The sequence below is a fragment of the Eucyclogobius newberryi genome, unplaced genomic scaffold (assembly GCF_026437365.1).
Source record: "Eucyclogobius newberryi isolate DKJ021-1_F unplaced genomic scaffold, fEucNew1.0.hap1 SCAF_8, whole genome shotgun sequence".
In the NCBI taxonomy this organism is placed as follows: domain Eukaryota; kingdom Metazoa; phylum Chordata; class Actinopteri; order Gobiiformes; family Gobiidae; genus Eucyclogobius; species Eucyclogobius newberryi.
The window spans coordinates 18,488,592-18,560,680 of record NW_027316500.1 but is presented as its reverse complement, the minus strand read 5'-3'; the positions used below and the strand labels follow the sequence as shown (position 1 = coordinate 18,560,680).

At 42.3% G+C, this 72,089-nt stretch overlaps 3 protein-coding genes and 1 long non-coding RNA gene across 8 annotated transcripts in view; 1 reads left to right on the top strand and 3 right to left on the bottom strand.

Annotated features, from left to right (window-relative positions):
- The window catches only part of zbtb18 (zinc finger and BTB domain containing 18), an 8,417-nt gene extending 4,830 nt beyond the window's left edge, over positions 1 to 3,587 (bottom strand). Inside the window, exon 1 of one of the 3 annotated variants that reach the window (XM_072437598.1) lies at positions 3,389 to 3,587. Coding sequence is in view for 2 of the 3 variants with exons in the window: in XM_072437596.1 (XP_072293697.1) it covers positions 105 to 144 (40 nt within the window). In the remaining variant the exon portion in view is untranslated. Of the gene's footprint in view, positions 1 to 104; positions 395 to 1,456; positions 1,971 to 3,388 lie in introns of those variants that run through there. The other 2 variants (XM_072437597.1, XM_072437596.1) reach the window with 2 other exon arrangements.
- Positions 3,588 to 15,432: 11,845 nt separating this feature from the next.
- Positions 15,433 to 17,347, bottom strand: LOC140351105 (uncharacterized). Its single transcript, XR_011925336.1, has 3 exons — positions 17,238 to 17,347; positions 16,672 to 16,845; positions 15,433 to 15,565 (listed from the first exon to the last, which is right to left on the bottom strand). It is a non-coding gene; the product is annotated as an uncharacterized lncRNA (long non-coding RNA).
- A 1,172-nt stretch (positions 17,348 to 18,519) lies between these two features.
- Positions 18,520 to 68,721, top strand: akt3a (v-akt murine thymoma viral oncogene homolog 3a). 3 transcript variants are annotated; one of them, XM_072436565.1, is made up of 14 exons: positions 18,520 to 18,659; positions 23,847 to 24,208; positions 45,382 to 45,507; positions 49,626 to 49,737; positions 52,891 to 53,035; positions 54,977 to 55,108; positions 55,191 to 55,256; positions 56,248 to 56,316; positions 58,325 to 58,447; positions 59,319 to 59,447; positions 64,120 to 64,334; positions 64,404 to 64,491; positions 66,965 to 67,067; positions 67,592 to 68,721. In XM_072436565.1, exons 2-14 carry the CDS (start codon positions 24,163 to 24,165, stop codon positions 67,675 to 67,677), a joined length of 1,440 nt encoding a protein of 479 aa, XP_072292666.1. In that variant the 5' UTR covers positions 18,520 to 18,659; positions 23,847 to 24,162; the 3' UTR covers positions 67,678 to 68,721. The 3 variants fall into 3 exon arrangements, with proteins under 3 accessions (XP_072292666.1, XP_072292668.1, XP_072292667.1); XM_072436566.1 differs by lacking the exon at positions 18,520 to 18,659 and adding an exon at positions 18,978 to 19,008; XM_072436567.1 differs by lacking the exon at positions 23,847 to 24,208 and having other exon boundaries at positions 18,557 to 18,659.
- Positions 68,722 to 70,775: 2,054 nt separating this feature from the next.
- Positions 70,776 to 72,089, bottom strand: part of sdccag8 (SHH signaling and ciliogenesis regulator sdccag8) — a 34,766-nt gene continuing 33,452 nt past the window's right edge. Inside the window, exon 18 of the mRNA XM_072436370.1 lies at positions 70,776 to 71,613. Within this exon, the coding sequence (XP_072292471.1) occupies positions 71,575 to 71,613 (39 nt within the window). The 3' untranslated portion in view covers positions 70,776 to 71,574. The remainder of the gene's footprint in view (positions 71,614 to 72,089) is intronic.

Below are 72,089 nucleotides of genomic sequence, written 5' to 3'. Positions count from 1 at the left end.
AAGAGTAAGTTTGGAGAAGCAAAAACATATATAAACCTAAGAAGTTTATGAAGATCTGAAATGTAAGGAAAAACAGCACTAAGTGTAAAAGAATGACGCCTCACCTGTTAACCAAGTAGATTTGTCCTGTCTGAGGAAATACATGGCTCCTGCTACGCTGTGTTAACCAAAGCAGTTAAATCAGCTCATTTGAATGAAGCTAAACCGAGTGTCCGGATGTGTGAGTGCATGTGAGCTGTCTGCCTGTTGTCTATGTGTGCTGCTGCCCTCAGGCTCCTACAGACTGCTTTTAATGAGGGGCTTACGGGGACAAGGGTGTCCCACCTCCTCCCACCCCTCCCCCTGTCCAGCCAAACCAATCTGCACCTCCTCTTTTACGCAGGACCCTTCCTCGCGCACTTCTCTCTTACAGAAAAACTGTCCCGCACATCCGCTCCACCTTATTCTGCCCCGTCCCTCACCCCCCCTTTTCCGCCCACCACCATCCAAGACGAGAAGATTTACAATACAATCACTGTAAGTGCCCTGCTCGTCACAGCATCAATCCTAATCCTTAAAGATGGCTAAAAATAAAGTCAGCCGCAGCGACTGTGCAGAGGGAGTCGCGGTACAAGCTCGGCAGGGCAGAGGCTGGTCACCGGCCGGCTGAACAGACCAGGCACTGCCCGGGCATCACAGAGGAGAGGGGCCGCCCGGCCCGCCATGGGTCTGGGTGTAAGAGGTACAGCTCGGGACAGCCATGCCGGGGCAGGAGAGAGGCTTACACATCTGATCCAGCTGACGGGGGCCATATGGCAGCTGCTAGCCAGATAAAGAGATTAAGACTAGGAGGGAGTGCGATTACAGCTGTCTAGCCAATTCAGGCAGCTCAAATCTGCAACTTCTAAATTAGTCTCCTCTACTCCAGCCGGCAGCAGGGGCCCGAGCAGCCCGAGCAGCCCGAGCAGCCCGAGCAGCCCGAGCAGCCCGAGCAGCCCGAGCAGCCCGAGCAGCCCGCACACACACTTTCTAGTCATTTATGGCAATGGAACAAAAACTGATTATAAGCAATAAAATATTTTTTTAAAGCATATTTCAATACAAAAATGCCTTTTGGGTAAATAGTAAAATCTTAATTTAAACTTTTTTAATGTATAAATAAAGTTATAGCAAGATGCACAATGGATAAACATTTCCCCGCAAATGCACAGCACATCGCGCTGCTTCACACTGTGTACAATTATGCTTTGCTGGATAAACATGAAGAGAAAACAGTAGCTGAAGTCTTTGGAGTCTAACATAACACAGTAGCAGCTCCCGGACTGCAATTAGCCCACAGACAGGAACACCAGCACGAGTTTACTACTCCACTCAGCTGCAGTTCCTCTCAGAGCGGCTTGACACGCTGCACACACACAAACACACAACAAAACTAAACAACTCGCCCAAACTCTGCCACACTCACACACAATCGTACCTGTAGCAGTATGCATCAACTTGATTAAGTCCACTGTTGCAGAATAGCTGGGCTCTGGCTCGTATCCCTCCCTCACTATCTATCTTTTTTGCTTGTTCTCTTCCTTGCTCGGTCTTTCTCTGAATCAATGAGTGGGTAGAAGACAAGAAGAGGGAGGCAGGCAGAAAAAATGCGCTGTTCAAACTGCGAGGGACAGATGCAAAGTGGAGGAGATGTTGGAGGGGGAACGAGATACCACCTCCCTCCTCCTCCTAACTAACTGGCGCTGATCGGCAGCCGCAAACACTCACACACCCACCCACACACACACACACACACACACTCAAAGCACTAACTCTCCCAGGCTGCCGCTGAGGCTCACAATAAAGGAGCGGGAGGGAGAGAGAGAGGGAGGGAGGAGGAGGTGGGGTGGATGGCAGCCTGTCAGCTGCTCTGACATCATCCTCAGATGGAGATGCTACCTCCAGCTGTGCTCTTTCTACAGCCATATGCTGCCTCCTCTACACTCCTGCCACCAGACTCCTCTTTCATTCTACCAATACCAACACCACACAACTTTGTCCCGCAGCTCGCAGTCTCCCTCACTGTTCTCTGCGCCTTTATTCTTTCTGTGGGAAAGGCACAACAATGCAAAATGCAGGTTGGTGCTGTTTCCAGCTTATAACAAAAAGTAACCAGTCTGAAAACCTCTGTCATACTTTCAGGAGGTCGAAGCAAATAAAACTTTCGGGTAAAACTTCAGCAGTTTGAAAACACTTGCCTGGGTCTCTACCACCTTCCAGTAATAACAAAAGATAACAAGGCACATTTGCAACTGACAGACGCACGCAGCTGATATTGTTTCCCACTTCTTTACGCTTCAGCGCCACTGCCTTGTCTTGCGTTCATTCAGTGCCTCATTCATTCATCCTTGCCCCCTACACGGACCCTCCGGACAAGTGACAGGGACAAAAATGAAATGAGAAAACAATGGGGCCAAATCCGAGAACCTAATGAGTGAGCAGGCCAAACAAAAGGGCCATGAGTAGTTAAAAAGCCGCAGAGAAACTTACAAAAGCGGCCCGTCAGATTCAAGCTTTTATTTCAAATTAGGAAAACAAGCCTTTTTATATTACCTCAAGAAATTCACTAGAGAAATAACTTGCAAATACTTCATAATAAGGCATACAGGATATTATACTTTGGGGGTATTAATTAAACAGCCTATGTTATTAACACAATATAATGGCAGATTATGACATAATTTATACTAATAAAAAGACAAATATAGCGTGATAAATGACACAATAATTAAGTATAATGATTACTACAGTGTAATAGTAGCTTCCTTATGTCGCCGGGACAGTTAGAACAATATCCAATACAAACTTTATGACACCACCAGACTTTCCTGATCATCTGAATTCCAGCCCGTGACAGCGCCATAATACTGACCGGGAATTGTGAAATGAATGAGTCATTGCTTTGTTTTGATTTTTCATTGGCTATTTTAACTTATTTAAGCAGCTTTAGTCGCCAGCTTTAGGTTCCTCCGCGCGGACAAATGAGCTTTATAACTTGGTTGTATGTGTGGTTCAATGATCCGCTGCTACACGAGCCACAGCGCGAGCAGAACATCAATGTAAAAGACAAACAGAAAGAAGAGGCGCTCACACACTGACCCACGCAGCTAACTTAGCCATAGCCCGAGCATTGCTAACAAAAGTAAAGCGAACAGCGACTACAATATTGAGCTCTTTACAATTGTGCGCGAGGCCCGGCTGCTATGACAACAGCGGCTAAAACACCGCGCGGGGACAGCAACATGGCAACTATTAGTGCAAAGACACAACACTGTCATGCTAAGGAAGATTTAGCTACTTTTCCCCCTCCGTAACCCACCCTCTCCCTCCGCGGAGCCTCCTCTCATCGGACTGGAGACACTGCACTTACAGACCACCAGCTCCAACGTCTCCGCCGCGTCCGCCGTCAGGTCCCCGCACCAAACTAAAGAGACTTTAGTCTCATTTCCATAACAGGCTGCGAGGTGAGCAGGCGGAGGGACGGGGACTGTAGCGCTCTGCGGCGGCCAGATGTTTCCGAGCTGTTGCTGCTGTTCAACTCGGGCTGGAGAGAGAGAGCAGCTTGACTGGCACCGCGCTGAAGCCAATGGAGCCGGCGAGAAGGAACGTGAAGGCAACTGGAGCGGCCCCCGACACCGGAGAGGGAGGGGCGCGCGCGCGCGCGCGCGGCGGCGTAGGCTGACACCAGAGACACGCCACAGCAGCACGCGCGCGCGCACGGACACACACCCACACACACAGCAGTACACACACACACACACAGCAGCACACACACACACACAGCACACACACACACAGCAACACACACACACACACACACAGCAACACACACACACACACACAGCAGCAACACACACACACACACACACACGCACACGCACACACACACACACACACACGCACACACACACACACACGCACGCACACACACGCACACACGCACACGCACACACACACACACGCACGCGCACACACGCACACACACGCACACACACACGCACACGCACACACACACACACACGCACACACACACACACGCACACACACGCACACACACACGCACACACACACACGCACACGCACACACACACACACAGCAACACACACACACACACACAGCAACACACACACACACACACACAGCAGCAACACACACGCACACGCACACGCACAGGAGGAGGCAGGAGAGAAGAAGCAGCTGGGCCAAACCAACTGGTTGTGCGAGTCAGGAGGAGGCGGACTGGCGCAGGCACGCCGCGGTGCACTTCGGGTACTGTAGTCTGTTAGTCGGGTCAGGACCGGGGCTGGAGGCGGGGCTGATGAGCAGGTGCACCACCTTGACAGGAAATATTGTAAAGTCTATTGAAATGAGTCCACAATAACAGCTCTGAGCTCATGTCATGTAGTTGTGTATTAACAGGTGTGTAGTAGTCAGTTCTGAAGGCTATAATAGACTCATCATGCCATGTGCCGTGCAACTACCAAACAAATATTTACACAGATACAGATAATTTAATACATCTATGGTACAGATACAATAGGTATTTCAAGATCCATGGTTTTGCACAATTAGATAGTACTAGGATAACTGAGCTTTTAAAAAAAAAAAGGTTTGTTGCCGCTTTGTTGTCCTGCACTATGAGTTGGGATTAAACTGGGACTTCATGCTGAACTAATCCAGAACTAGAGCAGGACCGATCCAAGTCTACATCTTTAAACTTGGTTCGAACCAGGACCCAATAAGACAAGTGTGAATGCACCTTGTCAGCAGTTCAGTCACAGGCTCAGGGTGTGGACTTGTGATTTGCACAGAAATCATATCTTTTGTCATTTTAGTATTTACTATTTTGCACATATGTCAGATTTGACCCCTTAGCCTAAGAGACAAGTGTCCTATGTAGGTCAGGACCACAACCTTGACCAGCATCCACTGGCAGCCTGTACAGGGGCACTCTGGGCATCTCTAAGTGGGCCTGTCTGATTTGCATCTTCCAAACCTGTCCCAGTAATCTAATTGGCGTTACTAATGGATGGCTGGATGAAGTGCATCTCTGTATGGTAATGAATTCACACAATCCGGTGTCATAGCTGAAGGATTTGTTAAAATGCAAATGAACACTGACCCTGTTATGTGTCTATCAATTTGGGGAGCCCCGTAACCAGCACACTACAATGAGCCCCTTGTTCAGACAAGTATAACAAATACAATTAGGCCTGAGCAGGCACAGTTCAGCGGCACAGGATCACATGAAAACAGCCTTTTAACATTCATAACTATGAGCTAATTTAGGCAATAGCTTTTCTTGCATAATCTTACATATCATGGTATTTACAGAAGATTGAATATTTACATCGATCTGGGAACAAAGAAGGTTTTATTTTCTTTCTTGGAAATGTTACTCTAAAATATGGTGGTGTGTGTCAGGTGCGTTATCTTATAGCATTACAAAACTAAACGTTTTACAACTTTGCCCAATCTGTTAGTGTGTGTTTTTTTTTTTTTAAGTAGACCTACTTGGTTATAATAGCCTATATAATGATAATAATGATATATATAATTACTAACATAATAGGCACAACAGTCTACACTGTACAAAATACATTTTCAGAAAATAAATAAAATGTGAGCACAAGGAAGGTTATTATCCAGTAGAATAAAACATGAGGCTTCACACCAGGCTTTAGTCAAATATCTTGTCTGCTTTCTGCCTCTGGAGGGCGCTGTAGATCCCTCTGACCACAATAGACGTCCTGGCTCAGCAGCTGGAGAGGTTGCTGGAGTTTCTGAGGAAAACCCCGACTAGATTAAATCAGAAAGTGGAAATGATCTACCAGTAAAAATCAGATAAAAATGACTGGAGTCACAAGAATGCTGAAACTGTCGTAAAAATTGTTTAGAGAGTACATTAATAACTAAGCCTACTGTCCTGCTGTTGCTACTACTTAATTGTTAACTACTTCACAGCCTCTCACATGTCATGTCTGATCAAAATACAAGTGATGTCGTAGTCTGTGCAGAAAAAAGAAAAGACAAATAGTTGTTTACATTGTTTCCTTGGAAGAGGGATGTTGTTTTTCTATTATAAATTCCTCCATCTCCTGTTTACTTTGCCAGTGTTGAATATCCAGTAAACACAAACAAAAGAAAACAAAAACAGTGAGGCGTATTGACAGAATTAACATAGAAACATATTTAGATACGAACAAAAAACATACATTTAATCTGTCACAACTTCGTCAAACATCTTCTCACATGCAACATGGTCTACCTGTTGTCATTGTCTCCTTCCAAATGGCTTGAATCTATCCATAATATATTCTGTGTGTAGTGTTGACACTTAAACTGTGCTGTTGTTGACATGCAGCGAGGGCCTCTGTACTTTATTCTTTGTGTGTGGATGGAAACAATAGGACGCCAAAATCAACTGCACCCAATAAAAACAGAACACAACCTCCATGATGATTTCTTTTGTCCTGCACATGTCCCTCCACAGTTATAGGTCAGCAAATTACTCGTATTACAAGTCCATAAAGCACAAGGTGTTTTCTGTTTACAGTCAACTTCTCGCGCAATCATTAAATCAAATGTTTTTCAAGTCTTCTCTAACCCACCAAGAAAGATATAGAGCTAGATATAAGTCTGTACAAGTTTATATGTGCATACGTTTGTTCTAATAAAACAACAATTTCAATTTTCGAAATCTGTCTTCAGTTAGTTCCTGTTCTGCAGCAAAGGATAGAAAACACATGACACATGACCACAAACACTACAAAACCCATTAGAGTTCACACCCTAATACTGTTCATTAATACATGCTGTCCTATTCAAATAAATAAATAAACTAAATTATATAGAGGGCGACGTCGTTTCTGAGAAGATTTTTCTAAAGGCACCTGTGAGCATGATCTTCAGGTGTTTGTTCACTTATTATTACTGTTATGATTATGATTATGATTATTATTATTACAGTGTATTTATATCGCGCTTTTCTTTAAAGCACTCAAAGCTTGAACTGTCTTTCTGAACTGAAAGATAGTTCTTTTTATCTGACTGAAAGTAAAACCTGAACATGCTCTTTCTACTGCACAATGATGCAGTGGTGGACCCAGCAGGGAGGTGAGGGCTCCAGACTCCAGCACATCAGAGGTGGTCAGTGACAAACAGGAAGACAGTAGGAGATGGTGGAGAGGACGACTGTGTTTAAGTGGGTTTGACACAAACAATGACAAGTACAGCTTCATTTTATTATTGACAAAAAAATATATTCTTACAGACTTTATTGAATTACAGGCATATTTATTGAAAACATGCATTTACTGTGAGTTTGCTCGCAGAACTACTTTCCTGAGTGGAGATAATAAATAAAATGTCTTACCAGACAAAGCAATAACATCGCAATTGAGAAATGTTACATGCAGGTTTTCACAGTGCGTAACTTTTTACACATTTTGTTCCAAATTGATAAAATTCATTATTTACCTCAAAATTCTACAAACAATACCCCATAAAGACAACATCAAAGAAGGTTGTTTGAATTATTTGCAAATGTTTTAAAAATAAAACAAGTATTCACAGTTCAATACATTTTCAATTCAATAGTTTTTATTCATTACAGCCTCAAGTCTTTTTGAGTATAATACTTCACGCTTGGCACACCTATTTTTGGGCAGTTTCTCAAGCTCCATCAGGTTGGCTGGTGAGCGTCGGTTGGCAGCCATTTTCAGATCTCTCCAGAGATGTTCATTTGGGTTCAAGTTTGGGCTCTGGCTGGGTCATTCAAGGACATTCACAGAGTTGTCCTGTAGCCACCCGTTTGTTCTCCTGGCTGTGTGCTTATGGGCATTGTCTTTGAAGTTGAACCTTCAGGAGCAGGTTTTCATCAAGGATGTCTCTGTAAACTGCTGCATTCATCTTTCTGTTGATCCTGACAAGTCTCCAAGTTCCTGCTGCTGAAAAACCTCCCCACGGTCTGGTGCTGCCTCCACCATGCTTCACTGTAGGGATGGTACTGTCCAGGTGACGAGTGGTGCCTGGTTTCCTCCAGACATGACGTCGATTGCTCAGTTTGGCATTTACAGATGATGAAAGTCATTGTGCTCATAGGATCCTACAATGCTTCGACTTGGTTAACTCTAGGACCTTTTTCAAATCATCATGTTCAATCAACTGATTTTACCACAGGTGGAGTCCAATCACGTTGTAGAAGCATCTCAAGGATGATCAGTGGACAGAGTTTGTACCAGTTTGTCATGGCAAACACTGCAAATACTTATGTGCATGTGCTTTTTAAATACATTTGTAAATCAATTATTTCCTTCTTTCATGTTGTCATTAGGGGGTATTGTTTGTAGAAATTTTAGGCAAAAAATGAATTTAATCAATTTTGGAATAAGGCTGTAAAATAACATTTAATTTTGAACTGAATTTGACAATTGGATAAACTGTTTGAAATGTGCACAAAATCACACGTCTTCTGGTAAACCGTTGGAAAATTGAGAAACCAACTTCTCAAATGTTCTTCTCAAGTTTCACCAACTCATTGTGTCATCATACCCATCACAGATTTCTCCATCCTTGTGTTTGTTTAGCCGACAGTGGGAGGAAGTGGGTCCATATACAATTTAACGCTGGGATCACTTGGGCCTGCCTGACGCGGCTGCTGTTGTGTTGTAGGCGGTCTGGAATGCAGCCATTTTGAGTGTAAAATATTCATGAACTATCAATGCTCGCCCATCTGACTGGCTGGCAAACATCTGCTGGGTCTCTGTGCCTCTAGAGGTGCAGCATCTGTCCCTTTTGGAGAAGTGCTTGTCTTGTGCTCGGGCTTTAATGCTTTTTGTGACGTGAAATGTAGGTTTCTGAGTTGGGTGAGCTGGCGTGCGTTGGCGTCTGAGGGTCCCGCATATCAAGAGGAGCACTTCTTATCTCCAGATGGTGAAGATTAATTTTTGAAAACTAAAAAAAGGCAGTTTGGTAGAATGCCTTGTCAATCAGATTTCACACATATTATTTCTCATAGAAGCTGGGCTCAATGTGTTAAAGTGCAAGCATCTAGATGTTATGTACTATATCTTTATGTATGTAATTTAGGTCTTGCATCAGTATATCACAGCTTGTGGATGTATGTGCGCGTGTGGGCTTTTCTCACCCATGTATGTGAAGAGCTGTGCGGCTTTGGCTGTGTCTCTATGATTGACATCTGGAAGCTAAATTGGTTAATGGTGCCTCCGAGCCAACAGTCTGGATGTGCGGCTGGATGTGGAGGAGTGTGTGTGTGTGTGTGTGTGTGTGTGTGGGCTGGGACAGAGGTAGGGGGGCAATACATCTGGCCAGACGTCCCACCACAGACCCATACACCCTGCTGGACATTAAGCGGCTTTGTCAGTCCAAAGTCCCGATCTAGTGCCAAACAAAAAGATCATTTGTAAGGCGCTGTCGTGGTATCTGAAAATTGGTAATGCTCTTCTCCGTCCCAGGGTTTCACAAAGATGTTGGTTTAGGTTATTACGTAGTTATGAACCTTCTTTTTAATTCAGGAAGGGACAGTGTCGCTGTTGGTAAGAGGTGGCCTTCAGATCAGATGGTTGCAGAAACACATCTCTCAGAGGGATAACTACTTTTTACTTTTTCAATAATACAAATAATTATAATGTGATGCATTTAAAAAAATCCCCAAATACAACGTTATGTTTTTTTTAGATAAATAATTTTGTTAACAATTAACAAAATCTACTTATAACAAACACTGCTAGCCCTGAACATGTGCAATACTGACTGACTTAATCATGTGCAATACCGTCATATTCATGTGTAATTACTGTCGTACTCACACGCAATTAATGTCATATTCATGTGAAAATAACTGATGTAAATAAGAGGGTTTACTTGACTGTTTATATTAGTATTATTTTTGCCTGCTATTTTTATTTTATTTTATTTCACCTTTATTTATTTTTTATTATTTTCCTTCCATTCCCTATTAAGATATGAGAGGTCCTGTCTACAGAAGTTTTGTTAATAAGAGTCTTTTTTTTTGTTTATAAGAGTTCTTCTATTAAGAGTGTTTGAAAAAAAAATGAAAAAACTTCCTATAAGTTATCTGTCCTTTTCTGCTGTATCTACTGCGTTGTAACACTGCAATTTCCCCATGTGTGGACAATAAAGGAATATCTTATCTTATCTTATGTTGTAGCATATGTCTCCTTTAAAGCCAACAAGTTAAGTATAACTTCATTGGAAGAGTTAAATTTACAAATTAATTTAAACTTATGTAATATATATTAAAACAAATGTTGGTATGAAATCTAAAGCTGATTTACTCACCAAACATTTTCTGAAATCCTCAAACCTCAAACTAACAATATGCAAAGAGAACAAAAACCATTGGAGAGCTTTGAATCCACTGAGCCCTGCACACAGCTTTCTGCACACCCAGGCCAAGAGTGCAAACAGTCCAGTGTGATCTGAGTCAATCTTTAAAGTGAGATCACAGAGATGAGAAGATTATGTTGAAATGAAAGGAGCAACTGTAGCCTCTGCCCTGAGTGAAAGAGTGTCTGCCTGTCTCTCCAGTCCAGATGTCAGAGCAGCTCGCCAACAGCTGCGGCAGGAAAGCTGCCCCCGGCACTCACAGGGCTAATACTGCACAAAGGGAGAGGAGAGAGGGGCGACACACCATAACACCACAACATCAGACAATTTACACTATATAAGGTGTGCTTTATTATTGTCACTCTTGGAAATGTGACAAGTCTTTTCAAAGTCATAATAAATAGTTGCAATGGTCATAGCTTTGTGGAAATTGAAACTTGTAGCATCTTAAAGGTCAGTTAATCAGTTTTTGATCTTGTTACAACAGTGTTTTCCTCATCATTAGTCTCCTCAAAGTTGTATTTTGATTGATTCATTCGTTGTTATTGTCCTCCAACTGAGGCTTGAGTGCTTTAGCCCTGCCCCCTATCTCCGCCCTCAGACATGTACTTAGTTTAAAAAAAATTGGTGACAAATGCATGATATAAAATGTCACAGGAAAATGACAGTCTGCTGCTTGTTACAGGGACATGTTGGTATGAAGAGGCAGAGCTTATCAGTTTGGCAACTTTGAACATGAATTCAAGGGACTCGTTTCCATTACTAAGACATTTTAGATCAATATTGCGGTTTACAATAAAGAAAATATAAAATTATGATCTACTTTATATCATAGCTTAGCATTTACAATCAACATATGTAACACTTGCAGCAAGATTATATAATTTTTTACATGTCACGTTAGAACAACTATCCAACAGAGTGTAATCCTCTTAAACAACATGATTGGATAAGCTGGTTGATCTACATTGCATTGCAAATTAATATTAAAAATACAATTCTTACTATAGATTAATTTTAAGTATAAAAATTTAAATTCTTTGCTGCCTGTTGTGTTGGTATGAACGTTTGAAGCCAGTGCCATGTGATATCTCCATCCTCCAAGATGTATGACCATTCCTCTCAGATTCAACTTTTGCTGAGCGTTTGTATGGGCAATTGTGTGCCAGCCTGCCAGCCTGTCTGCTACAGCGCCAGCCCCGAGCCAGCGGGAACATTTGCCTTGTGGCTCCAATTCCCAGGAATGCCTAACCTGCGCCAGCTGTTGAGAACATGTTACCTGTGCCAACAATGTGCAGTGCTGCCCACCACATCAGCTGCCACTCCGTCTCCATCTGGGACCGGTGCTGGGCTGGATTCATGTGTGTGGCTGTGTTTGTCTGTGGCTCATTGTGTCTCTTACTTCTGTGCACATCTGTATTTGCTCTCACATCTGTGCACGTAACTGCACAGGCGCTCTCTTGTGGGGCCGAGTTTGCAGGGTGCCAACTTGTATATAAATATATGTGGGTCCCGTATTATGTGGGTTGTGCTTTGTGGGCGCCAGCAGTTGTGTGTGTGCGTCTCCATCTGTGTGAGCTGGGCCTCCCTCGCCTGCATCTGGAGCAGTGCTGAAGAGCCTTTCCAACAAGGCCAATGGAGCCAGCCTGCCAAACGGCCCAGATGTTACTGCTGTAGGCCTCGAGCTAAATGGAAAGAGCTGCACTCTCATTATTCAAGCCTAGTAAATTCACAAGTGCAAGTGTTTCTCCTGGACACAAATAGCAAAAAAAAAGAAAAAAAAAAAGAGAGAAGTGTGTCTATTGTGCACAATATCAGATTTTAATATATTAAAAGGGAAAACAAAACCCTTTAATTGTTCAGTGTCATTATTAAAGATTAAGTTAAAACAAAATATGAAAAATCAACATGATTGATATCAGAGTCCAGTTAAAAAAAAAATGTACAGTTGTATTTTACATTATTTGTTTGTTGTTGCATTATTTGAGGTTTTGATGAATACTATATTCCTTTTTGATTGCAGTAAAATCCCAATTTTAGTGTTGAATGGGTAAATACAGAAATTGTGACCCCAAAGTTGTTCATTATTATTTGCAATTATCATATAATACATACATACAAACAATACAGAACAGGACACAGAAACCATTTAAATCTGATGTCAGTTCATCATTGTTATTGTTTCATTCAGCCTCCATTCTAGAAAGTTGAAACTTCTGATGATAGAGCATTTAAAAGGTCTATAGCCACATTGAGGAAATATGATAAATGACTTCCTCATAATATAATTAAACAAAGTATTTAACTTCCGTGTAATAAGTAGAGGATGTAAATCTAATCAAAGATGACACTGATGATTAGTGTTGAAAGGCCTGCAGTCGTAACCAACCTGTTTTCTCAAATTCTCGAAACAGACTGACGAAACTGAGCTAAAGTAAACAGGATGGAAGTGTGACTGCTTATCTGCCCTTTCAACCCCCAACAATACATTCACAGAAACACAACAATGACTTGCCCAAGGACACAACACCAGTAAGCAGCTGTGAAACATGTAAAAACAGCACATTTATTTGCATTGCTAGTTTGCACGAGTGTTCTGATCCTGACTTTATTGCTGCCTGTAGTCGACCAAATACAAGCTTTGCTGATTTTTAGTCGACTAAAAAGGGGGTGTGGCAAAAACTCTCAAATCTATGAAGTATCTCTATATCTGACCCAAACTGCAACTGCGCAAAAACCATTTATAAAGCAGAGTTATTGAAGTCATGATTCACTCCCTGTCTTAAGCTATAACGCTCTCCACATATTCTCCTTTCTGCTGTTGTTCAGTATAAATCCAAATAATTTAAATAAAATAATTGGTCAACTATCCACCATCAACCGACTAATCGACTAAACGGCTAAGAACGACTAAGCCTTACACATTTCCCTCCACACTTACAACCGCTTTCCAAAATTCAGGTCACTGTGGAGTCAGGCTCTGTCCTATCACTGGGCAAAACTGTTACCTAAACGAAACAACACAAACACAGACTGTTCTTCTGAAAAACAACAGCGCAGACAAAACAAGGGTTACAGTCATATCGTGGGCCACCATGAGCTGGATCATCTGGATGGGTTTGTAGCTGTGATGCAGGAGCAGATTTGCCCTGTGCCTGTGTCCGTGTGCTCCATGCTCACCACAAAGATGGCATCTGTCAGTTTGTGACATCCATGTGTGTGAACTTCCACAAGGCTTAGAGTGTGCCCGCTGCCCCCCATATGGTGAGCTGTCAGTGGGACGGCACGTAGCAGCCCTCCCCTGAGTGGGACCTCCACCGCTGACCAAGTAAACAACAACAACTGGATGTTATGTTGGATTTGTTATACAGTAAGCAGGGATTTCATAACTGTATTTACTAAGAACACAGATGATATTGATATAATCATTTTTATTTTAATTATTAAACAATCTTAATGAGCTTAAATGTGTAAATTGTTTAACACACAGTGAACAGATTGGTGGTCTGCCTGAAAAATATGTTATTATATAAAAAATTAGTTTGGCCTTGGGAAAAATAAGAAATTACTGTTTTACAAATATAGAGATTTATCTACATAATTATTCCAACTGGTGAGTATAAGAATACACTTTTTGTCTCCTGGGGGGAATTGGTATGACTTAGTGTAATATTTGCCACATAACATTAAGAAGAACCACAAACACAATTCAAATTAATTATTTAAAAGAAATCTTTTGAAAATGACAAAAACTAGAAAGAGCATAATGTTATGTTGGCGACTGACTCAATAAAACATCACTATGACCGGTTTTGGCTACACAGTACAAAGACATCCTCTGTGTTCTCCAGGTCATCAGGCTGTCCAAACGCACTCCCCTGCACTTATATGAGGCAACCTGAGTGACTGCTTTAGTGAGTTGTATATCATCTAAATCTAAATTATGTTGTGTATATAAACATTATAGTTTAAGTGCAACGTCAAGGGTAATAATCAAACTGAGCTTAAAGGTACAAATATGTATCTTTTTGGTTTTATTGCTTTGCCAAGAATATTCCACAGCATTCATTACACTCTGCATTTATTCAATTGCACTTTCCCCCCACAAACCTCTAGCTGGTAACATCACCTGCTGCTAAGTTTAATGCCATACTGTGGAACATTCCAGGCAAAGCAATAACTTGTCTGTGGCGACAAGCAGGTGGTAGACCCTCAACCATAAAAGTTAGAAAGTGCACATTTAATTATAATTTAGTGTGTACAACATACGTAGGTTTCTTTATGGCTTTGTTGTCAGTTTAAATGGATAACTTCCTCTGAAGCAGACGGATTCTGATTCAGAGTGTATGAGATGCAGATTGCTGGACAGCCTGAATGACTGAGACATCTCCTCCCTCGCTACACAGCGTTTTCACATCTGCCTCTTCTTCCTCACAGATGTTAGCAGCAGTTTGTTCTGTGAAGGAGAAGCCACATACTTCCTTGTGTGTCTCTGAGGAGCAAGCTGCCTGAGGAAAAACGCATTTACACAGAAAGCGCTAATGTGTCAGGAGTGTGTATTTGTGTACATAAAAGACATGCCTCGGTGTGCTGGAGACAGAACAAGTGCAGAAATAGGTAGTGGCAGGATTGGAAAGTGGGGGTCCTCGGGGGAAGTAAATGTCTATGTGTGTGTCCTCTGGCTGTACCCAAGTGTGTTTTGATGTTAATCTCACCCAGTTGTTGGAAAGACAAACACAGTCTGTGTACCCAGATGTTGACAGCTGTGCCGCTCTAATACTCACACACCCGCACACGTATCAAGAGACAAAGTAACACACATCCTTCCTGTGCTACCTCCAGAGACAGCCTTCTTTCCGGCTTCAATTACAGTTTCCAAATTCAACAATGTTTTCTAAAGTCAAGTATGGCCCCAGTGGTTTTCTTCTGGCCTCGTGGGGACAACAGTCTAATGTGAATTCAGATTTGAAATATCAAAGGTTTGTCTTACATGGATGTGTTCACCTGGGTGTTAGATACATGAATTTATTTTTGACATTTCTTATTGGAAGCATCTTGCTCTGGTCCATCACCTCCTCTGCAGAAGAACTCATGCGGTTCGGCACCATCAACGCCTTGAGGGTAGAGTCACCTACTCTCCTCCACCACAACACCACATCTGCAGCAGGAACCCAACTGCCCACTAAGGTGCTGAGGCTAGAGAAACATGGTACCTCCTGGTCCTGGAATAAAAAATCTGTTGACATGTTATTTTGTTCTGATCAAGGTTTACAATGTTTATCTGTTATTGTGTAAAGGCTTCATTAATAAAAAATGCGTAACTATATCATCCATTTGTGTATTTACATATGTTTGAAAAAGGCTAACGTACATGTTTTCAAGTATGACAGATTCGGGTCTAATTGGATCTGGATATACTGCTGTGACAAACCATCAGAGACTTGTGACACCAGATGACACGGACTCTTTTATTTAGCAAGTTGTGAAGTAAGTTCAATATATTACTAAAGTTTAATAACTAAAAGTGATACATTTCTAAACTAGACTCATAGATGGATAATAAATAGATTTTTCAACCATTATATTCTCCCCTCACTTGAGCTGGTGAGGGGATTATGTTGTGGCTCTGTGCAACAAAGGGTCCTGGACCAAATACACTGGGCAGAAAGTATAAGACACAGGCGCAAACATGTACTGCATAAGTGAATGTGTGAATATATACACGAAAGATGTCCTCCGTATGTTTAAATGTTTTCTTGTATACTACTTGTAATGGATATATACATTACATTAAACATTCTATGTGCAATAATATTGGTAATAGTGTGAGTAGAATGAATTAGAATAGTAAAGTTAGCAGCATATTAGTATATTTATTTGCACCTCATTGGAGTAGCACATTAGATCTTTTCATCTGATTCATTGTTATATTCATCATTCCACAGGGGAAAAAATACTTAGATTGATTGTTTTTATTTCATGTTGACCAGATGACATTGTGTCCCAACCTTATAATTCTATATAATCAGAAAGAGTTGCATGTAGTTTTAAACATTCATTTTAAAGTGGTCATCTGGTAGTGTGCTGCCTACATTTCACAGCTGAATGCAGAATAGGTGACCCAGAACAGAGGGAGGCAGAGTTGTGCAGGACCATCCTGTTTCCCAAGCTGTCCTACAGAAGTACACACCTCCAGCCCTCGCTGCAGCTGCTCTGTCCTGTCTCGGTGCATATGTGAGTGCGTCCCAGGCCCAGGTCTGCCTGACCGCAGCTGTCCCTACCTCCATGTGGGTCTCCAGGGCGCGGCTCACCTCCCTCTCCTGAAGCCACATCAAAGAGACCTGGGACAGACCAGAGGGCGGCGGGGTGCAGGGCTGGCCGGCACGGCTGCTGCTTCCCTGGGCTTTGGGAGCTGGAGATCTGGAGCTGGAGCGAGGTTATGGGGCTGAACTGGGCTGCAGAAGGTAAAGGAGGTTGAAAACACTGGGGGGTATTGGGGCATGTTATTCTAAATGGGAGAAGTTTGTCTAATCCTGTTCACATGTTGTGCCCTGTCTGCAGAGAGTGTGCGTGTTATTCATCTAGGGTCTGTGCAACCCACAGGAGACAGGGTCCAGGTTGGTAAGAGCAGCAGTAACAGAAGGCCAGGGGCACACACTGTGGCACACCGTCCCAAATGAAAATCTCCATATACAGAAGGTTGACATAAAAACAAACAGTAAAAAAAAACATATATAAATGCATAGATACTTCTGAGAGTATGTTTAAATATATTTTATGGAAAACTAAAACACTTGTCCCATGTGGTGGACTTATGTGATGTTCATGCTCTGATGACCGCACAGACCTACAGGACTCTACCTTGTGCTCCTTCGGCTGATCTGACTCATTGAACAGACCCGATCTCTTGCTGTGAAATAGTTCATCATTCTCCCTGAAGGGATAAAAACATCAGTGATGTATAAGAAAGAAGAACTAACTGATACTCGTGTAAGAAAACTGCTGTATCTAGGTCACAATGGCTTCTGTATAAGCATAATATAACATAATTGTGTCACTGTAACCAATGTTCTTTCTTTAGACTTCATTTTTGGAAGTTGGTGTAAAGTGACTTGCTTTTCTGTTTATATCCATGAATGAAAGATGAATTAGAATTGTTGTCATGGTGAATGGTGAAAAGAGCTCAAAATTACCCCTAAATAGGAAACTGAAACTCATGAATTGTCCCATTGCTCCATCTGGAAACAGAAGAGGGACAGACTTAATCAAATGAACCAATTTGAGGTGTTGTCTTTGACAGGATTATTTTCAAACATACACATTTAAACTGGGTTTTGTGTGATGTACAATAAAGTAACAGCTGACCCGTCAGCGGCCAGCTGAGCTATTCAAACAATGCACTGTCCCACTGGCCTAAGCCAAAAACGGCCACTGAACATTTTGATTTACACAGGCTGATCAGCTGTTGAGTAATCATTTCTGTCTTATGCTAAACAGCTGTCTGATCCTTCCGGCTGTCAACGGTAATTAAGATACCGCCATGCAATAATACCAGAGGCTGTGGGGATGGCTGAAGTTAAACCTGTTACTCAGCTGCGCTCAAACTCCAAATGTTGTATCAAACAATAGAGGAAGCAGACCAGGAGTGATAAGCCCCTTTACAGCTCTGCATACCAAATAGAAATTGCAGCTAAGACTGGCCATGTCTACGAACACAGTCAGTATGTTTCATGTTTTTCTTCATCTTTATTACCATCACTGGCCAACTAAAGTCTTATAATAGATCGTGAGTATGGGGCTGGCTGTGAGAATAGAATAAAAATGGTCTTTCTTTTTATCATAAGTGGCTATAAACTGACAATAAAAGGTGTCTTATCTTATCCAAGACTATCATTATTTTATCCATGTTTTTATTTAATGTGTAGGCCATTATACATTGAATTTGCTTAAATAATTTCGCCCTGAATAAATTAATTAATTCAAAAGAAAAAAAATGAAGCTTTTGTAGCAAACGCCACATTAAAACCCTTCTAATTCCAACCATTATTATTCCAGTCGTGACGGTGAGAGTCGTGTTATTGCCTCTTTAAAACCTAAGACGCGCCTCGGGCCAACGCGTGGATCAGCCGGGCTTTCATCTGACTTCTCGCGATGCTTGGGTTATTAGCCGGCAGACAAACGGGATGTTGAAATGGGATGATGAGGAGCTCTACTGTGGACAACAAACGAGAGCTTCACTGAAATAGAAGCCCGGGCGAAGAGCAAAACGGTATGTAGTCTGACCACGCCAAAGCATTCGGGGTTATTCACTTATAACGAGCCGCGGTGATGATGAGGCAGAGACGAGGGGTTGCCGTTTCTGCTGGTGACGTCACGACTTTTTTCTTCTTGAAAGTCAAAACAACCGTGAGCTGCGTCGTTCCGTTTGGTCTTTTAAACCTCCAGCCTGAACCGCTCCACGCGCTTTTACACGCATCGAGCGCAGACGCGTACAGCCGCGAGTTCTCACTCCGCAGCTCCGCTTTTGGCCCCGCTCCGGCCGAAAGGAAGAGAAAGCAACCTGTGTCGGTGCGCGAGGAGCAGGTGCACGGGAATCCCGGGGTCCCTGGCGCTCGCAGGTAAAACCGTGCGCCATGGCGGGCGGTACTGTCATTCAGCGCACTCCAGGCGCACGCAGCCCCGGGGGGAACTCTTCTCCTGCGGGCGGCCGCCGCGTTAGACTCAGAGGGATGAATGAGAGATGCCCGGCTTTAAGTGTTTGTGCAGCTTTTACTGAGACATTTGTAGTGTGCTCTTTTATTTATGGAGCTCGTGCGTAGTTTCATTCGCCGCTGGAAGCATCCGAGGTGCTCTGCCACGCCGCGCGCAACATGCGTCAGTTTGACAGCCCAGTGACGTAGATGCTGCTGCTGCTACTGCTACTGCTGCTGCTGCTGCTGATGAGGGCACTGGTGTGGTCCTGATGAGGGCACTGGTGTGGTCCTGATGAGGGCACTGATGTGGTCCTGATGAGGGCACTGGTGTGGTCCTGATGAGGGCACTGGTGTGGTCCTGATGAGGGCACTGGTGTGGTCCTGATGAGGGCACTGGTGTGGTCCTGATGAGGGCACTGGTGTGGTCCTGATGAGGGCACTGGTGTGGTCCTGATGAGGGCACTGGTGTGGTCCTGATGAGGGCACTGGTGTGGTCCTGATGAGGGCACTGATGTGGCCCTGATGAGGGCACTGGTGTGGTCCTGATGAGGGCACTGGTGTGGTCCTGATGAGGGCACTGATGTGGCCCTGATGAGGGCACTGGTGTGGTCCTGATGAGGGCACTGGTGTGGTCCTGATGAGGGCACTGATGTGGTCCTGATGAGGGCACTGATGTGGCCCTGATGAGGGCACTGATGTGGTCCTGATGAGGGCACTGATGTGGTCCTGATGAGGGCACTGGTGTGGTCCTGCTGAGGGCACTGATGTGGTCCTGATGAGGGCACTGATGTGGCCCTGATGAGGGCACTGGTGTGGTCCTGATGAGGGCACTGGTGTGGTCCTGATGAGGGCACTGATGTGGTCCTGATGAGGGCACTGATGTGGTCCTGATGAGGGCACTGATGTGGTCCTGATGAGGGCACTGGTGTGGTCCTGATGAGGGCACTGGTGTGGTCCTGATGAGGGCACTGATGTGGTCCTGATGAGGGCACTGATGTGGTCCTGATGAGGGCACTGATGTGGTCCTGATGAGGGCACTGGTGTGGTCCTGATGAGGGCACTGGTGTGGTCCTGATGAGGGCACTGGTGTGGTCCTGATGAGGGCACTGGTGTGGTCCTGATGAGGGCACTGATGTGGTCCTGTCCAGCTGTAGATGTGAGCGGGCAAAGGGCTGGGCCACATGATGCACAGACTGGCTTTAAGCGGATGTCTTGGCATGGACCCATCATTGAACAGTGTGAAGAGTGAGGCACGTGATGACTCTGATGTTTAGAGCTTTTTCCTCTGGGCACCTCTAAATAAAGACGTTCACAGTTGGGCTGTACTCAGAATATTGATATTGTGACATCGTGAGGGACGTCTTGGCCACATAGATGTGCATGATGATACTTTCAAACAACATAAATTCATGACACATTGCTGAGTTAAATGATTTTTAACCTGTCGACTGCTGCATTAAGACTGCATCTGCTGAAAGGGTCAATTATTCATAAGGCGATTGTATTCCGCTATTGAAATTTAGCTCTAATTTGCCTCCAGTTTGATCTGTATTATTGTTCTGTAAAGTAGTTTGTTTTCATATCGACTTCACTAGGGTTTAAAAAAGGTGTACACATTTGGTGTGCAATGCAATTTATGCTTTTTTGATGTTCTTAGTATTGAACTATGCTGTTGTTTTGTGTGTCTTATAAGCCCATGTGGGCTGGGCACCTTTCAAATGGTGCATGACACAAAGTAAGTAAATAAACTAAACTAAACTAAAAAACATAAATAGATCTTAAATTTACATTTTGTTCATTGTCAACTGCAATATTGATCTAAAAAGCTTGATAGCTAAAATAAACTTCCTGTTCAAACAGTAGAACTGATAAACCCAGCCTCTTCATTTAGAGTAACGAGTATTATTTGTAAAAAGTGGTGACACTTAAATAAGAAGTGACATTTTAGAAGAACCCGACATGTACCAAGTGCAGGGATGTGGGCGGGCACAGGGGGTAGGTGAAAACAGGACTGTTCTAAGCACTGGAGCCTAAACTGCTGGACAATACAAGATTACTGAAACATGCAGAATCAATCAAAATACAACTTTGAACAGTACATTAATGATGAGGAAACTCTGTTATAATAAAGTTAAAAGCTCATTCAAATTGATTTAGCATAAAATGTCCCCTTCCTCCTTGTGATTTCCTCCACTTATTGCTTTTCCTTTTATTTATTTGGAGTATGGAGCCACTATATGGGGCCCCTCTGAGCCTCAGCTGCCTTACATTGACTATGTACAGCTGCATTTTGTGTCAGGTGTCAGGACGCAGGTGTCCCCATGTGCTCCAGTGAACACAGTATAATGCAGGAGGCTGTTGATCTCAACATGAGGGGCAGTTTTCACATCTGCACAGGCTTCTAAAGATATGTTATATACTTGTAACCTGCAACCAATGGTCAGCCTCAAGTCTCAAAATAAATCCTGAATACAGTAGTCATGCTTTGAGGTTATCATGATGATACATATTATCTCAGAATATACCGGTACAATCCGTCTGGATGACAAATACAAAGATGGGAGTTGTTGGGAATTGTGTAGATCAGAGCAAATAAAAATGGATATGCTGATGTTACAGATTCCCAAATATACAAAACATTTAAAGAAATGTTTTGAACATAACCATAACCTTTAAGCCAGGAAGCCTGCTAGTGATGTCTCTCTAGGCCTGTTTTTAGTAAGCTACGTTAAACTTGACGAGAGCTCTTAAAGCTTATGTTGCTTGTCAGAGGAATTCATCTTGGCACGTCTTACTTTTGCTCTATGCTGGGTCTTCTTGTGCTTCTCTCTGTCATTTTGTCCTGTGTTATTATTAATCCTGTTTGACTGGTACTTCCCTGGCAGAGCTGGCAGTGGCCATCTCCATAGTAACCGCTGCCCCGGTGATGAAGGGTTGCCTGTGTCTGGACTCTCGTCTCGTCTTGGTCGTCTATGCTGCAGCTAATAGATAGTTCTGTGGCAGCAGCACCAGGCGATCAGGGGCACGTTAGGCCAGATTAAGACCCAGCTAAATTAAGACTCATTGAATTACACTCAAGCATTAAAGCGTAATCCATAATTTTGCAGAGGCTATAAAAATACTAGCCATCAATTAAATTCCTTTGAAGACCTTTGGTTTAATGAGCTATTATGAATTTTAACTACACTTCTGTTGTAAATGTGATGCACATTTTTCCGCGGAGAATAACGTGACATAGTTAACCATTATCATCCATTTTCTATCAGTCCTGTTTATATGTTTATGTTTGCACAATAAGCACTAGCATTAAGGTGCTGCCCGGTGGGTGAGTGGTACAGCAAACATATGCCAGGCTCTAAGTGCATCCGGCTGCAGTGTTGTGAGTTCGATTCCCGATTTACTGCATGTCTCTTTCCTCATTTCACACTGTCCTCTCCGGTCTAATAAAGCCTACAAAATATTTAAACATAAATAAGAATAAGAAGAAATTAAGACTAATTTAATTCTTGTTCAACACAGGAGATTCCCCTCTGCATTGATTAGTCGACTATTCAATATAATCTATATTCGATTTCTCTATGAAGACAATAATTGCACATGAGCTAATGAAAAAATATATATTTATATATATATATTTATAAGTACTACTAAAAAGCACCTTCATACTGTATTTAACTCACGACATCATGCTTAAAATCTCAATAAAACAAAAATGTCTTGATTAAAGGCATACAGCAGGAATGGGTATTGTTGAATGAAAGAATACATCTTTGTAACCCGATAATGATATTCAGATGAAATTATGTCCAAAAGAAATGTGTTAAAACATGTCTTTAAATGTATTTGGTGAGGTTTAAGTACAAAACCAACAGTCACAATAATATCGGTATTTCAAAGATCTGCCTAGCTCTACATACAGCCCTACTAATTTATTGTTCAGCTTGTGCCAGGTGCCGCCTTAGTCTGTTCCATTAATGGAAAACACAGTACGCATACATAAATACTTTACCCAAACATCTATGCGTTCAGAATTAATTCAAAAATATCAAATAAAACAGTGGATGAAAGCTACTTGGTGTGTGATGCTTCAGTCTCTCCAAATATGAGCAGCGGTGCAGACAGCATCTGGTCTGAATACTGATTTGTACGGCGTTAGCTCTGAAACTGTTAGCTTAGCAGCTGTAGTGCCACTCTCATTCAAGCTGAGCGGTGTAGTGCGTCTGCGCATTGTGTAACCAAGCTCGTAGTAGAGTGCATCTCAGGTGAGCGCGGCAGCGATGCAATAAGAGACGGGAGGGGGAGCGAGACAAGAGAGAGGTGCAAAGATTTGGGCAGAGAGAAATAGAGGAGCAGGAGCATCTGCTGCTGCTATTTATAGAACACAGCCCTATACTCCCCAGTCCTCCCACTCAGCAGCAGACATCAGCCTACACGCACGCTCACATTGACAAAATCCACCTACAAGCAAAATGTAGCAGCGTTGGAAAGGCAGGCTCACTACCTACTACACACCGCACTACAGGAGGTGGATGAATGAATGAGAGGCATGCAGTCAAGGCCTGCTTCTACTTCCCTGAGAGCCTGTAATCATGTCTACAGGTTGCCACAGAGGGAAATAGGTGAGAAGAGGAAATGCCCTCGCAATAACACTTGCTCATAGGCGGAGGCAGCTCAGTGTGATGTGGTCCTGATGAAGCAAAGCAGCAGAGAAGGTGAGAAGTTCCCATGAAACATTGTGTCTTTCTGCTTTCACTTCCTTTCAGGCTGAGTCACTGCTGCTGAGGAGGAAGGTCTGGAGAGGGAGCGACAGAGGAGGAGGAGGTGGCGGGGGAGGGGGAGACCAAGAAGAGGGACGCTCAGAGATAAGACACAACAGGAAGCAGCGGACACGCATCAAACATACACACTGAGTCTGTGTGTGCACACGCAGGCCAGGGAGAGACTGCGTGAGCCAGCAAACGAGAGGGAAAGGAAGAGGGGAGGGAGAGTGACACGGAGGCTGGGAGAGCCGCCCCCCTCCTCCCCCTCTCTCTCTGTGGAGCAGGCGTGTAGCGGCATCACACTCGGCGTGAAGGAACCATGAGCGATGTCACCATCGTTAGAGAGGGATGGCTTCAGAAACGGGGTGAGTACACACAGTACCCCTCTATCCTCATGTCCACGCTCTGCTCCATGTCTGTTCTGCTGTGTCGTCTGGATGAGGGCCGTGCCGGTGCACATGTGCTGTGGAGCTGCTCTCATCACATGGATGTCTGATACTGTGTGGAGCAGGAGCAGTCTCCCCTGCAGCTTGTGGAGTTTGAACTGGATAAGCCTGTGTGTCTGCTGTGGGTTTTGTGCATGATGATGTGGTTCTGGTCCTGACATGCAGAGCCATAGTAGTTCTGTCAAGCCTTTCTACTATGTCTCTGTGAAATTAAGTTAGTGTCTTTGCATCCTGAATTGTGTCACTAAGTCAAGTCATATGACAGGGCTGAGGGGATGTGAGGGGTTGTGAGGGGACACCAAAGAGAGACAGAGGAGACCAGGGGGACAGCGGCATTTCAGTATCCGGTTTGTGGCCTTTCTCACCAAAACAAAAAGTTGTGATGTTGTAAAGATGACACTTCCATTCTGAAATGTCAAATGTCTGACAACCAGGAAGGATGCAATGAGGCAGGCGAATTGTTAGAATTAAAACCTTTTACAGTCCAAATACATGGATTCTCAGTTTCCCACATGCTCGTCTTATTCTGTGCTTTTGAACAGTCTCAGGGGAGGACAGAGGGGGATTTCCAAGCTTCTAGGCCAATGGGCATCATCTCCCTGACTATGTGATGATGTCTTGGAATGTGTAAAGCAAACTGTTGAACAGGAAGTGACATGGTTGCATAACATAGAGCAGGCTTCTGGGTAATGTAGGCTAGCCCTCTGCTACAACAGGGTGACCCTTGGATAACAAAGCACTAAAAATAAGTATGAAAAGGCAGTGGGGAGTCCCTCAGTCTGAAGTGATGGGCAGGTGCGTGTGTGCGCGTGAGGGTGCCAGTCTGTGCACATGAAGAGAAGCTGCGAGCCCCCAGTCACGACGCAGCTCCCAGTTTGTGTGAGACAGACAGGGAGGTGGGAGGGGACGTTGTGTGGAGAATGTGAATGTTTGTCTGCATCATACTCTAACTGTGTTTGTGAAGCGGAGCGGGGTCGGGTGCTGCTGACTCACTGTCCAGGTCGTGATACAGCAGTCTGCAGTCTTAGTCATTAAACAGATCTACTCCAACGTAAGGGAGGATGTGACAGAGAACAGGTCCAGGCCCCAACAGGCACAACAGAGTTGTCCTGTTTATGTTATTTTAGCAAATTCGTTATATCTAGTTCTAAGCTTGAAATAAAACTTAGCTGTTGTTGTGCTAACAGAGGACCTCACTGCTGTCTGTCTTGTATGTACACACAAGGTAACCTATCAATGTTTATTTACCAAGTTTAACTGAGGACAGTTCTTCAAGCATCGTTGAATTCAAGCAAAATACTAAGGTTAAGGTGAATGTTATTTCCCCAACACACAATTTATACTCTGCATTTGACCCATCCTTCAAAGCTGCTGCAAGGCAACAACTCAGGAACTTTGGAACTCTAATCTTCTAATTTTATGATCAGTAATACCTAGCTTTTTACCTAGCCTATTTTTCATTTTTCTTATTGATTTGGGAAACTGCAGCACCACCTAGACACAGTTTGAACATGCAAACTCAACACAGACAGACATGCTCCGGGAAACAAATTGCTGTGAAGTAGGAACTCTAACCTCCCAACCATTGTAGGTGAATGGTCATCTCCTATTGGATCCCATTCTCTTTTGGCTCACTTCACACTATAGAGGTGAGATAGGGTCGCGTAATCAGCTTTGGATTAGTAGTGGTAGTAGTATTACAGATGAATGCATGTTGACAGAGGCTAGGATCATTCACTTTCTTTTGGAGAGCTGGGAAATACATTGTCTATGTGTGGCACTCACACAGACTTTGAAATGAGAGATTCTTTGGACGTACGCGTCTCTAATCACCTCAGTATCATCATTTAAGTGACATTGGTAGCATTTACTTGAGGGCAAACTGTTGCTTCTCAGATCAGTGCAGTTTACTGTGTTTTGCTGCTGAACAGAAGACTGAAGCTAGCCTGTTCTGATAGCAATGGAGCAATGGCAGTTGTTTGACGAGTTGGGAAATAACCGTTAGAAAGAATAACTGGTCAAGCGTCACAGATGTGTTGAGAATTGACAACACACACATTAGCGCACAATGGAGGCAGGCTACACATGTCAATGAATGCATTATGTAGTAAGTGTTAACACAGAAGAGGCTTTGATATTGGAGACTGCACTCAAAACACTTACATTTTACCTTGCACAGTTTGACTGGAACTGGACCGTAACATTTTAAGGGAAATTTTTGAATAAATTATATTGTTGGATTTATGAAATATAAAAAAATATCTCTCCCTTCATAACATGTTTTTTTTCTTCATGTCCCCATTTGTCATATAAAACCCTGTGCTAAGGCTTATGTTGTTCCAACCTTTTGCTTTGTGAGCAAATTTACTAGAACCAAACAACCGTGAGCTACTCATGTTCCGAAATATTTTATACCGTATTTTGGCTGCAACAAACTGTAATTTCTGTTGTCTAAACATTTATCTAAATATATAATTAGGGCTGGGCAATTAATCAAAAGATCGATAGATCAACGGATCAATAGATCGACGGATCGACAGATCGAGATCGAGTCATTTGAAATCGTCAATTATTTGGGAGGGTTTTTTTGGGAATCCTGCAAAGATGAAACATTTTTTGTTTCAATTTTTTATATTTTCATATCGCTCAGGCAAGGGCACTCAAAGGACATGGTTCAACATTCATGTTATTTGCTTATAGGCAGAGGCACAGAAGGTGGGTCTAGGGGTGTCTGCAGTTTGCCCCTTAGAAAACTTGTGAAAAGGGGATTTCCTGCATTCTGGTGAATTTTAGAAATACTATTTTAGAAGATCACTGTCTCTGAGTTTCTCTGCACTGCCCCTGGCCTTTCACAGCGTCACCTCTTTTCTCTCCTTCCCTGTGGACTGAGAGGCTCCAGGTAACACGCAGGTATCAGTTTGCACTTCCATTCATTCTCTTTCTCCGTGAATATACCAGCAGAACAAGTGGCTATGTGGCTGTCATTTCCCCCAGTGGCCCTGAACAAAACATCTGTTTTTTCCGAGTCTGATTCTAAACCTAATGAAGCCAACTGCTCGCTGCCTGCGCCCCATAGTAAAGAGAAAACAGAAAAAGAAGAGGTGACAACTCACAGAGGCGCTTGGAGAAGAGACTCCAGGGAAAGAGGAGAGTAAAGTTTGTGCAGATCTACACAAAGAGAAAGCACTAAAGAGCCGCAAGTGTAATAAGAAAATCATAGACTTCACCACTGTATTGTATCGCACATCCACAGCCATATGGATCCACAGACCAGACACATGCACTTGTTGTGGTTGTCAAATTCTCCACTCTTCCTAAAAACTGCATATTTTTGTCTTGTTTGCAGCGCTCATGCTGCCGCGCACATGGATATGGCTGCAGGTTATAGTGCCATAACCAAGCCGGCCCATGCTACTCAAATTGGGGTCTAGGGTTTGAGACCCCAGCTCTAGATTTTGTGTACTGTAACATTCTCAAAGTCTTTGCTGATTCCTCCCAAGTTTTTTTCCTTCCTATGTTTCTTATCTCATCAGAAAGACCTACTTTAACATATTGCATGCCCTAGCTTCCTATTGATAAAAATAAGGGCAAATGTTCCAGCTTAAGATGTCAAAGAAAATGTAGCTAAGGAAAGTGATATAATCACAATACAGTGACCAGGTACAGACTCAAGAACAGCACTGCTTTTAAGTACAGTGTGTCCTTGGTTGACTCAGTCTCTCACTACTCCGTACCATAAAGCACTTTCCGTCCCTTATTAAGTGGAAATTCAATCTACTGCTAATGTACATGGCCATCTTTGAAAGAGGTCTTTTATTAAAAAGCGGTCTGTGTGTTCCTTGATTCCAGGAGATAAACGGTCTATCCATCAAAATCCATGCAGGTCTGTGTGTTTCACCACCTAAAATAAAAGTGCAGTGCACTTAGATTTCAGATCAGACATGTGTCAGCTGATGCAGAGGGGCACAGAGGCTGTGGTGGAGGATACAGTTACCTGGCTTCACACAGCATCGCAGCAGAGGGCAATACAGGATACATGCAGGGACAGGGCTGCATCTTTGTACACGTCCTGGGCCCAGTCCAAGAGTGCTGCAATTCAAGAGCAACTGAGAATTGATTCATTCAAGTACAGCTGATTTCATTGTGGTGTGCATAAAGGTTCAATCATTATGATACAGTTTTAATAGTTATTGTACTGTTTGAGACTTGACTGATAGTTATCATTAGGTTAGCCCCAAGATCTTAAACAAACACTGTTCTTCTAAGTCTTCTAACAGATTTATGTTTCATTTTGGTATACTGTTGGGAAAGTTTGTCAAATGTAAACATTCTCATTATTTTTGGTGCCTTCATCAGATCAGCCACATCTGTGATGAATGTGCCTCCGCTGTCCCTCCCGCTGGCTTCTCGTTGGGTCTGACTACTTGTTTGCATATGTCTCTGGTCATACGCCACTTCCTGTGCTAGAACGTCCCGGCCCCCTTTTGGGTAAAAACAAATGCTGTGTCCATAGTAATGAATGGAATGTGATTGGTAATAAACTTCAAATAAACATCCAAAAACTTTATTTAGTGATTTCTATTGAGTTTATGAGTTTGTATTTCTAAATTCACCCAAAGCAGAGGAAAGCCAGCACTAAGTGGCTTCTAATGCTATTTCCTATTAAAAAACACACTTAATCATTCGTTTGTGGTGATTTCATACATCCGTGAGAATGAGAAGCTGTTTTCCTGTGGTTCTGATTCTGGTTCTCAATAGTTTAAGACTAAAAGGAGAGAATTTGTATCTGCCACTGTTGAATGAAGCAGAATGTTTTCACCCAAAAGTAGGCGGGACTCAGCGAAACAGCAAAAGTGCCCGTATGACCGAAGACATCTATTGCTTGTCTCCACACATCCCACCAGAGTGTGTGCCAGTTGCGGGCAACACGCTTTGTGGGTTCATTAAGTGCAGTGCAGTGCAGTGGCCATCTTGGCTCTCTGAGTTCAGTGAGTTCAGTGTTGCTGGAGGCTGGCTGGATCAGGTGGCACTGCCAGATCTCTGATATCAATCACCAGCCGCTGCCGCCACTGTCTGCGCTGTCGTCCTTCTCCTCTCCTCCTCCATCCTTTAGAAGCTGTCACCAAAACTCAGACCTCTTTAACATTCACACTCTCACTCTGGTCTGTATGTCCCTGTGCTTTTTGACTATCCTTTAGTCTCATGTACACAGGCAGCAGCAGAAAGGCAGACAATACAAGCTTTGTTATGAATGGCATCCTCTTGCACATCCGGAGGAAGTGTACGCTCCAATGTGGCTTTACAAACTGTCTCTATTGTCCTAAGAATGAGTCACTCAACACTGCAGAGAATGGCAGAGAGCCAGGCAGGCAGACAGAGCAGTACTGCTAATAGAGGACCACTGCTATCCAGAGATGCTATGCTGCTAACAGAAGACCTACTGCTAACATATGGCCACTGCTAACAGAAGACCTACTGCTAACAGAGGACCCACTAACATATGACCACTGCTAACAGAGGACCCACTGCTAACAGAGGACCCACTGCTAACAGAGGACCCACTGCTAACAGAGGACCCACTGCTAACAGAGGACCCACTGCTAACAGAGGACCCACTGCTAACAGAAGACGCACTGCTAACATATGACCACTGCTAACAGAGGACTAGTGCTAACAGAGGACCCACTGCTAACATATGACCACTGCTAACAGAAGACCCACTGCTAACAGAGGACCACTGCTAACATATGACCACTGCTAACAGAAGACCCACTGCTAACAGAGGACCACTGCTAACATATGACCACTGCTAACAGAAGACCCACTGCTAACAGAGGACCACTGCTAACATATGACCACTGCTAACAGAGGACCCACTGCTAACAGAGGACCCACTGCTAACAGAGGACCCACTGCTAGCAGAAGACCCACTGCTAACAGAGGAATAGTGCTAACAGAGGACTAGTTCTAACAGAGGACTAGTGCTAACAGAGGACTAGTTCTAACAGAGGACTAGTTCTAACAGAGGACTAGTTCTAACAGAGGATTAGTTCTAACAGAGGACCCACTGCTAACAGAGGACCCACTGCTAACAGAAGACTAGTGCTAACAGAGGACCTACTGCTAACAGAGGACCTAGTGCTAACAGAGGACCTAGTGCTAACAGAGGACCTAGTGCTAACAGAGGACTAGTGCTAACAGAGGACCCAGTGCTAACAGAGGACCCAGTGCTAACAGAGGACCCAGTGCTAACAGAGGACCCAGTGCTAACAGAGGACCCAGTGCTAACAGAGGACCCAGTGCTAACAGAGGACCTACTGCTAACAGAGGACCTAGTGCTAACAGAGGACTAGTGCTAACAGAGGACCCAGTGCTAACAGAGGACCCAGTGCTAACAGAGGACCCAGTGCTAACAGAGGACCCAGTGCTAACAGAGGACCCAGTGCTAACAGAGGACCCACTGCTAACAGAGGACCCACTGCTAACAGAGGACCCAGTGCTAACAGAGGACCCAGTGCTAACAGAGGACCCAGTGCTAACAGAGGACCCATTGCTAACAGAGGACTAGTGCTAACAGAGGACTAGTGCTAACAGAGGACTAGTGCTAACAGAGGACTAGTGCTAACAGAGGACCCAGTGCTAACAGAGGACCCAGTGCTAACAGAGGACCCAGTGCTAACAGAGGACCCAGTGCTAACAGAGGACCCAGTGCTAACAGAGGACTAGTGCTAACAGAGGACGCAGAAGTAGTTTGTGTGTCATTCCCGTCATCACAGACTTTCTGTTTCATAATAATAATCAAATAAAATAGTCCTCTGGGGTCTTTCACTCAACAAAACTAAATGTTGTAATTTCTTGTAATTTAAAATGCTCTGCTCTGTTGTGCTTTAGTGGCCACAGTGTGGAACAAGCTCTGTATGAAACTAAAGTTGTTCTGTTCGCTCTGCTCACCACAGATTCATGTGGTGTTGTATACATTTGTAAATTAAACAAATCATCGAGGCAGTAAAATATTAATCAAAGCTTTTTAAATGGTCAAGCAATTCAAACAGTGCTCTATTGACTAAAAGAATGTATATATTCTTACGCTCAACGGCAATATGATTGAACAAGTACCCTATTACAATACTTCTGATTTGATGATAAGATCTCATTCAAGAGCTGACAAGTAATCTTAAAGCCAGATAGTCATTCTTCTTTATAAATAAAAAAGTATATTCCGCTTAATTATAGAAAACACTAAACCCCAGGCTACATTACTCTCAGTGCTGGATTATGGTGATGTTATATATATGCATTCTTCGCCAACCGTCTTAAAATCGCTGAACTCAGTTTTTCATTCCGCACTAAGGTTCATTATAGGAGCTGCATACAGAACCCACCACTGTGAATTATACTCCATATTGTGTGTGTGTTTGTATTTGTGTTTTATTGATTGTTTTATTTACATTTTAGCTAGATATTGTGCTATTGTGTGTTTTATGTGTTTTGTATTCAACAGAGTACTCATGAAAAAGAGTTTCTCTCATTGAGTGTTTTTTTCCCTATGTAAAAATAAATAATAAACAGACAGCTGCTAACAGTGGACCAGTGTTGACAAAGCTACAAAGCGGGATACTGACAGTATGTGACAGAAACAGGCAGCGGCGGCAGCAGCGGCGGCGGCAGAAGAGGAGCTGGGCCTCTGAATTCAGAGGGGACCAGTAATCACAGGTACATCCTCCACTGAGAGACAGAAGACTAATACACAGGCAGGCAGCAGGCACACTGTCACCTCTGCTTTTGATCAACTACAAAGTCTGCATTTGAGTCTCTCTCAAACGAGCTCAAGCTTAGTCTCTAATCAGATATTTCAGTTTTAAATGTCGCCCTCTTTGAACCATACACATTTTTAATGATCTCTTTACAATTGTGTTTCATTGTTTTCTGGAGATATTTTGACATGCACCACTCATTATTATTCATTTTCTTTATTTATTTGTGTTATCTAGATAGGTGAATTGAGAACTAATTCTCATTCTCAATGATAACCTTGCAAAGAGGCAGCAGTACAAAGAACAGAGCGACAGCATACAATACAATACAACAGAAATATTACGTTTTTCACACAAACACTTAAAAATGCTATAACCCAACAACAATGGTCTTTCTGCAGCATGGACATATATTATATATATATATATATATATATATATATATATATATATATATATATATATATATATATATATATATATATATATATATATATATATATATATATATATATATATATATATATATATATATTTAATATTTAATATAATATAATATAATAATTTTTTTTTTTTTTTTTTTTTTTTTTAATTCTCTCCATGTGCTCAGAGACAATGCTGCACTAAATGGTCAAAGAGACAAATGGTGTAACTGCAAACACAGACAGTCAATAAGACAGACAGAAGTGGCAGAAGGAAGTCTGCTAAGGCCAAACAAACAGTGATGGATTAATGGACGCCTGAGTGAATGAGCTGGTGCAGGCAGAGGAAGTCTTGGATCAATGAATGTAGTGCTGATCACTGCTCTGGGAAATGTGGACACGTGGTCAGAGATGGAGGAAGGAAGTTTGTATGTGGGATTAATGCTTCATCAAACCTCACCTAAAATAAGTTTAGGGCTGAGCGATGTAGCAAATGAATGAATCCCTTTTTTTCTTGTATTGATCAATCACAATTTTTGATTAGATTTTTCTTAAGCCTGAACTTTCCCAAACCACATGCCTTTAAGGACAGAGATTTGGCTGTAGACCTCTCCCTTAAAAAGCCAAATGCTTGGATCTTGATTGTATTTGAAATTACATTTATTGCATAGTCCTAAATGACGTATACTTTATGTTTAGTCAGGGCTATGTAAGTAATTTAATTTCAATTGTCTTTTTAATCAGGAGATCTACAGTTCAACCTTTAGAGGGGACAAAAAGTCAAATGGGAATGATAGTTTGTAATGTTAACGTTCAGGAAATTCATATTGAAAGTGATTTTTATTTGCTTTATTGTGTCAAAATTACATGTAATAAAAATATAATGTTGATAGATGAATAGGACATAAATTATTATTAACATTTTTGTCATATTGTCCAGCCCTATATTTAGTCATTTGATTTAAGATTCACGCTCAATACTTTTCAGCTATGACACAGATGCTCTGGCTTTAGGTATGGTATGGTAACAACCATATATTTATTCTTGAAGTACCCTTAGAACGGCAAATAAAATGTCAAACATTATCAGAAGTTCTGGGCCAAAAAGAGGCTGCTAATAGTATTATTTTTTACATCAGTTGATTGACCTAATTGGTGCATAGTAACCATTAGGCCTGCAACTAACAACCCAGATGAAGCTGAAGTGAAGCCGTCTGAGGATCCTGGTGGTGCACGTTCATGGACAAAAGAGTGTATTCATCAATTTACACATTCTCCGAAGCTCAATTTGAGTCAAAAGTTATTTCTCACCTCATGGCATGTTTTGGAACCTATTTATAGACCTCTTAACAATAATTTGATTACTAAATTATTAATTAGTTGCTCTCAGTGCATCAATACACTTGTTGCAGCCCTTGTAACAATGCTTGCTTTTTAGTTTGTAAGTGACTAAAGCTATAGTCTAACTCGAGGCAGTGGGCATTGGGGCATGATGAGGTTGGTTTGAGGGGGATTGGGGCTGATTGGAGGAGGCAGGTTTGAGTGGAGGTTGCTTTGGCTAATTTAGGCCAACAGATTAGTGCCTAGTGGTTAACAGCTAGTGAAGTGTTGGCTGGCAGCAGGAGGCCTCCAGAGTGACCAGCGAATGCCAGTTCTATTTACTTTGAACAACTTCAGCCACTCATGCTATAAAATACTAATCGTATTTCCCACTTTTTGCATGCTGAAGAAATAAAATCTAATGCTTATAGTGAAATAAATTCATAAAAATCAAATCTCAAAGACTGTGATTATTTAGGTAATAGAGTGTTCTCTTCTCTGGCCTACTATATCATAAAAAACTGGCTGTTTTTATAGTTTAGACCTTTTTTTTCCCCAAATGCTAATTCTCCTGAATATGTTTAAAATGTGAACGAAGTTCTGATTTGAAAACAAAAATCACCAAACTCTATTTGCAATACTACGTCATGGTTTGATTATTTTCCAAAATCATGCAACCATTTGAAATCATGTGGTCATTGAAGTTTTATCAGATTAAAAAAACACTGTTCCATTTTAGGTTTAAAAAACAAAACTATTTTTGTATATTATGCCCAGGAGCCTGTCCTTATCTGCCTGTGTATTAAAATGCTAGTTAAAGTCTAACTCTCTATAGATACGTTGTGTATGTGGAGTTTACAGTGGAGCTGCACACTAATGTCACAGTGGTCCGGTTAAAGGGACAGTCATTCTATTTTTATCCTCCCACCTGTAATCTGCCTTTGACAGGATTAACACAGCCACAAGCTTTTGGCCTGCTGTGACACGATGTTCCCCTCAAAATGTTCCTTTTTGCATTACAAAGAATTCATAGATTTAGTCAATAACTACAGTGTGTTTGCAGAATGAATTGAATAAGTGGGACAAAAATGTGATTGAACGTTTTGAAACATGTGTTTTACTCTCACAGAGGGAGAAGGATATGGCCACAGCTCATTTCTATCTGGGCTGGTTTCCAGTTTCTCAGGGACAGCTACCTCAGTGGCAAGAAGACACCAAACAGTGACATTTTTTCTTCTCCTCTCAGCGTACTTCTGTGCCTGCTGCCAATCTCAAGTCTTTAATTAGCTTTCCATAGTAAAAGTCTCCCAGTTCCATTCAATAGCCAGTAAAGCATAGTGGACGACTTCAGTAATCATGTCAGCAAGGCTTGGCAGGTTTTTCTGAGGCTAAATGTCCCCCATATGGTCCACTGGTCGGGCCCCACTCCTCACCCAGCACTCATTAAACCAGAGCTCAATATAGCAAGGTAAAGAGGGACGCACACACACACACACACACACACACACGAACACACACACACACGAACACACACACACGAACGATGTCTGAGCTGCAAGGAACCAATCAAGACGTTGGACTGGAAGTGTTCACAAAGGAATGGGAGGATAAGGATGTGCTGTTTGAGGGTCCAACGCTCCTGCACAATTGTTGACTCACCATCTGTCATGTAGAAAAGACTTTTATCTCATCTGGTACATGTGAAAGATGAGACAGAAAAGAAATGAAAAAAGAGTGAGAGGTGCAGATGTCTAAGCCACCGACTTCAATTTGAGGTTCAGCGGCAGAGGAGGAGGAGGAGACGAGAAGGAGACCAACATCTGCCAGTGTCAGATATTGCGCCGTGGTTTGAGTGTTGGGGCACATTATTCAACTTCGAATGGGGACGGACTTGTCATTATGTGTCCAGCGGCCCACAGCAAGCAGGTCAAGACATGTAGCACAGACATAATATACAAGGGGGATTTTTGCACATAAAAGGAAGGCATTTATAGTAAGTTTATAAAGACGGACAACAAACTAGGATTGGGCAATTATCCCTCGCAAACGTATATTTAAGTTTTCTTTTTTTTGTCTGCATAGGCTTTATTAGACAGGATAGTATAGTGTGAAATGAAATTGTCAAGAGCCGGATTCAAACTCACAATGTTGCTCACATGGAGTGCACGTGTGCTAGCCATTCGACCAATGAGCGGAAATGTTCTTTTCAAAAACAACCTTTAAATCTCTTTTACTGTTTATTTGACAGTAGAGTTGCAGCATGAAATGGGGGTAGAGGGTAGAAACATTCAGCAAATGGTCGAGGGCTGGGATCAAACCCACGAGGCTGTGGTGGTAACGCCCTTAAACACAGTACCACCGACGAGCATCAAACTTTCAATATTGATTTCATTGAGTGCTAACATGAAAACATTTAACACAAAAATAGCCATATAATTTCTTACTCTGCTCAAAATCACACACTATTACTTCTGAGGACTGTCTAGACCTGTCGAAAACCCAACTCAAACCTCATTGACAATTTAACTTGACTGAATTTCAGTCTTGCTTAAAAGCTCCCTTATTGCCCAGCCCTGAAAGAGACAGAATTTAAAATGACTTTTGTATGGAAATGTATTCAATAGGGATTTCACAATGTCAATTTTTTTTGTTTTGATTATTGTGAGAAAGAACATCACGATTTAACATTTATTAACAATTATTGCTGAGACTGTGTGAAATCTAGTATATTACTGTTCCTCAAGTTTGTGGCCAGCTTTACGAAGTATAACTGTCAAATCAATGACAAAATAAAGTAAACGTGACAAAAACAGCCAGATATAAAATATTTGTATGTATTTTTTTAACTATGGATTTAAAAAACAAAACAGTCATGATTATTATTTTGTAGTTCTCACGATTCTATTGTGACCTAAATAATCACAATTATGGATTAACCGAATACCTTTGTCACTATTGTCCACTTCTGGATCAATAAGGGATTACATTGATTAGAGACAAGGTTGCATCACATCAATCCAGTTTGAGGAATCAACCTTCTAATAGTTTGCTTGGCATCGACTCTATGTTGAACGTCCGAGTTATATAATACTGTTACTCTGAGGCATAGTCAGAAAAAGTGCTGTTCCTTTAAATTATTTCACTATTCATCATTACAGTTAAATAGTGATAATGCATTCAGAAAACACAACACATTTGTCAAAAAGAAGAGAGAAACAATATTCCTGAACCCTTTGGATGTGGAAGTGTAGAACACAACTTTTCTCATCTATTTGAACTTAGGACCCCTAACAATTCACCAATCAAGGTTTGTGGTCATTATAAAATTCACAAAAGCCTGAAACTATAATTATTTGTATTGCTCTAAGTCAAATTTATAAAATATTCGAGAAAGAACGACAGGTCGACAGGCAAGCCCATGGAGCGGAGCAGCAGTTAGTGAGCTTGAGAGCACTCAGTGTCTGGCAGCCCCTTTGCACAAAGCATGAATGAGTGTGTGGAGTGAGGGCCGGCTGGGCTGGTCCTGCCGCCTGCTTCTGTTTGGGAGACAGCTTTGCACTTGACAGTACTTTATACTACGCTCGATTGTTTACTTTTGTCTTCTATGTTGTGTTTTCATTCATGTTTACGGCTGGGTATTTATAACATGCAGCCTCATAGCTGTCATGGGAATGGTTGTGACCGGTGGGGGCTACTTGAAAGTCGAAGGGGGCATCTCTTAAGTTGTACACGTAGCACCAGCTGCCGCCTCTGCTTTTTTGAATTAATACACTGGCAGCCACTCTGGAATAAAAGCAACTTATGCACACTCCACAGACAAAGCATTGCACCTGTTAACCACTGCTCAACTGGACAGGAAAGGGTCCCACCCATAGCAACAGTCGCACAGCTGTGGCTCTTTTTTACATTTTGATGGACATGTACTCCCTGTGAATGATTGGTACAACTGCCTTACTGCAGCCTCGATTGGGTGGCTTAATTGGCCAGTGACTTGAATATAAATATGGCTGTTTACATTGTGTGGATAAAAGTGTGCTAAATGTAACAATACTATCATAAACAGAAGTGTAGCCACAAAATTAACTTAAATATCTAAATCAATACAATATAAGATAAATAAAACAGTCTCTAAAGACAAATAAGAGTGACACAGTCAATACACAGCGCAATGTGATTAGACTGCTTATTGGCTGTGTGCTGGTGATCCAGTGTGAACTCCACATGTTGTATTGGGCTCTGTACCACTTTAACCTCTTTTTTACATTGTTGATATCTGTCTAGTGTATATTAAACAGTTCCAGTTATTTCACAAACAAAAGGTGTTGTACAGTATAAAGATCTGGATTCTGGAGAAGGCTAAAAGTGTACTGAATGTTAGGTTAGAGACCAGTTATAGCGGTCAGAGATATATTGAAACATTGATATTATTGCAATTGTTGTTTTGGAGATATGCAAGTAAGATGTATCGTCTATAATTAAGATAATTGAATATGAGACTGAAACGTCTCAAACAAGGGTATAAAGTGATATTTCTTATAATCCATTGACATTGTGTGCCAGTCTTGACCCTCAATCAAGACATTTAAAAGCACATTTTGCAAATTCATGATGCATTATTGAGCGAATACAAAAGAATAATTTATGGAGCCCTACAAACCAGGCAAAACACAATATTTTCATCCATTAGAACATCCTTCTCTGCAGTAAAGCAATCAAGCAAAAGCGTGAGGAAAAGGATATCCAAGGATGTTCTTTGAGTAGAGTTGCTGCTCCCCCATATTGAGGTGGCTTGGGTCTTTTTGACTTTCCCTGTACGGGCGCCTTTGTGTTTTAGTGTGTATTGGCTTGTCCCAGTGCGTTGAGGCCCCAGGAAGGTGTCAGGAGAAGCTAGAGGAAGTATGTCTGAGGCCAGTGGGCTGCATCTTTTATGCACACGTAAGTATCATATGTGGCATGGGGGAAATGTGTACAAATATTTTCATGGAAGACTTAGATCATGTAATACCAGTGCCCTAAGCACCTATAGCAGTCTCTCAACATGGAAGCAGCTTGTCAGCTGATAAGTGAATTCAAAACAGTGAATTCTCTTTTTCATTTACAGGACAATACTTGTAGAGCTGGACACTGGTAAAGAGGGGCGGGACATTCAGCAAAGCAGCCATAATTAACCCACAACACTAACGCAGATCTGTCATGATTTCGCTCTACGTTTGATCCATACAACAGCACATGAATGATCTGTCAGGCTGTCACACCAGCACAAGCTACTGATTGTCCTCAGTAAACCTCACCGCTTCAGTGGCTGTATATAGGCTCCAAGAACCAGGTGGTCTTTTGATTTTCCACCATATAAAAGTTTATACTTTCATATTTAATACCTTTTAAGTTTCATATTTTTAGAAGCACTCCTCTAAAGTTAACCACTTTGACGTGTTTAATATAGGAAAAGCCTCCAAAATGAATGGCATTTGTTCCTGTCTGGTTGTCATGCTGGTCTGTAAGCACGAGGGTCATGGCGCCCTTTTAAATGTGACAGCATTTAAGACAGAATAATGATGTTGTCACAGTCACAAGCAGCGAGGGGACAGTGCTTACAGTAATGGGCTAAGACAGTAAGGCTGTAAGCTTGCAGCACTGTAGCCTATAGCTCCATGACCTTCGCTGACCTTCCTGTCGGCGTGCGTTGGATGTGGGGTTACTGTCTGACACAGGTGGTGTTGAGCAGCGGCCCTCCAGCTAAGATGCTAACACTGTACTAATCCCAGTGTACAGCTTTAGTAAGAGAAGTCTGCCTCCCCACAGACCACTTGAACAAACCCTCAAGTCCAAATAGACATGGGGCCACAGTGAGGCCCGCATGAGCACACTTTGATCAACTGACACGCGCACAGCCCCCCCCCCCCCCCCCTCCACCTGTGCAGTGTGTATACATTATACACAGCGGATTAGGATGAGAGGCATCTGTCATTCACTGTGAATCAGCAGCACAGTGGTGGCCCCGTGCTTCAGGGAGCCACCACCATCTACTGGCCTGCATCAGTACTGCAACAAAAAGCAATTTAAAAGTAAAAGGATTGTTTAGGGATGTAATTAATCAAGTTATTGTTTTAACAGCCGAACATTTTCAGTTCCCTTAGCCACTACTGGACCAGCTGGGTGGGCAGAGAAGCACCACGACTTGTCTGTACCAGGACGCTTGGGCCATGTGCAGCTGGCTGGGTGCAGTCTCCCGGTGGCCCCCGAGGGATGGCCCCTCTCCCATGGGTGCTGCGCAATCTGGCTGCCCCTGCCCTGTCCCAGAGCTCTGTCACTGTCATAGCTTCTGCCATGTTAAACTGTGCCTATTTGCTCTGCTGCAATTCCACCAATTTCCCTCCCACTTTTGTGCCAGTTCAAACCCCCTTGTTGTCCAATTCCACACTGCTCTGCGCCCCGCACTAATTGTTCCGCCACTAAACCTTTAATCAAGGCATCTGTTTTGATCAGAATGTGCAAATCTCCATTAAACATATTATGGCTGCACAATCTTAGAACATGTGCTTTCCAATGTTTTTGCAATTTTTAATTTCAAGCAGTCGTTGTTGTTTTTGGCGTGGCACTAGAGTTTACATGTGAGATAAACGGCCTTCTGCAGCTACATTTAGTAATAGTAATGCAAATGACCTTTGCTATTTACTACCGCGGCTGTACTATCGTCCCACACAAATACAAACAGAAGCACATATACTGCTCCGGTAATGAGACTAATGCAATGTAAGTGGATTGCCTTCAGAGGAGCCTTAAGATGTCTGAGCACACTGGAGTTAGAACTGCTGGGGCCGGGGTCATGCACGGTTTGCTGTATTAAACAAGTGGGAAGTTAAGAGTCGAACAGAAAGGACATTTTGTACGGATGAAACTAGTAATGTGATTGTAACTGAACTGCACTAAGCAGTTGTCCTCTCCCACATTTTTTTCAGTTTCATCAAGTCCAGTACTTTGTTAGTAATGTCATTACACTCTGAAGCCCTTTGGGTTTTTCTTGGCTGCCTGGCAGATGTTTTGCTTCTCTTTATAGTTAGGTGCTAAATGCATAATGTTCAGTTGCTAGTTTAATTATGAAATTATTTTTTGTAAGTTATATTTTTGATTAGTATGTATGTTTAGTATGTTTTTATTTTGATTATTTGCATATCAGCTTAAAGAGAATCAATGGCTAAGGCCAGTTTTATGTATTGCAATTTTTAGAGTAAGATTAAATATTTTTATATCAATGGTTTTTGGCTTGCTTTAAGACCATGGGGAGAAAATGAGACTAATATAATAGGAAAACCCTAATAAAGCGCAATCAAAAAGTTATAGGCAGTTTAGTGTGATATAGCTTAGAATATGGAGATGGGACAACATACAATTTCCATGACTTGAGACATGAGATTGTGTCCACAAAATGAGATTTTTACATAATTTATACTGAATTATAAATTGTGCAATCCAGTTCACAATGTTTGCCTTAATTTAAAATAATAATAATTTAATATTTCTGTCATTGTAGCAATAATGCTTTTCAAGAGATGAAACTCACCAGCGCTGAACCCTCTTTTTTGTCCCACTCAAATGTAAACATAGAAAAAAATCTCACTAGATCACTTTGTACACGATCACGGGAGGTTATAAATGGACTGCAACATACTTTAAAATGCTCACATTTTTGAAGTGAACTTAAACATTTCTCCCCTCATACATGTAAATGAGTTTTGATCTCTGGCTCGGTGTATATTTGACGTCTCTCTCTGTACTTTTGTGCTGCTGCTGTGTGTTGGAACGTGGTAGAGCAGTCGCATCCTGATCCCTTACCCCCCCTCTCCTCTTCCTCCTCCTCCTCCTCTTCCTCCTCTTCCTCCTTCTCTCTCCTCCTCCTCTTCCCAGAGCGCCAGTCGCACAGCCCCATCTCTGCGCCATCTGCATATCAGCTCCAACCTTGGCCAAAATGTTAAATTAAATCTCTGTTTGAGTTGATTAACAAATGGCTGGTGAGCTCACATAGTTATGGAGTTTTTATTTGTCGGACATGTTTTTCTTTCACTTTGCTTCCCTCACTGTTGTTTATAGCATCAGGCATGAGATTGAAGGTGTTCGGAAGAAGAGAGAGGCGATGGAGGCAGAAAAGTTTCTCTGACTCACTTTGTTGGCGCTAGTTCAAACGTACGATTTGCTACCTGTCTCTAGTCCCCCTCATTCACTGTGCCCCCCTCTGTCCTGAAACAAATAGTTAATCTGTTGGCTAATTGAGTGGCAGTGAGTCTGTACCTTGTTGTAATTGTCCAATCAGAAAGCTTGGAACGAGCACAGTCACAGCTGATTCATTTTTGCCTCTTACCGCTAAATCCACAAGCTGCAACTGGCGGAGGTGCCAACAAGACTTTCTGCAGGAAATCTAAATGATTTTTAAAAAGTCTGGTTTGGTCTTTATTAAGGCTTATTATATATACAAATTCAATGTGACGGTGTGCTCCCGTATTTAACTAGGACACGAACTCAAACAATTACGAATGCACCGAGTTGAGAGATTGCATCAAACAAAAAAGTTGTGATTCACTTTAGCGTAGCTTCATGAAGGTTTAATCTGTCCAAACAGCTTCTCATTCTCCTATTTTCTGATATATGTCATTTTAACAAGGAACAACAGACTTGTTCTTAAGAAGTCTGTAGTATAGTAAATACTAATTGGCCTTAAGGGAAAAGTAAAGTTGTGCTGCAAACTTAATGAAACTGAAGTGCGGAGTCCGAGAGATATGGTGTGGGAAGGAGACCGGCTGTTCTGTTTTCTCCAGCAGTCCAAACCAGAGACATGTGGCTCCCTAGACAAGCTGTCCAGAGTGGGAGAGCTCGCTGGACTCATTACAGCCAGGGCCAAGACGGGATAGCTTGACAGAACACCATTGGATCTTTGGGAGATTTGGAAGGGCCCAAACAGCACAGTGTTAGTGCATGTGTGCGTGTTTGCGCTCGTGCGTGCCTGTGTTTGTTTGGACGGTTCTGTCTGGACAACTGTCCATCTCCTCTCTCCGTCTGTGCCACCCCTGGCTGCCCCTTCCCCCGCCCCCAGTGGACATGCGCACTCTGCCTCAGCCCGGCCAGAAGGATTGCTTAAATGTTTTCAGTTGTACTGGACAGCTGAGCGATGAAGTGGCCAGCCACAGGCTTCCATTGGTTGGACACTTGATGTAGAAACTGACTCAGAGAAAAGACTGGCTGCAGACCAGCAGGCCGCTCATCACTGCCAGTTTTTAATAGTTTATCAGTTAACTTTCTTTTTATTTCCTTCCATTTGTGAAACAATTCATATTTCACTCCTCTAAAGTTAGCCAGGTTTTATACTGGCACTTCTGTCCTCACTGGAAATTCACTGTTGTGTGTAAAGATAAAAGGGAAAACCTTCAAGGTGAAGTTGACCTCTTCTAAAAACGAAATGGCTTAGCTTCCTCTTTGGATGTGTTTTTGTTATGTTTGTGCCGGTGAGGCCTGGAGCTGACCAGGCTGTTAAAAAGCCCTGATACATTGCACTTATAGTTAACATAAGCGAACAAGTGAAAGGGCTGTGAAATCTGAACAAATAAACATCATAAGAAGAAAATAACTGTTTGGGTGAACAAAGCAGTCAGACAATTGTTGTGTAAAGTTGTACAGTTGCAGTCTAAGAACATCTTGCTCAAGAAACCAAGACCTTTTTCTCCCACTAAAGGAAGTTACTGCCAAACTACCTAAATGCAGAGTTTACTGCTGGAATAGTAGTATTACACATTTCAAGTTACACAACATTGTTTTTTGTCTGGTTATTCTGTGTTCCCCTCCACAGGCCCTCACAGTCCACCTCCCCTCTCACACCAGTCTGTTTTTAAGCAGACAGCTATCCAAAGAATATGCTTTGTTCCTGATAGAACAGGAGTAAACAGTAAACGGAAGAAGACGGCTGAGTGGGTGGATTTGTGAAAATAAAAAAAAATTCAAAGCTGGGATAATGGATGAAAGGAAAGGTGTGATTTGTTAATTCGGATGACGCATTGGCACTGAACAGCATTCTCTTGTTTGGCTTCATCTAGCTGCATCTCCTCATTGTCTTTGTATGCTGGTTCAAATCCCTCTCGCACACACAGACACACACCTTCTCCGCCCAGAGGTACAGGAGCGGCCCGCGCTCTCATACGCTCCCATCAGCGGAGCAGGTGTTTTTCGGCAACGTGTTAATGAGTGCGGCTTGCTGTCATTTCCGCTTTAAATGGATGTCACAAATATCGCACACACACCGGCCGCTTCTCCCGGTCTCTGCTGTCGGAGAACCAGCCTGAAGACGAGATCAGAGCTGCTGTCAAACTCCTCTGCTCCAGTGCTGCGTGTGCGGAGAGGGACAGTATTATGTATATATGTGTGTGCACAAGTTACAGAGATGCTGCCTCAATAAGACAGGTTGTAAAAATGTACATTTGCCTACTTAATTTAGCATGGACTGTTTTAGAGATTGTACTTGTTGTCTTTTGCACAGATAGAAAGATAATGTAACACTTTTAACTTTATCTTTATGCCGTGACCCATCTACTGTCTGGAGTGCAGTTTGAAGAATGCACTGGTGAATATTAGGTTATTTTTGCTTTTAAAAAACACAAATTCTGGTTGAAACTTTGCCATTATCGTGAAAGAGATTAAATCAAACGTGGGTAAATCAACTTAATCACATAAAAACACTATAGCACTGTCCCTTTGCCTATTCAGTTTTAAATGAATACACATTTGTTGAATACATTTAAAATGTAAAATTCTTTATTAGAATTGTAAAATTGTAAAGTGAGATGTTTGCCGTGAGTTTGTGATGGATCTTGGTTTTCTGGTCAGCACAGGCTTATTACAGCTATTTGTTGTCACTGCAAAGACTGACTAAGTGTGACTCCACAAACAGTTCTCAGGCTGTGTGCTGTGGTCATGTTTGACACTGGTGTAATCCTGCTGAGGGTAATCTGATAAAGCTGTGGTGCTATACCTCAGTGCCAGTCGCTGTCAGCCAGTCGGTAATACTCTGTCACCAGCTGCTCAGCAGATGTTGTTGTTTATTGCTGCGGTCTAAGAAGGGTCATCCTCGCCATGTAATCCCATCCCGCCGCATGTCATCTCCTTCCTCACTTTGTGCTTTCTCATGGTGCCTCGTCCTTCCTCCGATCGGAAACACTGCACCTCAGATATGTGTGCGTGTGTGTACCAGCATGTGGAGTCGATATCGGGGTCATCACCGCGACACCTGCCTGTGTATCAACCAGATGATGATGCTGGCAGGGTTAGTTTGACTTGTGCTGGTAAACATGTTTTTGTCATTTTTTATGTTTTAATCCGATCAGAATCTGGCAACCGCACCGTACTCCTAGAGACTCTCTTTGGACAGATGAGAGGCGGGCCTGAACAGACAAATGCTCAGCTGTCAAGGGAATCAAATTTGCATATAAATAATCTATAAAATGGCAATCCTATATCATTGACGTATAGATGATATGATGTGGCTAATCTGGCCTCATCATATTAGTTGAATCTGTTCTTGAGTATTCTTCATTTGACCTTTCTGCTTGTTTTCCAGGTGAATACATAAAGAACTGGCGCCCACGGTACTTCCTGCTGAAGACAGACGGCTCGTTCATTGGTTACAAAGAGAAACCTCAAGACGCAGACCTGCCCTATCCACTAAATAACTTCTCTGTTGCAAGTATGTGATCAACACTGAATAATTACACGCTATTTCAATAGGGCTCGTTGACATGTCAAGGGCTTATTTCTATTATCCCAACAATTTTAATGCCAGGAACAACATATTACATCTAGCTTTGACTGCTAATCTTAATCGTATCCAGTTTACCCTCAGGCAGATGGTAGCCAATATTTCAGATTATACTTAGCATCATATTTATCATATTAGCATTGATTTCACCAAAGTAATTACTCTCACGTGGATTTAATGCGGATCCCATATGCAGTCTTATTAACATTGCACTGCAGATGTTGCTCAGTGTAACAGAGTGAAGTTATGATGGCAACAATTTAACAGAGGCCTTGTCAGTGTGGTATATGTCACCTGTAAAACGATCTACACACGGTTGGCATGTGACAATTAACCGGCTAATTAGCTAACCCAATAAATTTTTATGCTTTTCCTGCTCATTATCGCACCAGTTATTGTTGAGGCAGAGGGCCAAAAAACCAAATAGACCAAAATCAAATAGACTCAAAAGACGTATTACTTCAGGAAGTTGGTCAATCTCAGAAGGAATTAACAATAATGACAACAAACTTTTAGTAAAAGTGAATTTGCACACGTCTAATTACAAAACATATGTTGATTTTTAATTGCCAGGGACATAAAATGTAAACGCCATTTCACTTTTCAAAACATCTCAAAGCGTTTTTACATTAACGTTTTCATTAGACTTTAATTAATCTTCAAGATCGAGTGTCAGTCATCTCTAATCATCAATCATATACTTTTCTTTTGATTTCAATGTCTGTGCCGTTTATGTTCAGGAAATTAATATTGAAACCCCTTTTTAATAGGACAAAGTAAAATAAAATGTAGATTACGTAATCAATATGTCATATCACATAAAACAGGGCCGTATCTCCTCAGTCTGTACATTGTAGCTGCTTTTTGCACATTTATTAAAAAAAGAGTCGAGCAGTAGTGAGAAAGTAGATGCCTTGCAGAGGGCTTACTATTGAAGCATAGGTGCGATTCCAAAATTAGACCATTACATTTTATACTGTTTCATTCTCATGTTTTTTCTATGAATTTAAGGCAAAAAAAGGTTAAGTTTACACTCTTCCCTCAATGATGTTAATTATGAGGAAAATATTGAGAGAACTAATGATGATGAATGCTAAAACATTTGCAGATGCCTCAAAGAAAATGATAAAGAATTTAGCCGTTTTAGCCTAAGTTGCGGAGGATGGATAGAAGGGAGGCCGACGGGGAGGATCACTCTGGGCAGTAAAGGATGAGAAATTGTTCCGAAGTTGAGAAGATGCGGTCGAGCGGCTCTGGGCGATGCTCAGACGCTCAGCTCTGAACAGACAGAGAGGAGGAGACCGCGTCGCAGGAAAAGGACTCGGGGACAGGGGGACAGGCCAGGCCATACATCGGGCTCCGGATGCTTGGCACTGCGCAGGCACTACCACATCTGCTGCCCAAAGCTGCGAGGCCAGGTGGTGTGTGTAGTTAGTGTGCGATTTGCTTGCGTTTTGTTGTTTATCTGCAGGAACAACAGAAGTGGTCAGATGGAACAGAGAGGGTACAGGCCTGTTCCCAGCAGAGGGACTCATCCATACAAGCCTGCCGCACACACATACACAAACCCATGCACGGGTCCACCCACTAAACGGCTACACACATTTCACAATGCCCTGCTGTGGAAACAACAACAACAACAACAACCCAATTTCCAGTTCACATTTAAAAACTTCAGCATGTGTGCGCCCAGTGTCTTTTTTGGCATGTGCCGTAGCGTGACCTTGTTTACCGACAGCACAGCAGGCACCGTTCACCGCCGCTCAGGTTTTGTCTAGGAGCGCAGCTTGAATTTACATTGAAAGTCAGATGTGTGTTCGACCTGTTGTCATTAACCTTCCTGTCTATATTTAGGAGGAGGCGTGACGTGCTGCGCTGTGCCACACTTAAACAGAGAGTAATTGGACACAGGATAGAGGACAAAGGCTAGATGAGACATGTGCAGGGCGAGAGAGGTGAGGTATACATAAAGGAGAAGAGCCTATGTAAATGAATAATCACCATGGAGCGCAGTGGAGTAAGAGGGGAAGACTAAGATGAATCGTAATGTTCTTTTATGTCAGCTCTTGTCCCCAATAACCAGGGAGACTGCTGAGGGACAATGAAGATGCATTCTTTCTCACAACGAGTGCGCAGCCCCATCTGGCTTTGTGTACCTAAGTTTCCCACTTTGTGTACTGTATTATGCATTTGTATGATAATGGCTCACTATATTGGCCTTTGTCACAAAACAACTTCACACGCCAGATTTTGCACATGTACACGAGCTACAACCACAGCATCCCTACTCAGACCGGAGCACCTCCGTGTAATTAAAGAGGCACTTTTGTCTGAATTTGAACATGTTGGAGGGCTGTACTCAAAATATTGATATGGCATACAGAAACTGAGATGTGTACTTTGATACATAAATTGACTGTTTATGAGTTATGCACTTATTAACCAGCTGACTACAGCATTTAGGCAGTACCTGCTGGGCTTAAAAGGTGACTTATTCATAGAACAATTGTACTCTTATCATATTAAGGCCATTGTGAACATGACATTCCAATGAATGTTCTTCATAATCAAAACATAATTTTGGTCACTTTTAACACCAGTTTTAAGGGATATCTGGCCCCGGTCTAGAGTGAACCCTGCCTAAGGCCCAAAGTCACTGGGATAGGCTTCAGACACCTGCGACCCCTAACAAGAACAAACAGCTGAAAATGTATGAAAAATGACATCTCTCGGCATCTGGTTATGTCACTTTGAGCTGACGCATCCACACTTCTGCTGGAAAACTTGGCTTTAAAATAATCGTTTGACCCACCTAATCCCAAAGAAGAAGAACAAGGGATGCGTAAACAAGGAAGTCTGGTAACACAACGGGATTAAAACAAACAAAGCTGACAGTCCACGGACCCATTGGGTCCAACAGCCCACATCACAAGCTAACGAAGCTAACGAGGCTAACATGGCTAACCGTCCCCGCCAGAGAAATGGGGTCCCGTCTGCCCAGATAAAGATTCTCACGACTTCTTTGCATTGGAAGGGGGAGAGAATATAACTAATCATCAGTCATTGCTCAAGATGCAGGGTGATTCATAGAGCCGAGTTGTTAGCTGTCATGGGCCCAGCCGTATCTGCTGCAGTAGCCGCTGAGCTGAAAGCAGCGGGAGTAACTGGAGCATGTATGGATGAAGTTGAGTATAGCCCCATGACAATGTGCCCATTACTCACAGGGAAATGCAGACTGTTGGAAAGGCTGTGGCAGCCAGGAGGCAAATCACGTGTTTTGGGATTGTCCTGTTGCTCACAAGTTTTGGACTGAGATCAACAAAGCCTTACGGACAATTTATGACATCACCGTCCCAATGGATTTCAGAACTCTGTATTTGAGCCTCAGGACTCCTGCCATGGACTCAATCAGCAGCTATCTCTGGAGCATCCGCCTAGCGGCCTCAAAAAAGGCCCTCACTAAATGACACAACAAAACACACCGACGATTAAGGACTGACATTATAATGGACATTCATAATTTGGGGACATTTGGACACATTTGGCAGACTGTTTGGGTTCAGTTGTGTTTGTAGTAATTTTATTGATTTGTGGGATGTGTTTTGATTTATGTCTGTCATTCTCTCTCTGGTCTTGTTTGTTCGTACATATGTTTTGTTCAATGTTCCTTATGAAATTGAAAAATAAAAAAATCGTAAAGAAAAAAAGAAAAGAATAATGAGATCGCTCGAGTATGCATGATATGCGTCGTGAACCCTGTGTCAGGAACATATTGTATTGTGAGGTACAAGGGGAAACACAGCCTTGCTACCAATACATTGAGTATTCTTATACAGGGGAAATGTCTTATTAATACTACCAACTTTAATCTGGGGATTTAAAACAGCTTCTTGTCCATTTCTGATGTCAAATAAAGGCCGGTTTACACATTTTTAAAACATAGTAAAAGTTTGTGCATAAAAATAAGCATATTTCTGTCCAGCTTTGTATAAAAATTGTAAAACCATAACCCTTAACCCTTCTTTCTGTTTGTGTTCTTTCTGCAGAATGCCAGTTGATGAAGACAGAACGGCCCAAGCCAAACACCTTCATCATACGCTGTCTCCAGTGGACCACCGTCATCGAGAGGACCTTCCATGTGGACACTCCTGATGAAAGGTATGTTCTATTTTCTGAACATATTTTAATACAAAGAAATGCAAAGAATACGCCCTGAGAACGTTTTATAAATCGTCCTTGACATATCCACCCTTTTCCCTTTATTATCTATTCAGTAATTATCGAGGCGCAGTATTGCATGTGAAAGTTTTTGTCTTTCTCTGCCTGCGTTTGTGTGTGCAGTAATAAAAGCGGGTGAGACAGAGTGAGTGGAGACCTTTCAAGTTGCGTCGGCATAAATTCTCCAGCTGCTTGGCTCCTTTCTGAGGAGCTGAGGTGTTCATCTCCTGAAAATGAACAGCTTTGCCCAGTAGACCACAGATGCTCCTGTGCATCCTTTGAGTTTGTCTCTGTATACTGCAGCTGTCTGTCCAACTTTGCCTTTCTTATGTGTCGCTTTAAAATGCCGCTACATAATCAAATAAAAAGCAGCAGCGAGCATGTGTCCAATTTAATGACTGTCCATTTCTGCCGGTCAGCTATTTAAAATAAAAAGCCCCAGTTGTTTTACTTGAAGAGTTTTTTGCTGTTGAAGTTTAGCGCTTTACTGTATTTGCCGTACTGTACCAAACTGGCAGAGTTCCAGCTCTCACAGGCCCAGCCGTTAGCGGAGAGGGGTGGCACGTGTTGGCACTGTGCCCGACTGTAGGCAGGCCCATTATCTCTCATTAGCAAAAAAACTCATTATACAAAAAACACTCTAACCATGAGAGGAAGCCTTGTCGCCTGACCTTGAGAGAGTTTCCCATTGCGTTTCATGTAGGCGCACACATTATGGCCGCCTCAAACCCATTACTCCATTGTCGCACATTAGCAAGTTTGCCCTTGTTTGGAGCGTGTAGGGTATGTTCAGAAGTAAAAAAGCCACTCAGATCTTTAAAAACATACAGAGAGACAGCGCTGTTTAGTTTCAGATGGATGTTTTCTCCAGATCCCTCAAGGAAACATATGGGCAAAACAAAACTTAAGACACATTTGGGAGTCAAACAGGTTTCATTATTACCATCCATCGCAGCTTCACACGGCTGAAGCATTTGAAAGTGTGTGCGCGTAAATCCCAACTTGCTTTTGAGGAGCACTTGGGATTTGACAATATTTGAATATCATCTTGGCTTCACCTCGATCCACTAAGTTTACAGCGAGAGTCTAACCCTGGCATGTGGTGCACGCTTAACTTTGTTTGTGGGGAGATGAGGCACGAAACCTTTAGACATTTTCAAGCTTCTAGAGGATCAACTGTCACAAAGTACGTTTGAAATTAAAATTGAAAATTTTATTTATAAGCAGACTGTAATTGAAGTTTGGAAACTCAGTTTATTTTAGACTGACGTAGGATGCACAAACAATTGGAATCTAGTAAAAACGATTATCAAATCACAAAGACTGTGAAGTTATTTAGATATATTTCTGCACTTTATGGAATAGAATGCCCTCAGCAAACTATAACATTTCCAGTGTAAATCTGTCGTTTAGATAGAACTCTGCAAACATTCATGTGAGATTCTTTTATTACTTTTGCAATTCATTTTTCACAATGCACAATAACCCAATGTGCACAAGTGGGTTTACAAGTTAAAATCTTCAAGTGTGTTTTCTTTGTCAGAGCAGAGAAAAGAAAGCCTAATATCCATCATTATCACACAGGGGCAGACCCACACAAACTGATGCATGGCTGGCCTTCTGCTGGAGAAGAGGAACACAATGCGTTCACACACACAATGTACTCTTTGGCTCAGCAGATGTTGAACAACAGCTCTAATGGAAAGTCAATGAGGAGGAACAGTGTTAGCAAACAGCAGCGCATTGTTCCCTTCGCTGCTGGGTGTGTTTCTACATACACAGAATGGGCCCACACAGACTGGGTGGCATTAGTTCTGCTCCATGATCATTGCTCATTTGGTTGAGTCTCTTGTTGACCATGTTTCCTCACTGCTGAACAAATAGGTGGTTATGTTCATTGAAAAACATTTAAGGGACTTTAGATTGAGGTTAAGTGCAGCTATGATATGGGACTGGGCAGGTGTGTGGTGTTGGTGTGTACAGTTGTGTTACAGTTATCAAACATGATACATATACACACACGTATTAATGTCAAGTATTTTTATCCACAGGGCTGCCCTTTGTCACCGGTTCTGTTCATTGTTTTTATGGACAACATTTCTAGGCGCAGTCAGGGGTCGGAGGGTGTCCGGTTTGGGGACCACAGGATCTCATCTCTGCTGTTTGCAGACGATGTTGTCCTGATGGCTCCATCAAACCCGGACCTGCAGCTGCACTGGGACGGTTTGCAGCCGAGTGTGAAGCGGCTGGGATGAGAATCAGCACCTCCAAATCCGAGGCCATGGTTCTCGACCGGAAAAAGGTGGCTTGCCCTCTCCAGGTGGATGGAGAGTTCTTGCCCCAAGTGGAGGAGTTCAAGTATCTCGGGGTCTTGTTCACGAGTGAGGGAAGGATGGAGCGTGAGATCGACAGGCGGATCGGTGCAGCGGCTGCAGTGATGCAGTCGCTGCATCGGACTGTTGTGGTGAAGAGGGAGCTGAGTCGAAAAGCAAAGCTCTAGATTTACCGGTCGGTCTACGTTCCTACCCTCACCTATGGTCATGAGCTTTGGGTAGTGACCGAAAGAACAAGATCGCGGATACAAGCGGTCGAAATGAGTTTCCTCCGCCGTGTGGCTGGGCGCTCCCTTAGAGATAAGGTGAGGAGCTCGGAGTAGAGCTGCTGCTCCTCCACATCGAGAGGAGCCAGCTGAGGTGGCTCGGGCATCTGTTCCGGATGCCTCCTGGGCGCCTCCCTCGGGAGGTGTTTCAGGCATGTCCCACCGGGAAGAGGTCCCGGGGAAGACCCAGGACACGCTGGAGAGACTATGTCTCTCGGCTGGCCTGGGAACGCCTCGGGATCCCCCCGGAGGAGTTAGAGGAAGTGTCTGGGGAGAAGGAAGTCTGGGAGTCCCTGCTCAGACTGCTGCCCCCGCGACCCGGCCCCGGATAAAGCGGCAGAAGATGGATGGATGGATGGATGGATTTTTATCCACAGAAAAGTGTGAATACATATTTTAGAAATGTAGGAAAGATAATTTTTTTTGGGGGGGGTATTATCAAACCAAAACTTGCTGACTAATTTAAGCTTTATGTTCTGTGTTCTGTGATCCAGGGATGAGTGGACGGAGGCCATCCAGATGGTGGCCGACAAGCTGCAGAGACAAGAAGAAGAAAGGATCCAGTGCAGCCCAACATCCAACATCGACAATATGGTGGAGGAGGAGATGGACATCTCTACCACACACCACAAACGCAAGGTAACTGACACTTAAACAATAGATTATAGAGCAATATAAGTGTATTTGTCAGTGATGAAACCAAAAGTATGTAACATTAAAACATATACAATTATTTATATATATATAACCCTATTCTCAGGCGCTACTTCCTGTTGTTTAAATTGAGAGTTCCAAGATATGTGAATCATGAATGTGACATTACTTATTATTCATTATAAGATAGTGTTTTGTGTGATTGTGAATGACCTTTTCCCAGGGATGTAAAGATTATTTGGTTGATCAATAGTCATGATTATCCAAGTCACAATAAAATTGTATAATTGTGAGAATCATAAGCAGTGATTTATACAGCATGTATAAAGTAAAAACTAAATATCAGGCTATATGTCGGTGTAATCCCTCATTCGTCCAGGCGTGTTCCATAGTAGAAAAAGCTTCAGTTGTAGTCATCTGAACTCAGTTAGAAAAAAATAGACGTTTCGACTCTCATCCAAGAGTCATTGGCAATAACAGAATTTAGGTCGGGAACTCCGATATTTATACTGTTCTGTGGTAAGACCCGCCCATTGGGCGGAGCCTTCCTGAAGTAGAAAGAGTTGTTTGTTTCAACAGAAACTCCCCCCTTGTATCTACCGAGCTAGCCTATTCAGAATCTTAATGGCCTATTAGAATCCTCTTTGTCTTTGTGAGACCCTGGCTCAACCACCCTGAGTACCTGATTAGCATCTAAATGTCCTGGTCCTGGTCCTCTACCTTTCCAGGGGTTCAGTATTCCATTATAGATACCGCTTGGGCTCTCAACAGAGTGAAGAGAACCAAGAAGCAGGACAAAAGGGAAACTGAACAGAGAAGGAAGGGTGTTTCTATCCCTTATGTCTCTGGCCTGTCGGAAAAACTGCAGAGAATTTTTAGACAACACGAAGTCCCTGTTTATTTTAAACCAGGAAACACTTTAAGACAAAAACTGGTTCACCCTAAGGACAAGTTGCCGACTCAAAAACAGAGCAATGTAGTTTATTCGATCCAATGCAGTGAAGAAAGCTGTAAAGAACGGTACATAGGTGAGACAAAACAGCCTCTACACAAGAGGCTCTATCAGAACAGAAGAAATACAAGTTCAGGACCTCAGAGTGCCGTGCATCTCCATCTTGAAGTCTCTAATCACTCGTTTGAAGACGGTGAGGTGAAGGTTTTAAGCAGGGAGAAAAGATGGTTTGAAAGAGGAGTTAAGGAAGCTATTTTTGTTAAAAAAGAAAGACCTTCTTTAAACAGAAATGGAGGGCTAAGATTCAATCTTCCTGGTATCTATAATGGAATACTGAACCCCTGGAAAGGTAGAGGACCAGGACCAGGACATTTAGATGCTAATCAGGTACTCAGGGTGGTTGAGCCAGGGTCTCACAAAGACAAAGAGGATTCTAATAGACCATTAAAATTCTGAATAGGCTCGGTAGATACAAGGGGGGAGTTTCTGTTGAAACAAACAACTCCTTCTACTTTAGGAAGGCTCCTCCCAATGGGCGGGTCTTACCACAGAACAGTATAAATATCGGAGTTCTCGATCTAAATTCTTTTATTGACAACGACTCTTGGATGAGAGTCGAAACGTCTATTTTTTTCTAACTGAGTCCAGATGACTACAACTGAAGCTTTTTCTACTATAAATATCAGGCTGTGTATGTGTGCCCGTATAATTACTTTTTCATTCGGAAAGTTGGATTTCAAAACACTTTAATTAAACAGTGATTGAAATCAAAGCTTTTACTGTTGTTTGGTCATTGTGCCAATAATTGTGAAAAACTAATTTGTGTTGCAACACTGGAATTTCCCCATTGTGGGACAAATAAGGCAAATAAAGGCTTATCTTATCTTATCAATCTAAATATTGTGATGTTTCTTCTCGAAATAATCTTAAAATTTGATAATGTGACATCTCTTTAGTTGCTTTGTGTTTTGCAGACAATGAGTGACTTTGACTACTTGAAGCTGCTCGGTAAAGGAACCTTTGGCAAAGTCATCCTGGTCCGAGAGAAGGCCAGTGGGAAATACTACGCAATGAAAATCCTAAAGAAAGAAGTCATCATCGCCAAGGTTTGCCTGTTTGATATTAGACATTTTCATCCACAGCCCACAATCTGATTGTTTTATTTGTATTTTGATCTTGATCAATCAGGATGAAGTGGCACACACACTCACAGAAAGTCGAGTATTGAAGAACACCAGACATCCTTTTCTAACAGTGAGTACTACAACACAACACAGTGATTTGTACTTATTTAATGTCTCACTCATGATTAAAAAGCAACAACTTCTGAATTCTGTTTGCACACGTAAGTCAAAGGTGAATCTTTTCAGGTGTGTTCAAACTAGCATCAACAATATTCCTGAAAAGACACAATTATCATAGTCGCATTTGTCAAATAAAAGTGTCTGATGATAATATGGAAACAAATTTACAAATGTATCAGCTAATTCCAAATGTCTGAAGAGTGTACCAGCTTATTTTATATCTCGTCCACTTATAGTTTGTCCTCAACTGTAAAGTGTACTCGGGTAAATTGAAAAGCGCTGTTTTATTACACGTCTGTAGAAGCTGACATCACACGACGCAGCTCCTCTCCCAGACTTCTGTCTTATTATTATCATTTACTTATTTATACTGTGTCTCCCAGGGATAATTAAGCATCGCACACAGTTGTTTTACATCACGGACGACATCTGTTGGTTTACAGTTTCCCCCGAACACACGCTGCTTCTCTCTGACTTCTGTGACAGTCGTACTGCTACACACTTGTTGTCTTGAGAATAATCACAGTTCACATCTGAGTTTGTACCCGAGTCACACCTGCAGCCACAAAGAGACCCCTGAACAACTGCTCTTTTGTTTAGCCAATCTTAGCAAGCAATACACGCTTACACCGCGGAGCTATGAATGGTCATGTTTTCCCGCTCCCGCCGCGTTAGTTAGACCCCAGAAAAGGCGGCTTGCTGAGTGAGAAATTGTTCACTCATTCACTCCTAAATTACCAACTTGGTCAAATTGAAAGACAACAATGTATTATATTCAGTTGTTTTTCTAGAAAACCGACATCAAAAACATTTGAACTTGTGCCACATTGTCTGTTTTGGATTCATGTTAAACTATATGCACGCACGTGAGGGTTTTGATTTGTTGTGATGTCGGATCACATGTACAAAGTGTGTCATTGTGCACATGATTGTCGTTGCAGTCTCTGAAGTACTCGTTCCAGACAAAAGACCGCCTCTGTTTTGTCATGGAGTATGTAAATGGGGGAGAGGTAAGAGACACATCAAAACACACTTTATGGAGGCAGCGTATTACTGTGTGTGAGTGACATTTCCCATCAATGGCTTCACCAGTTAGACCACAACTTTACCTCAGTAACTGACAAATACCACACACGCCACACGACTTTCAAGAAAGAGAGAAATGGAAAGAAGTTGTTTTTCTATGGCTTTGACTCATTCTTCTATATATTTGCACTGCTTTCAAGTGTAAAACAACCAGTGTACTTTTCAGCCTGACTCGTCCGATTACCTCAAAGAGAAACAATTGTACTATTTAGTGTACAACTTTATATTTCCTATTTCCTGTTATAACTGAGAGAGAAAAATACTACCAATTTACAAATATACCTAATTTGTGTTATTTCCTTTTAATAAAATCTGTTTAAAAGGCAAAATACACACTTCTTTGATCTGCACTGATTACCATGTGTACGAATCTTAATACATTTTAAGACGTACTTTAAAAATGATATGTTAAAAGTGTTCAGAAAGTCTTTTTGCGCCAGAGCAGGAATATTAAGAGAGCACAAACACTAAAGTTTGCCTGTTTGATTGCTTCTGAACACAGTTAATTCACCCTTCTTCCTGCCTCCTCGTCGCTTTCCGCTTGAATCTATTTATGAACACACCTATGGGACAGATACGGCCAGGATGACATTCGGAAACAAAATTAGTTTGGAATCTCCCGCTTTTCCATTTCTCAGATTTTTAATCGGGACATTTTCGCAATCTTGGTTTATTCCCTGGGAGTCACTGTCACCTGCTCCCTCCCTGTTACTCTGAGACAGTTCAGCCAGCGCTGGCTCGAGCAGAAACGCACACATCCCAAAACAGCAGACATCGCTAACACACTTTTTTTTTACCTCAATGGACAAATTGTGACCACACACAAACGCGCACAGTCGCACACCCCATTACGGAACTGCCACAGTCACAGCTGCCAGTGCACTGATGAAGGCCCACCTGTCGTGTTGCCTCTCTCCATCTGAGCGAGGTGGTCCGCATGCATCACTCCAGCGGCCATATGCAAACCTCCTCTACAATAATGGAGAGGTGTGTGTCCCCAGGTCTCGCGGGTAATTTGTACAACTTGACTCATATGGCACAGCAGACTGGTGTCATGGCGGCGTGCAGCTGGATGACAGAGAGAGGCCGGCTTGGGACAGAGAATGGAAACCGGAAACTTCAAATGTAGAATTCTTTAATTCAGCTCTGGAATTTAAAGTACAATTAAAAACTAACCCTAATTAAGGACTTAAACTCCCAGTATGTGACTTTATTGCCAAAAAATAGACTGCAATAAAAGTGTGTTGGAATTTTATTACATTTAAAAAACTTGGATAAACATGCGTCCTTAATGAGAGCGGGCTTGGAGGAGGAGCTTCCTCCTGCTTGTATCCATAGAAATGTTGTTCCATTAGTTTAATATGACAAAGTATGGCATAAAAATCTCAGAAATATAAGTTTAACTTCACATTTCCATGGAATCGTGCACCTCCAGAAACATACATACTGTTGCTTTAAGATCTTGTGCATCTCCTTTGAATATTGATTTACCCAAACTTTATCACCATAATGTTAGTTGTGACTTTGAACTTGCCAGAAAAGTGTCTTTTCTAGGGAGGAGGGATCTGTTGGCAGCGATTAGGCCTATCTTTAACTTGACTAGTGTTGTGATTAAACCCTTGATTTGGCCCTGTCACCAAACTCCAGTCCAGGACTGTGCCAAAGGCACCCAGAGTGTAGCAGAAGAGGTATATGTGCTGGATGAGGCGCCAGCTGCCGAGCGCCTCCACCCTCCCTCCTCCGAGACCCCCCCTCCCCAAAGCCTCCCCTCCGCTATCTATCATCTCAATATGGTGCGGGCAGCCAGTTTGTGTTGTGCTAATTTCCTCCAATAAATCAGTAATTATTGCTGTGCTGTCCCCGCTGTCCCCCCCCCCTCTTCCTCTGCCGTTCGTTCTGTCACCCTCGTCTTCCTCTCTTCTCTCTCCGCAGCTGTTTTTCCATTTGTCCAGAGAGCGAGTGTTTTCTGAGGAACGAACGCGCTTCTATGGAGCTGAGATTGTGTCTGCGCTGGACTACCTGCATTCAGCCAAGATCGTGTACCGAGACCTCAAGGTAAACTAAAGGGTCAACGGTTCAGGGCCGTGTGCTGCACATGCTCAGTTCTGTGCCAACTTAAGCATCAATGTCTTCCCTCACTCCTCATCCCTGTTTCACACTCTTCACTGTTCTGTCAAATTAAACAGATAAGCCAAAATTATTTAAATTAAAGACATTTGATAAAAGGTTGGTTTATCATGATATTTAGACGATATCATGGCCGTCAATCAAAATTGTGCTAAACTTGCTTGGAAATGTCTTGGTCTTCAAGTATTGCAAAAAACAGTGAATAGAAAGCAAGAAATCATTTTTATATGCTTGTTTGTAAGATTAAAGTGCAAGGTTCTTTTAGTTTTATCGTCAATCAGCTCTTTTTGCAGCCTTTTAAAATATTTTTATAGACCTTATACTCAGCATATCCCAAAAACAATACGGTAATTGCAATATTATACATTTTAGATATATCTCCCACCTCTATCTATAACTTTTTTGCTAAAAGTTTAGTGGCTTATTCAAGTAAGTGCAATTAAATATATTTTCTTTTTTAATCTGAAGATGGGGAATGGAACAAATCTAGATTTATTTGTGATTTGGGATGAAGAGGGGTACAGAGGTGTGTACAGTGTCTGCCTGGAGGCTTTGGCCTCGGCCCCAGATTTCTTCAGCAGCCAAGAGAACAAAAAGAAAACAGCCCACAGTGAGACACACTCCAACCATTAAAATGAAAGGCTGAGTGTTTTGTGACTTGAAGTTTATTTGCACAATGTGTCTAGTGCCACTCGTGTTTCAGCATGGTAATAACAGTCTTTTCTTCTCTCCCAAGTACATAATCATAGTCCCTAATTTTTATCAGTGGGACTAATTTTCTGTTTGCTTTGTTTTGCAGTTAGAAAACCTGATGCTCGACAAAGATGGCCACATCAAGATCACTGATTTTGGCCTGTGCAAAGAGGGTATCACAGACGCTGCTACCATGAAAACCTTCTGTGGGACGCCAGAGTATCTCGCCCCTGAGGTAACACCTCTTCCACGCTCCCTTCTCTCGTTCCCATTGTTCTGCCTCACACTCGCGCTGCCGTTTGTCTTTCTCTAAAACATTACGCCATTTGTTACAGTTATAGTTAAACTGTTTAGGTTTTAATTGTTGTACTAAAGGTGGAAGAAAATGTTTCTGGGAATAGTTGTAATTCTTAATTGGCCTATGGCATATGATATTTATATTTCTTAACTTGTGCCAATGACAAAATACACTACAAAAAATGTCATACAAAATATCTAATGATCTTTTTTTGCATTTTGCAGTTTCCCACTGTAATATTGTTACTCAGAAACCTTTTCTTTGCAGCAATATTATTAACACTTCAAATCCTGATTTCTTTTAGCTGCCTAAAGGCGAAATAATGTCCTGGTTATTTGGGAATGAAATGTTCTGTGTGTCAACATTTGTGGAGAAGGTTTGAAAGTGTTTGTTACTCAGACATCTTTCTTTATTCAATGCCAATAGTGTCATGTGAGTGCATGACATATAAACGCATTCAAAACCTTCTAGTTCTGTAAGTGTCATCCACCGGTTGTAGTAATGAATGTGTAATATTATAATGTTAAGTCATTTTACCCGCTTATTCATGTCCATTCACTGCACTGTACATAACCATAGTCATAGCCACTTATTGTAGATAATAGTGTTTGAACCATATCCACCTTCTTCAGGGGGTTTACAGCCCTTTTTCTGTTCTTTTGGTTGCATCATTTACATACAGCAGCAGATAAGTTATATTCAAACTAAAAAGCCCTTTTCAAACCACCCAGAGAACAACATTAGTGACTTGTTGGTCTACTGTATATATTTTAGACTTTATCTGATCCTCTGATGAAATTATTAGAATTCCTTCATAACCGGAAAGTAGCAGTCAGAAGTAAAAGTGGATGGAGCGTAATAAAGTGAATAGTTTTATACTCATTTTAACTCTATTTTGATAATCTAGTGAAATAGTTAGATTTCAGGTTATTTTTAATTAGTTATTTATCTTTGTTCTTGATAGGATATTTGTTATTTTCCTGCTGTTCTTGTACTGGAAATGTCCCCATTGTGGGACAAATAAATGTGCTCTTATCTACATAGCTCTTAGACCAATACTCTAGGCCTTAGTGTGGACCTGCAGCAGTCGCTCTATTAAAAGTAGTAAACTGAACAACCACAAAACATCGAAACACATCACAGAGAAACAAAAGTATTTCACTCCTTCTCTAACCTGATAGAGAAGTCCAATCCAGTTTGGTTTATGACAAAGCCTTGGAACGACGTGAATGATAAATGACACAGATTGCATTGGCTGTTATGTGAGTAAACTGAGTTCTGTAAACTGTGCAGATTGTCGGAGGCTTTGTACTACATAAAAGCATCTGCGCATCCACGGGCGGTCCGTCCATTAGGCAGTGAGTCTGTCCCACTCAAGGATTCGCTGGGATGGCCCCTGTGAACCGCGGGACGCACAAAGCCCCACCGCTCTACACAGATTCACTCTGATGCCCTCACCTACAGACAGAAGGTTTTATATGGAAAAGGCCAGATTTAGGCAGGTGTTGATTTGAAACATTTATTTTGTGTCTTTTATGGGTTTATTAACACCACTTTTCATTCTCAAAGCACGTCTATTCTGATGTATTCGCTCTGGTTGAAATATTGGCCATCCACTAGTTAAATAACATGTGCATTCATATATTCATACATCTAACACGTTCTTGTCGATTTGCTGCAGCTGTCCACCAGCCAGCTTTCGGCGCTGCTTCCTACTAAGGCCGCTAGATCAACTGGCGAGGTGCGCGGGACTGTGGGTGGTGGCGATGTGGAGATGAGGGGACAGCCATATAGAGTGTATCCCACTTGAAAAAGTATGGAGGACAATTTGGCGCAGTATTTTGTGCTTTTTTCCCTTCCTTTGCGTGCCAAAAGCTGATTGGAGGCTGTTGGTTATTTTCACAGGATGTGCGTTTATGTGTGTGTGATGCAGTAGAAAGTGCAGGCTAAAGCGAGGCAGATGGCGGCAGATGGGCGAGGTTGGAGGAAGGTGCTCGGAAAAAACCTGGAAATCTACACCAGCGCCGCCGCCAGTCGCCCGCCTGCACGCTCTGCTCGCCCGCCCGCCCGCATGTAAAAATAACACGGCTCCCTCTGAGCCAAGTTACAGAGATGCAGAGCAGCAGGATTTAAGGGAGGAAGGGGTAAGACCAAGTATTTCAGGGGTACATGAGTGAAAGAACCTGTCATCAGAGATCATTCACGGACAACATCAACCAAGAGTAAAGCATTGCCCAAAAAATAGTGACTGACTGAATAAATACAGTATCTTTACTAGTCCCTTTTTTTAAAGGCCTAAATAATAATTAATCTAATATAAGACAAATATTAGTGTAGCTGAGCCTGTGTTACAGCAACTCTGCCCAGTAGGAGTTTGTTGGGCCCAGTGCACAGTTCCTGTGGAGGAGCAGGGACAGCCACAGGCTGTGCGTTGTCCTGTCTCATGTAGTCGTGTCCAAGCTGCCAAGGCCCGGTCCCGAGAGCAGCACTCAGCTGCCACCGGTCTGTTCCACCTGGGACTGAACAGATCAAACTAATATTCTTCTCTTCCTAAGTGACTCTTCAGTTTTGCCTCATCCTATTTCCTCTTTTCTCATTCATAACTTGGAGCGTGCTTTTTAAAACACATCTTTTGCACCCTTCACGTGCCTGGCTGGGCCCTGGGCAGTGGGGCATCATCCTGGCTCTGTGTGGATTAATCTGCTCCCTGCCTGCAGCCGAGCTGCCACTACTATTCCAGTCTCAGGACCAAAACACACCTTCACAAAACATAATCTCTAGTGCCTGCTCATGCATGTACAGTATATGTGCATTTAACACTGAACAGCAGAAATTAACATCACACTTTTGCCCAAGATTCCTTTGACACAGTCCTGCTGAAAATAATTGAGGATTTTTAATAATTTTCATAAAGCATTGGGTCTCGCTCCTGCTGCAGGGACTGAACCAACACCAAACGCCTCCTAGTTTGTCTCTCTGAAAACTTTATGAATTTGATGAGGACAGATAAATATTCCATCTGCTGTGTGTGAGCGTCTGACAGTCTCCCAGCAGCCTAAGCCAGTGTTATCCCTCCAGCCGTACCAGTCAATAGAATATCTGGAGCTGGCGGCACACTTTGTTCCCCAGCTTGTGTCTGCAGCTGCCAACAGGGTGACCAGCTTAACGCACACACACAACACACAGAGGCAGTATGTGGTAAAATGCAGCCCGTGTTGACAGTCAAAGTGAAGCAGTCTCTGCGTCATTAGCGGTTCAGTGTTAAGTGTGTGTTCAGGAGAAGAACCGACCAGCAGCAAGATGCGGACGTACCACAATGTCATCAGCATTAAACTTACAAAACTCTATAACCACTTATCTCAGAACAGGTCTCAAAGTTAGTCAGCTTGACAATGTTTTTGATGTTTTGACTGCCATCCGGAAGTCATTTTTTATCTGAATGTATTGTACTGAAAGAATAAGAAGAGTTTACTAACCCAAGGGGCTTGGATGGTCTACCCTAAACGTGTCCTTGCCTTGTTTAAGGGCACTGTCAAATTGATCATTTAATATTCACAAATGCCACATTAAGTTGATATTTCTTAACAGTCCGTGTGCAGTTTGGCCGAACAGGTTTTATTCATCCCATTCTGAGCGCTTCATTTGAATCTATTTATTCACTTGTGTGTGCATCTGCCAGCTGTCCCATAGTTTTTATTGCCATGTATTGCTTCAGTCAGCGTGTGCAGTATATTTTTAAACCACTTGATTTCTGGTACTTTCTCCAGTGCTTGGTCAAAAATCTGTTTGCATGTCTATATTAATGTGTGTTAGCGTGCGGTCATGTCCACCCAGCCTGCTCCATTATTTACAGGGATGTTATTATTATTGGCGAGATGTGCAGCATATGCTGCGCTGGCCCCTCTCCAGATCAGCTTGTCACTCACACACACCAGAGTACAGTGCACTCTCATTACTGTGTAACATGTTAATACGCTTATTATGTTCCTCTCCTTGTTCCTTGGTCTTCCTGGTAGAGTGAGTGGATGAAAGGCAACGAAGGAAGCGAGCGATCAGAGGACGGAAAAGTTAGGATGACACAAGGCAGACATAAGCGGGGAGATGTATTTTAGGCCAGACTTGAAGCTTTGATAGAAGAGCGAGTTGTTCCTCCAGCTGATGGCACAAGCACACACACTGGACAGCCCTGACCTGCACCAGGCGGACGCTCTCCTGTCTGCTCCTGCCAAAGTTGTCTCAGGCAAAGTTGGCATTGTCCACTTGGGAGAAATAGGTATTCCTCTGAAGACCAGCCACTCCATGATGTTAGCCCATGCCAAAAGGTTATAAATATAAACATAATCATTTCTACTTTGGACTTTTAAAATGCCCCGCTTACCCTCGCTGTGCTTACTTTACAAAGCCATACCTGCATTGGCTCAATCCCAGCAGATTTTCTTTACAGCTTTATCTGTGACTTAAACAAAACACCTTGAGGCTCTAACCCAATAAAATTTGTGCTGAATAAAGGCGTATGCCCAGTAAAAAGGAATGGTCTCATAAAATGGCAGTAGTAAAAGTGTGTGTGTGTGTGTGTGTGTTGTGTGTGTGTGGTGTGTGTGTTTTCCAGGTTTTGGAGGATAACGACTACGGCCGCGCAGTGGACTGGTGGGGCCTGGGAGTGGTCACGTACGAGATGATGTGTGGACGCCTGCCCTTCTACAACCAGGACCACGAGAAACTGTTCGAGCTCATTCTCATGGAGGACATCAAGTTCCCACGCACGCTCTCTGCCGACGCCAAGTCTCTGCTGTCCGGCCTGCTCATCAAAGACCCCAACAAGAGGTCAGTGAGTCACGAGAGGAGTCGTCTGTGTACGCTGCTCTGCTCTCAAGTAACTTTGTCGTTGGTCAGGCTCGGGGGAGGACCTGAGGATGCTAAAGAAATAATGAGACACAGTTTCTTCACTGGAATCGACTGGCAGGACGTCTATGATAAAAAGGTAAAGGTATGGACTTACACTTGATCCTAGAATAAACATATCATGTATTTTCTGTTATTTAGGTCTATTGAATTATTCTAATGTATTGCATATTTTGCATCATTCGAGCCCCTAACACGGGGCCATTCAACATAAGGCCCAGGGGCCAAATCGGGCCCTCCAAGCAATTCTATTCAGCCCACAACCCAAATATAAAAAGAGTCTCGGTCTTAGTCTTGGCTTAATTCTTGTTGGTACTGGTCTAGTCCTAGTTTAATTTTGGTTCAATCCTGGATGGACAATTTTGCAAAGCAATGTTGGTAAAGCATTTTGTATGTATTTCTCATAAAACTTGAATCTATTTTATTGTATTAACTCTTAAAACTTCTGTCCAGTTGATAGAATAATATTTTATTTTTTATAGAAATGACCTGGGCAACTGAGGGACTACACAGACACTAACACATTAGTTGTTCCGCCTTGTTGGTGACGCAGTCCGGAAAATGAAAAAAAAAATCTGAATCTCTTGCCCCCAATAATATATTATGAAAAATAAAAGGCCTAAATTAAATGAAGACTCGCCTCCATCATGAGCTCCCTTGTAGATTGCTCCTGTAGATGTTGGTGTTATGCTCCACCTTCAGCGCAGACTGTGCTTTTGTCACACATGAACAGGAAATGTATGCAGGGCATTATGGAGAGATGTAACAGAAGCCCCTATAACCCCAGGCCTGTCATGTCACACCTCTGATCACTGCACAGATGTCATCACTGCATCACAACCTCGTTTTCTCTGTACATCTGTAGTTTGTCACAGTTTGAACTTGAAAAAAAAACAAAAACAGAAAGTAACTTTTTATTTTTTCACTTTTTTTTCTCCTTAGCATTTTCTCCGCACTATAAGACACACCGTCAATGAATGGTCTATTTTTGATAGTCTTTCATATATAAGGTGCACCGGACTATAAGGCGCATTAAGTGAAACAAAACGTGTACTAGGGTTGTGTTCAAAATATCCATACGGCAATATATCGTCACAGACTCCGTATCGATCCGCGTCACAGTGTCGATATTTTTTTAATTTAAAACGTTTTTTTTTTTTAAAAAGATTTTTGTGGCCCTTAGGCTTTAAACGAGGTGGAATAGTACTTTTGATCTTCTGTTTGTGCTGCGCTCCTCTCGGCCGAGGTGAGATGGAGCTGTGGACCTGATCAGAAGCTGATCTGTGCAGAAGATGCTGCTGCAGCATGTTCAGACCAGGCCAATTGTTTGGCAAGAAACATGCAATACTTTAATAGAATGTGTTCCTTATATTTCTTTTTGGATCAGTTGGTTGGATGTATGAAGTTATTAGAGCAGAATGGATTTATAAATAAGTGCTTTGTGGATAAACATGAAATTCCATACATTTTCTTATCCAGAGTAAAAACATTACCCATTTGGTACATTTTTAAGACCCTTTTTTCACAAATGTATCGGGATACGTATTGTATTGTAACCCCTGTATCGGGATACGTATCGTATTGTAACCCCTGTATGTAACCCCTGTATCGGGATACGTATCGTATTGTAACTCCTGTATCGGGATACGTATCGAATCGTATTGTAACCCCTGTATCGGGATACGATACGTATCGTATTGTAACCCTTGTATCGGGATACGTATCGTATTGTAACCCCTGTATCGGGATACGTATCGTATTGTAACCCCTGTATCGGGATACGTATCGTATTGTAACCCCTGTATCGGGATACGTATCGTATTGTAACCCCTGTATCGGGATACGATACGTATCGTATTGTAACCCCTGTATCGGGATACGTATCGTATTGTAACCCCTGTATCGGGATACGTATCGTATTGTAACCCCTGTATCGGGATACGATACGTATTGTAACCCCTGTATCGGGATACGATACGTATCGTATTGTAACCCTTGTATCGGGATACGTATCGTATTGTAACCCCTGTATCGGGATACGTATCGTATTGTAACCCCTGTATCGGGATACGTATCGTATTGTAACCCCTGTATCGGGATACGATACGTATCGTATTGTAACCCCTGTATCGGGATACGTATCGTATTGTAACCCCTGTATCGGGATACGATACGTATCGTATTGTAACCCCTGTATCGGGATACGATACGTATCGTATTGTAACCCCTGTATCGGGATACGATACGTATCGTATTGTAACCCCTGTATCGGGATACGATACGTATCGTATTGTAACCCCTGTATCGGGATACATATCGAATCGCGAGGGTCTTGGCAATACCCAGCCCTAACGTGTACCACACAAAATCGCTTCAAAGTCAGTAAGCACAACCAGAATTAATCCACATATAAGGTGCACTGTTGTTTTTAGAGATTAAAGGCTTTTAAGTGCGGAAAATACGGTAATTACATGTTTTATTTGAGATCATTGTCTACATTGCGCTACAGATGAACTTATTTCTTTTAACTTCTTTTCTTGATATTCTGGCAGCTGGTTCCTCCCTTTAGGCCTCAGGTGACGTCAGAGACAGACACCAGATACTTCGACGAGGAGTTCACGGCACAGACCATCACCATAACTCCACCAGAGAAATGTGAGCCACAAACTGCACTGTCCTCTACAGCTCAGCGATCCCTCAGCACAAAAGAGAGGGCACACAGATTCAGCAAGTCTCCCAATTACTTCTACACACTCTGATCATTAGTTGCTCGTTGACACGCCTCTTGTTTCTTCATTAAACAAAGTGGGACGAACTACTGCATTTAGACGTGTTGTTGTGTGTTTATTCTAGTGTCAGAATAATGGCCCCCGGGCCTCGTGCAGATTTTCACAAGCTTCTGAAAAAATCCAGATACGGGTTTTATCAATGTTTGCCACTGAATTATGCATGAAGGGAACCCAATGTGTTTCAGCGCTTCCAACAGCGAGGTTCTGCTTGTTTTGTAGGTCGCACATCAGCTAGTTAGCGGGAAATCGACACTTAAAAGACAGTCGCTAACTGTATCATTTATGTGTAAATCAACAGCAGATTAAAGTGCCGTGGAGCGAACCCTTGGCATTGTGTATGTATTTTTGTTCATTGAATTTTGATCAATTACTGCTGTGATGTGATTTCAGTTGACGAGGACGGTATGGACTGTCTGGACAACGAGAGACGACCGCACTTCCCGCAGTTCTCCTACTCGGCCAGTGGGCGGGAGTAGAGCGGGCGACGCAGTGACATCACAGTGGGTCATTGTGGGACTCTTGCCTGACCTGATGGATTTGATCTTTCTCATTACTTCCTCCTCTCATTTTCACCCCTCATCTGTATTTTTCACATTTTGGTGAAGACATACTCAACACTGTCAGAAACTCTCCCCCAACCCGTCTTTTGGTCCCCGGTCGCAGTAGAGAGAGCATCAGTGCTAACTTGCCGTGATTTGAACCGCTCCTGCAGTTAATCGAACACACTATTCAAGTTTAACGTTGTTTCTTCTTTTTTACAATAGAACCAGAGTATATTCAACTCCAACTGCCATAAACTGGTTGTATCTCAGGCTTTTTGCAAGTAGATCAATTCAATCCTTGCAAAGAATGAATTAGGATAGAATGAGGAAGCAGCTGAAACAGTGAAGATCACACCACCTCATACTGTAGACACAAGCAGGATTCGACTCAGGTTTTGCTCTGTGCAATCCATTCTTATTGTTGCTGCTACTACATCTACTACAACTACTTCTACAGGTACTACAACTCCTATCACTTGTCCTCCCACTGCGACAAGTGAAACCTGGTGCTACAGGCTTAATGCTGCAGATCATAACAGTTAATATTGTACAAATCTATGTTACTACTGCTATTTGTTCAGCTTTGTGAGTCTAAAAGGAGCACACCTCAATTCACAGCATGTCTAAAAACTGATGCCCCTCGAAGTCATTACCCACAATGCAATGCAGTTTCTCAGAGGTGAAAATAAGAGGAAAAAAGTTAGCTCGATTGTTTTCCCAGAATCTGTTCAAAAGTCCCTCTAAACCTTCCCCCTCCCCAAAAAAGAAGACACAAACGGTACTTCGTGTCCATGTTGGAAAAGCTTTACTGTGACATATTGTTATCATGGCTCCAAGAATGAAGTGAATCTTTATTATGAGATCACTTATAACTGAAGTACTTTAAGTGAAGGGTTTATATCAAAGGGTTTTTTGAGAATTTGTTGAGGTATGCATCAACAACTTATGGGTTTACATCGATACATCGATCACAGCTATTGCTACTAATATATTTATATATATATTATATATATATTATATATATATATATATATATATATATATATATATATATATTTATATATTTATATATATTATATATAATATAATATATATATATATATCAGTTTTATATTTAACTTTTTCTATTGTTGTATTATTCTATTTAAAAAAAGAACTTTGTTATTTCTTAGGGCTGAGTGAAAAAGGCACCTCAAGAGAAAAAAATGGCTGAAGAATGTAAGAGGGAAAGCGGATTACCTTCCTGCTCCATTGTGTTTGTTTTTTTGTTTTGTGACCAAAATGTGACAATGAGAGGGCGACAGGACACATTCGAGACAATGTAAACTACTTTATATTAGTGTTATTAATGTCAGATTGTGTTGATTGGTATTATATGGGCAGGTGGAAGTTGATAAGGGAGTTGCTTTGAAGTTTCAAACCGCAGCGTGACGAATGTAATGAATTGCAAGTGCTATTGTTTTCAGTTAATGATTGAAGCATGTTGCTGAAAAGTCTACCCTCTAAACTCCTTGAATCATGTCTTTGAGGCGTCCTGTCCCCTCTCTGGTCTGGACCTTGTTCGTGCTTGTCATGTCTTCCAGTCTGAACAACAATTTCAAAAATACCCCAAAACTCAGAGACAGTCAACAAACTTCTAGCACTTCAATTATGAAAGCATATGCCACTTATTATTCTTTTCAATTAGCACCCACCAGACAAGCATGTGTTTGTGTTCCTCAGAGAGATGTCACATACGTTTGAGTACAAGGGGTAGAAAACTGCATTCCAACGTATTTATTTGAATGTTTTATTATTATTGAGAATAACTTGAATTTTCTAATTTATTTATTTGTTATGTTTTAGTATGAAGAGGGGTTAGTTTTTTCTCCCCCTCCTTTTTTTTCCATTTTACTACAAATATTTGAAGAGTTCTCGCTGCTCTTACTCAAGGCTTTACTCGTGAACATCCACTGAAACGTTCTTTGCTCGCAGAGATTCTTAATGGCAGAATTAAAGGATGGCGCAGGCCTGCATGCTGTAGTCCTCCGTCCACACGACCGGGCCCGAGTCACAAGTCTCATGAAAAATACTTGTGTGAGATTGATCAATTGAGCCTGTCTGGCACAAGCCACAGTTCAAAATGACTACAAATCGCACCCAGCTGGCAGCGGCGGCGGGCGAGTGTTGCCGAGTATTTGGAAGGATTTCAGCTTTGATTTGACCCAGGTCTGTGCGCGGCGGAGGAGTTCTAGCTGTACGTGCAACTTAACGCCAAAATCATTAGAAACCAGGGTTCATCAAAACGCTGCTTTGTAGCTTTGGCGACGGCACTTTCTCATTCCACTATTTAGAGTCAGAGGGATCTGATTCAGCTCCGCTTTAAAGAAACATTTAAGCTTTTTATGTTTTTAAGAAAAGCAAGGAATTTAAAGCACATGTTTCCTCTATATATCACTATTAGCTTTGAAGCAATGAGCTGTCGAAACCTGAAGGACCGTGTCTCTTATGCCAGAGTTGTCCGATTCAGGAACAACACTCACCAGTGACTTGGTCAGTACGAATGTTTGCTTCCTCTTGCAGATCCACTGATGTCTTTTGCTTTTTAAAGTTCTCTCTCTATCCAACTCTTCCTGTTAAGTCAGACGTAGCTGACAGAGGTCAAAGAAACAGTCAAAGTACAGCAATCAGGATACTTTTCTCCAGGTGCAGCGGGTGGATCTTAGTAACTTTGCTCATCAGTGTGGCTTTTCTCCACTGGGAATGTGATTTTGGGCACACTGGAGCCAGTTACAGCTTTACACTTTCCACTCTTAAGCTGCTGCTGTTTGTACTCTACATCTATCACTGACGGATGCCACTCCGGTAGTATTCCCCTCCAAACGCTGCTCTGTAAATACGTCACCTGCCGTCAGTAATCCGACAGCGCCGAGCCTGCCGTTCACTGGAAACAAATGAACAGCTCAAATATTTGGACCGGTCTCTAGTATTTGACCTCATGCCCCCCCCCTCTGTTTCATCTCTGGTACTTGTCTATTAACGTTCATAACAAGAAGCATGAACAACATTTATTAATAACATGGTCAAAAAGGCTCATAATACAAACTATATCAGATTTCTATGTCCAAATCCACTGTAGCTTTACAGTTGTTCGAGTGGTCAAGTTTCCCAAAAAAAGCATTGTTAAGTCAACTTCATGAGGTGTTGTTGACTAAGGGACAGTGCTGGGAACAAAGATTTTTCACACAAAAGCAGATCCAACAGGCCGTCTCTGTCCCTTGTGCTGTCAGGACACAGTGCTGCTGGCCGCTGAGGCCGCCTCCACGTGAAAACAACTACTTACCATCAACATGAAGCTGTTTTTTACACTGTACATCCTTAGTATTTTTACACATGAAATGTATATGAGAGGGATGCACATTGATTTCCTTCTTACAGACAGCTTCAATAAAGCACTATGTCAACCTGCTATCCTGTGTGTATCTTCTTGTCTAAATACATATTTGAAATAGTCTTGATCAAAATAATATAATTTAGTCTCTATCAATAAGAGAAACATAATTAAAACACAAAGAACAGAATTTTACCCTACAAGTTTAAAAAAATCCATATCCGCGCAAATGGTCTCACTCTTCTAAAACCTTTTCTGAGATAAATCCTGTGTTGGCATTGGGTGTTTTTCTGTTGCTCAAAATGCGTCTGTCGCTCGTAATGCGTGCGCATTTCTGCAAACGTCTCGCGTCCCCCCTTGGCATGGCTCTGCGCTCCTCCAAACGGGCGCGCCCCACACTTTGAGACGCTCTGGTCTAACTGCTGGTAGATCCTTCAGCTGCACTTTAGTTCCTCTGGTGGTTATGAGATCAGAGCGTCCGCTTGTCTCACACTGGGAAGCTGTAGAGAGAGACGTGGAATCAGAATCTGTAGAGTGTATGTGGAAATGCCCTTTTGTATAACGTATAATATTTGAGAGAAATGATTTACAAGATGTATCAGATATAGTCACATAACGCCACAATCAGAGACGGACCGATATACCGTATTTTCCGGACTATAAGTCGCACCTTTTTTCATAGTTTTGGCCGGGGGTGCGACTTATACTTATATTTATACTTATATTTATTTGTTACTTTCACACTTGCAACTGCATTTCATACATCAGTGCAACTTATTATGTTTTATTCTTCTCTATTATGCCTTTTTTGGCTGGTGCGACTTATACTCCGGTGCGACTTATTGTCCGGTATATACGGTATCTGGCCGATGTTTAGGGTATTTGTTATCGACCTTTAATCTCCAGCAGTCAATGAACGAAAAGTGATTGTGTGGGTGTAGATGTCTTTATATCAGCCTAAAAATATGGTGAAAGC

Bases quoted from the DNA above. Each gene is read 5' to 3' on its own strand.
- akt3a (XM_072436565.1), top strand. From the start codon at position 24,163: ATGAGCGATGTCACCATCGTTAGAGAGGGATGGCTTCAGAAACGGG. The intron at 24,209-45,381 runs GTGAGTACACAC...CTTGTTTTCCAG, and splicing joins GGGATGGCTTCAGAAACGGG to GTGAATACATAAAGAACTGG. The intron at 64,492-66,964 runs GTAAAGGTATGG...ATATTCTGGCAG, and splicing joins AGGACGTCTATGATAAAAAG to CTGGTTCCTCCCTTTAGGCC.